This window comes from Dendrobates tinctorius, unplaced genomic scaffold (genome assembly GCF_039654945.1).
Source record: "Dendrobates tinctorius isolate UK_male_01 unplaced genomic scaffold, ASM3965494v1 ptg000208l, whole genome shotgun sequence".
Taxonomy (NCBI): domain Eukaryota; kingdom Metazoa; phylum Chordata; class Amphibia; order Anura; family Dendrobatidae; genus Dendrobates; species Dendrobates tinctorius.
The window spans coordinates 9537646-9609734 of NW_027361875.1; positions in this window are offsets into that span (position 1 = coordinate 9537646).

Below are 72089 nucleotides of genomic sequence, written 5' to 3' on the forward strand. Positions count from 1 at the left end.
TTTTTTCAAGCCTTGGGGTTGTTGTATGATGAACCTAATGCTATTGATCAAGCTGAGAAAGCCCTATTGGCACTGAACCAGGGTCAGGATTCTGCAGAGTTATACTGTCAAAAATTCCAAAAGTGGGCGGTCCTTACTACCTGGAATGATGGTACCTTGGCAGCTCTCTTTCGGAAGGGTTTGTCAGAAACCATAAAAGATACTATGGTGGAATTTCCTGTTCCCTCTGGTCTTGACGATTCTATGTCTTTAGCCATTCAAATTGATCGGCATTTATGTGAACGCAAAACTACACGAGAGGAGTTGCCACCTTTTGGACGAATGTCTGAACCTATGCAGTGTGATGGGGTTTTATCTAGGGCGCAACGTCAGGAGTTTAGAAGGCGTAATAATCTGTGTTTTTTCTGTGGAGACGTCTCTCATATTATTTCTGTCTGCCCAAAACGAGAGAAACGTTTTGCACACACATTTGCTGTGGGCAGTATACAACCTAAGTTTCTTTTGGCAATTACAGTGATCTGCTCCTTATCCACATTTTCCACGAAGGCTTTTGTGGATTCAGGAGCAGCGTTGAATCTGATGGATTTGGACTTTGCTAAACGTTGTGGTTTTTCCACGACGCCTCTGTGGACGCCTATTCCTTTGAGGGGTATTGATGCTACTCCTTTGGCGGAGAATAAACCTCAATTTTGGAGCCAGGTGACGATGCGGGTTGCCCCAGACCACCAAGAAAATTGTAAATTTTTGGTGCTGCATAATTTGCATGATACTATTGTTTTGGGTTTTCCTTGGTTGCAAACTCATAATCCAGTTTTGGATTGGAAATCTGGGTCTGTGGTGAGTTGGGGTTGTCAGTGTGTTCTTAGGGACGCTCCTGTTTTCTCCACCTCTCCTCAGTCTCATGATATTCCTGATTATCTAGCCGATTTTTCTGATGTATTTAGTGAGAGCAAGTCTGCGTCTTTGCCTCCTCATAGGAGTTATGACTGTGCAATTGAGTTGATGCCTGGGTGTAAATTTCCCAAGGGTTGGCTTTTCAACTTATTAGTACCCGAACATGATGCTATGCGATCCTATATTATGGAGTCATTGGAGAAGGGTCATATTAGACCATCCTCGTCACCTTTAGGTGCTGGGTTTTTTTGTGGCCAAGAAAGATGGTTCATTAAGACCGTGTATTGATTATCGTTCCCTTAACAAGATGACGGTTAAATATCAGTTCCCGTTACCTCTGATGTCTGATTTAATCTCCAGAGTTAAGAGTGCTTGCTGGTTTACTAAGCTTGACCTCAGGGGAGGTGTATAATCTTATTCGCATCAAGCACGGGGATGAATGGAAGACGGCGTTTAATACTCCGGAGGGACATTTTGAGTACCTGGTGATGCCTTTTGGGCTCACTAATGCCCCTTCTGTCTTCCAGTCCTTTATGAATGATATTTTCCGTGACTTTGTGGATAAGTTTTTGATCATCTATTTGGATGATATTTTGATCTTTTCTAGTGATTGGGATTCTCATGTAGAACACGTCCAGACTGTGTTCCGGATTTTGAGAGAGAATTCCCTGTTTGTTAAGGGATCGAAATGCCTCTTTGGTGTACAGAGGATTTAATTTTTGGGGTTTATCTTATCTCCATCGACTATTGAAATGTACCCGGCCAAGGTACAGGCCATTTATGATTGGGCTCAGCTTACTTCTTTGAAGGCCCTCCAGAAGTTTTTGGGTTTTGCTAATTTCTATCGTAAATTTAGAGGTAATTTTTCTGGTATTGTCAAACCACTGACTGATCTGACCAAGAAGGGCGCTGATGTGCTGAATTGGTCTCCTCAGGCTATCTCAGCATTTCTGGAGCTTAAGCAGAGATTTACTTCAGCTCCAGTTTTACGGCAACCTGATGTCTCACTTCCATTTCAGGTGGAGGTAGATGCTTCTGAGATTGGTGCAGGAGCTGTTTTGTCCCAAAAAGACCCTGTGTCTTCTAAGATGAATCCCTGTGCCTTCTTTTCTCGAAAGTTCTCCTTATCTGAACGCAACTATGACATCGGGAATTGGGAATTGTTGGCCATGAAGTGGGCATTTGAGGAGTGGAGACATTGGTTGGAGGGAGCTAGACATCAACTTGTGGTCCTCACTGATCACAAGAATTTGATTTATCTGGAGTCGGCCAAACGCTTGAATCCTAGACAGGCTAGATGTGCCTTGTTTTTCACGCGTTTTAATTTTGTGGCCTCTTTTCTTCCGGGCACTAAGAATGTTAAGGCAGACGTCCTTTCTAGGAGTTTCTTTGTCGATTCTCTTAGTGTGACCGAGCCTACTACCATCCTAGGTGAGGGGGTAGTTCTTTCTGCCATTTCGCCCGATTTGAGATGCGCCCTGGAGGAATTTCAGGAGGATAAACCTGAGCGTTGCCCTAAGGGAAAATTGTATGCTCCTGACCAGTGAAGAAAGAGAGTGATGTCTGAAATTCATTTCTCCACATTGGCTGGTCATCCAGGTATTTTTGGTACCAGAGATTTGGTGAGTCGGTCCTTTTGGTGGCCTGCCTTATCTTGTGATGTCAGGAATTTTGTACAGTCCTGTGGGACTTGTTCTCGGTCTAATGGGTTGCTGATGCCCTTGCCGGTGCCCAAGTGGCCATGGACCCATATCCCAATGGATTTTATTTCTGATCTTCCTGTCTCTCAGAGAATGACTGTTATCTGGGTGATTTGTGATAGATTTTCGAAGATGGTCCATCTTGTACCACTCCCAAATTTGCCATCTTCTGCTGAGTTGGTACCCTTGTTTTTACAACAGGTGGTTCGGTTACATGGGATTCCTGAGAACATTGTGTCCAACAGAGGAGTCCAGTTTGTTTCCAGATTCTGGAAAGCCTTTTGTTCCAATCTGGGAATTCAGTTATCCTTCTCCTCCGCGTATCATCCCCAGACCAATGGACAGACTGAGAGAACAAACCAGACCTTGGAGTCTTATTTGAGATGTTTTATATCTGCTAATCAGGATGATTGGGTCTCATTTTTGCCCTTGGCCAAATTTGCGCTGAACAATAGAGCTAGTTCTGCCACTTTGATGTCACCCTTTTTCTGTAATTTTGGGTTTCATCCTCGGTTCTCTTCAGGGCAAGTGGAATCTTCATCCTGCCCAGGTGTGGACACTGTGGTTAAGAGAATACAGCAGATATGGGACCAAGTGGTGGATAAGTTGTCACTTTCTCAGGAAAAGGCCCAGCGATTTTCCAACCGGCATAGGACCATTGGTCCCCGGTTTAAAGTGGGTCATATGGTTTGGTTGTCGTCTAAGAATATTCCTATGAAGGTTGCATCTACTAAATTTAAGCCAAGATTTATTGGTCCTTATAAGATTTTGGAAATTCTTAATCCTGTTTCGTTTCGATTGGCTCTTCCAATTACGTTCAAGATCCATAACGTATTTCACAAATCTCTGTTGAAGAGGTTTGTTGAGCCAGTGGTTCCTATGGCAGCACCTCCTGACCCTGGGTTGGTTGAAGGCAATGTGGAATATGAGGTAGAGAAATTATTGGATTCTCGTTTGGTTAGACGGAGACTCCAGTATTTGGTCAAATGGAAGGGTTATGGTCAGGAGGATAATTCTTGGGTCTCTGCCTCCGATATTCATGCCAATAGATTGGTTTGTGCTTTTCACTGGGCCCATCCTGATCGGCCTGGTGGCATGGATGAGGGTTTGGTGACCCCTCCTCAAGGGGGGTACTGTTGTGAGTTCATTCTCACCAGTTGTGAGTTCCCCTTCTGGACTCCCTCTGGTGGTGACGGGAGGTGGTGCGGCTGGTTTGATCGGTGGAGATCTGCCACCTGAGAATGAGGATGATGATTGGATCTCAGGATTCTCAGATTGGATTTAAGACAGCCGACGCCCTATTCAGTTGCTGGTGATTCCTTCTGGCTTGTCAGCTCTTGGTTTTCAGCTCTGTTCTAGTCATCTAAAGCTAAGTTTTTCTGCTAATTTTCACACTTGATTTTGTTGGTCTATTCAGTTTTTTTGTGTGGTCTGCCAGCCAATTGGCTTTTTGTCCCTTACTAGTTCGGTCTCTTTTTGCTCTGTCTCAGAATATTCCAGAGTGCTGATATAGTGGGAGAAGTCTAGTGACTTCAGGGTTAATTTTGCTATCAGAAGTGTTGGACATTATTTTTGTAGGGTTTTTTGCAGGTTGCAGACAGTGACTTGTCTTTCCTTTCCTGTCTAGTTAGTTTGGGCCCCATCATTTGCTCAGCCTATTTTCCTGCCTGTGTTTGTGCCTTCATCTTGTTTCACCGTCAATACATGTGTGGGGGCTATCTATTTCTTTGGGGTCTGCTCTGGGGCAGTTAGTTTTCCCTTTTCTTGCTTTAGGCTTAAGTAGTCCTCCGGCTGTGACGAGGCATCTAGGAACATCGTAGGCACGCTCCACGGCTACTGCTACTTGTGTGGTAAGATCAGGGATCTGCAATCTGCATAGTTACCAACTTCTCTGGTTTTCTGTGGCTTAGCTTGTTTTGTTTTTTTTCTCCTTGGTGACCCATTCATAACAGGGTAGGAAGAACCAGGGCCTACAATGCTGAAGTTGTCAAAGAAGATGGACCTGGCTAGGGACCTGTTACTTTGGTCATCCAGGATTGCATATATTTTGAGGGATTTGTTTTTGTGGCCTGCAAGATAGACCCGGACAAGGCAGATTTTAGAACAGGACCTTCCTCCAGTGAGTCCCTTACAGATCTCCATACATTTACAGCTGACCTCGGGGGTATCTTCGTCGGTATCTTTCTGCTTCTCATCGTGCTCCTCTGCTTGTGACAACACTAGTGGAGTTGATTCAGGATGCATGGCTGTATTGTGATCCATGCTGCTGTATTCTGCACAATTCACACTAGCTTCACAGTTCCTGGCGAAGTGGGAGGTTGTGGCACAACATTTGAAGCAGATGTTGTTCTCCTTGAGGAAACCTTTGCGATCCTCTAAAGACTTCTCCCTGAAGGCTGTGCATTTTAGTAGAGGATGCGGTTTCTTGTGTAGAGGACAATGTTTACTGACATCCTGAGGCTTGCTCTCGTCTGGAGGAGGTTTATTCACGTTGTGAGGAGGGCCTGTGGAAACAATGTTAGTTTTGTGGACTGCCACGGGTGTCCTACTGGGTTTGACACCGAGGGCAGTGGAACACGACAGAGTAAAGTCAAAACTAGGGTCATTTCTAATCCTAGATTGTTGGTGACATAATCAAGAAATACAGTGAAAGGAGGGAATGATACATTTTGATTTTGTTTATACTCTGAACCACATGTAATCCACTTTTCTTGTAGGTTGTAAGGAAGTTTCTGTACTATCGGATTGACACCCTTAGCTGTGTCTAAGTAGGCCTATCCGGGCAAATCTCCTTCCTCCTGGGCAACCTGTAATTCAATCAATAAATCACTCAGATCTATAACCTTTTGATAACCTTTAGGTCCTATCTTAGGAAAATCATCAATTCTTTTATATAATGCATTCTCTATGACTTCTACTGTCCCATAGCATTCAACAAGTCTTTCCCACATTTTACGTTGACCTGCGCGGGGATGCTTTACATTAATGTCTCTCAGTCTTTTGGCATGTTCGACCAACTCACTTCTGAGCCACTTTACTAGGAGATCTAACTCCTCACTGCAAGAAAGGTTTGTCAGTGAACTTTACAAGTCCTTTTGTAACTAGTTCTCAGCGGGCAAAGAACTTTGCAAAGTCCATGCTGGCTCCGTCAGTGCTGGCATGAGCAGGTGTACTATAGTCATGTCTAGTGTGTGGTGTATCACCATACCTGTAAGACACTTCTGACTCCGGATAGTCTGTGTGGTACCTTGTCAGTGAAGAAGGTGTCTCTTTAAGGCGGGATGGGAGCTGTACCTTCTTCTCAGTGGAACGGTAGCTGTGGTCGACATCTCTGTGCTGGACATCTCCTCGCCTATGGTAGTGAGGTTCGGATTTGGATCGCTGGTAATCGGCATGGGCTGATCAATATGATGCGTCAGGGCTGTTATCAATGCCAGAATGTAGACGAACGGACTCTGCAACATGCTGCGCTGGATCTTGCTGCTCTAGATCTGGCCTGGGAATGCTGCTGCGTCTCTCATAATCAGGATTCTTCATAGCTTTCAAATACTCAGCCTTAGATATTGCAGCTGCTGTCGCTTTGTCTGCCGCAAGTCTTTCTAGCTCTGCCTGCGAACATGCAGTTCCAGCTTGCAGGCGTGCAGTTTCCACCTCTCTCTCTGCCTGCAAACGTGCGGTATCAGCTTGCAGGCATGCAGTTTTGGCTTGCAAGCATGCAGTTTCCGCTTCTCTCTCTGCCTGCAAACCTGCGGTATTGGCTTCCAGGCGTGCAGTTTCCGTATCTTGATCTGCTTGTCTCAGCTTTAGATGTATCTCTCGTTCGGTGAAGGAGGATCTTGCTTAGGCTGTTTCGGCTTCAGCACGAGCAACAGTAGTGAGCTCTGCCAATGACAAACTGCTGGAGCTTGCTCGTGACCTCATTTTGAGTGAGGAAGTGCTTTTTCGAGACATTGTGCATTTTGCTGCGTACTGCTGAGTGTATTGGCGGGAAACAGTCTATGCATGGCAGGCTTCCGCATGGCAGAAAAGATGTAGCGCTTGATGGTGGGCTGCACTGTCGGGACTTGTGACTGTATCGCAGCCGCTGCAGTATCCGCAGGCAGTGCGGTGTGGGTACAAGCGGCTCCTTAAGTTGTATTCACTATCACAGGCATGTAGCATCTGTTTTACTGTTCTGCCTTCATACACGTTGACGCGGTGTGCACTCTACCATACAGCATAAACCACCTTCTATCTTCCAAAATAAGTAGACTGTTCTCTGTAGTCTAACTTGTTTATTGGTGAAGAGTATAGAACATGCGGTAAAACTATAAAGAATACAAATGACATGGGTAAGTATTGGGCAGATGATCACACAGCTAACATAATTACAGGAAGTATACAGTGTGATGCAAACTTTACATAGAAATGCACAGGTGTCTAATTACATCTGCTGTGCACTGGCTGCCATACAGTTAATAACATCTCTGAACAAAACTGCATTGCAAGAAGGATATTAATCTTACCAGATATGCTTTACCCAGATAACAAACTCAAGTAGGGGAGTTACAGGAGGACAGATAAACACGTGTGTCCTTATGAAATACACAGAAGAAAATGGCATCTTTCTCATCCCGGAATACATTGCTTCATTCGCACAATGCATTGCTTCAATCTCACTCACATGCAACACTTCTGTTAAAGACACAGGCTGTAAATGCTATTTAAGACACAGCTATAAATTCAGCCACCGCTGGATGGTGCTAACTAAACCAGCACATAATACAAACATATTTGCCCTATTCAGAGGGCAGAACAGCGCCATTGTTTTTAAATTGACTAGATTTCTTTGTTTTCTGTCTTCTTCCAAAGTTTTGATTAGTAAAAAACATTTCCTACCTCCGCAACTTAAGAAGACTACTTTATGTGCATTCGTAGTATGTTTAAGTATGCCGTGAATTACAATCTATGAAGCAGGCAACAAAAGGCAGAAAATTAAATCACTTACATGTGTCAGGGCTATAAAGAAAAGAGAAAAAAAAGAAAATACACTTTCACAGGTACATACATTAGTTTATATTAATGCTTTCAGGAGAAGACAAAAAGGTCTTCCATTAGATACAGCTATACCTGTTCCAGGGGAGCTCTGTGAGCAAACCAGACAATGCTAAGTGCATTTCAATGTTAAATATGGAGGTAAAGATACTATACATTTAGTGTATGCGGTAAATGGATCTCATTGATAAAATGCTGCTGGATTCCTTCATGTAGAACAAAGCCAAGTGTTAATGGTCCACCGTTACAATTGTTCAAGAATACACAATGATATATTTAAAAAATTATTTCAAAATGGCCTTAAAGGCAAAAACCACAAACCTATAATATGCTCATAATACCAAATTTCCCATTTTTCCAATGCCAATAGTCATCTTGGTGGCTTCATGTCATTAATCATTGTTATTATTTTTCAAATAAAGTCAGGAAAGCCTCTTTAAAATGCTATGAAGAAATGCAAGAGCGCAATAGGGTCCTAGTCAATATAAATAATTGGTAAGATTGGTAAAGAAATAACAGGGCTGTGTGTGACACAACACCTTAAAATCTTGAAATGCAGATGCTGCAGCTTCCTGTGGATATGTTAGAATTAGATACCGGGAATAGTTATTCTGCGCTCTCTGGAGTTACGACAAGCCAGTAGTGGAATAAAAATGTAGGTTTATTGCCCACGCGTTTCTGTGTCCAGACTCCTTCCTCAGGACAACCATGCATAACATGAGATAATCACACATTACATGGTATAAATATACAAAAAAAATAAAAAAATATTTTTTTAACTTTTATTTTGCATATGTAATATTATGTATATGTGATTTTCTCTTGTTATTATCTAATGGTTTTTCGTAGTTCCAGAGTGCGCAAAATAACTTCCATTCCCAACATCTAATTTTTCAAAATGTTGATGTTGCTGGCTTTTTTTTCCTAAAAGGCCTGTCACACTAAGCGATATCGCTAGCAATATCGCTATAACTAGTGACGTTATAGCAATATTGCTAGCGATATCGCTGTGTGTGATACTTACCTACAACCTACAACCTCCCCCGATGGTTATCGCTGATCATGCGAGAACAGGCTGGACTGTTTCTCATCGTCAGCTTCCTGCTGTGACGACGAGCGACGAGCGTGGAGCTGGGCGGGAGGATGCAGGATCACCTGGTGTGACAGGTAAGTAACGACCTCCATCCCCAGCGATGCCGCTGGTGAGATCTGCCTGTGTGGCAGCTCACTAGCGACCACTTAGCGATGTACCAGCGATCCTGACCGCGTCATATCGCTGGTCGGGATCGCTTGTACATCGCTAAGTGTGACAGTACCTTCCGTCTCAGAATATAAAACAGCAAACATGATACTCATCCCCCTCTAAAAAAATGTATACTACATGTTCCAATCTTTTTTTTAGATTCATAACATATTCAGCACAAGATTTGCATCTCAGGAGTGTAGTATTAAATATATTCGACAACCTAAAAATGTACTAAAAGCTAATGAAATTAAAAAAGCCATCCCATAAAGTTTTTATTTAATAAACCTGTGTATATGTACATGTAGTGTGAGTGTATTAATATACTCTCTCTTCCTTATTGTGTTATCTTAAGTGTCTCCTGTACCAAATTAGAAATCTCTTATTAGCTTTAATTGTGATTTAATTATCCTAATGTTTTTAACAGTGTGTGGTGGAAAAAAAACATATACTTTTACTGCGACTTACGTTTTTCTACTGAATTTACTACTCTAAACGTTTTGTACATGCCACAGCTAATACCATCAAAGGGTTTTTCTAGCCATGTAATATTGATGACCTATCCTGACAATAGCTGATCAATATTAGATTGGTGGAGGTTTGACAGCCGGCATCTCTACTGATCAGCTGCTATTAACTATTTTGGTAGCCTGATGTAAACATTGAACAAAGCTTAACAGCTTTTTACAATGCGTAGTGGGCTCTGCAAAGTCCTGCAGTTCAGCCCATAGTTAAAGGAATAGGAGCTGAGCTGAAAGAATGGCCACAACACAGTTTACAAAGCTGTGCTATTCATAGTAACATAGTTAGCAAGGCCAAAAAAAGACATTTGCCCATCAAGATCAGCCTATATTCCATCAGAATAAATCCCCAGATCTACGTCCTTCTAAAGAACCTAATAACTGTAAGATACAATATTGTTACGCTCCAGGAAGACATCCAGGCCTCTCTTGAACCCTTCGACTGAGTTCGCCATCACCACCTCCTCAGGCAAGGAATTCCCGATTCTCACTGCCCTAACAGTAAAGAAGGCTCTTCTATTGTCAGAGACACCGCACTACCCTCGATCACAGAGCCAGTGTGCGTGTCCTGAGTACAGAAACAGTGCTAAAAGATACCTGTGGAGCAGGGCAGCAGAGGTGACAATGCGTGCTTCAAACTATTAGTGTCAGGGTCCAGTCAGCGCCGGAAAGTAAAGAGGCACAGGACTTGCGGACACTGAAGTTAGCAAGCTGGCACAGGACCTACGGTCAGGTGACTGCAAGGGGGCGGGGCTTAGTGTCCTGCTTTCAGATATGACAGGACACCATACAACAACTCAGAGTCAGGCAAAATGGAGGTCACAAAAGTACGGGCAAATGAGGCACAGGAAGGACAAACAGACGGGTAGTCAGACAAAGCCAAAGGTCATACACAAGAGGGCGACGTGGTACCAAGGGGACGAGCAGAGAGAAGTCGGGTCACAAGCAGAGAGTCATACACGAGAGGTAGCGCAGTACAAGAGGGCCAGGCAGAACTCGTAACAGTAACGAGTAACTCGGGACAGAACCGGATCAAAACCAAACAAGCAAGCAAGATATCAGGCACAAGGCACACGTACGCACAAGGTCAACTAACTCAGCCGAGGGCAGGAGTATAACTGACACCGGACCTAAGTCCAGTAAGCATTAAATAGCCGCCCTCTGCCAGAGAGAGGTGGAACAATTAACCCCCAGTCTGATCAGGACGGGACAAAGCGAAACCCCATCCTGGATCATGACATCTATGTTGGTGAAAAGACCTTTTCTCCTCCAGATGCAGAGAATGCCCCCTTGTAACCATCGCATTCCTTGGTATAAACAGATCCTGAGAGATATCTGCATTGTCCCCATATATACTTATACATGGTTATTAGATCGCCCCTCAGTCGTCTTTTTTGTAGACTAAATAATCCTAATTTTGCTAATCTCGAGGAAGCAGGGCGAAATGTGCACGTCGGGGTCGGGTGACAAGGTTCCTGTTCACTGTCTCTTATGCTGCTGGGATTCAGGTAATGTGTACATGGGGGCTTTTCATCTCTGTTTGAGTGCTTTTTGTTATTTACTTTGTTGGGCGCATTGGACCCTGATTTTAAGCCTTACTAGTAAGATCCCAGGTGGAGAATCTTTTAGTGATGGGAGTTAATATATAGTGGGTTCATGGCCCCTGGTTCCCTGATGAGAATCCCTGTGCTGCATTATTTGATTTGTGTGGCTACATAGTTAATGTGTTGGAATAATGCATATTGATCTGTATGTATTGCAACAACTACTACTGTACTGTTTTATATATTGTGCATATTGTGAGATTGTTAACAAAGTTCAGTGACAAAAAAACCCCCAGACAGGATGCCCCCTCCTTCTCTTCCCTTCTTGTTGTTGTAATGCTCCCATGCTGCCAGCCACAGCAGATACCAGACTGATCACATTTCATGCTGTAAGCTGTTCAACCTGGATATGAATAAATCTACATTCTGTGTTGCTGACTCTGGATGTTACGCTGATTAATCCGCTGCTAACAGGTTATGGGCCCAGAGTCCTAGAGTCCCAGATCCCCAGAGCACAGAGAAAAGAAAAGAAAGGTAGACAGCAAAGATGGCCGCCAGCAGCAGCAACTCCATGAAGTTTACAGTACCAAGTCTCACTAACCAGAATTACCAATCCTGGAAATTCAAAGTGAAAATGCTGCTGATAAGAGAAGGTACGTGGAAATACACACAGGAGCCTAAACCTGACCCAGTATCACAGGAGTGGATAGAGATGGATCAGAAAGCACAAAGTATCATATCACTCAGTATAGATGATGATCAGATTGTGCATGTGTGTAAAAGTGAAACTGCAAGAGAAATGTGGGAGCAGGTGCAAAAGGTGCATGAGAGGATACATTTAAGCAATAAACTTTATCTCATGAGAAAATTGTACCAGTCTAAACTACAGAATGGCCAGGATATGCAGGACTACATAACAAGCATTCTAGAGATTGTAGAATGCCTGAGAGGCATTGGGGAAGATTTGAAGGACTTTCATGTAGCCGCATTACTGCTTAGTGGTCTTCCAGAAAACTATGACACGCTTGTAACCGCACTAGATGCGCACCCAGATGATGAGCTTACATTTGAGTATGTCAGAGGGAAGCTCATAGATGAATATAAGCGGAAAGCGGAAGGTGTAAACAGCAAGACATGTGATGCAGAATCTGCTTTACAGACACAAAATATAAATGCTAACAGAAAGCACCTAAAAGAAACACGTGAATGTTTTGTTTGCAAGAAATCAGGACATTTGAAAGCCGACTGCAGAGTCTGGAAAGCTAGAATGAATCAGCTGAAAAAGCAAAGCAGTCTTCAAAGGGTTAAAAGTGCTGTGTCTGCAGAAAATGATTCTGTGAATACTGAAACTGCATTTACTGTCAGTGTAAATACATCAAAGCATGCATGGTGTATAGACTCTGGAGCAACTAGTCACATGACTAATAACAGGGTCTTCTTTTCTAAGCTTAACCAAAGTAAGTCAGAGAAAGTGATTATGGCTAATGGTCAGTACATGACTTCACAAGGTATAGGAGATGGTTATATTGATTGTCAAATCTCACCAACACAAAGCAAGAAGATCCCAGTAAAAGATGTGCTCTATGTGCCTAGTCTTGAGAGTAATTTAGTATCTGTGAAGAAACTCACAAAACAAGGAAATGAAGTTACATTTAAGCATGATAGCTGCATCTTCTCAAAAGAGGGCCACACACTAGCAGAAGGAAAAATCACAAATGAACATTACCAGCTTAAATGCAAAGAGTGTGTGTATACTACTCAGGAAGAAAGGCACAATAACTGCATTCATGTATGGCATAGGCGCCTAGCACACAGAGACCCAGAAGCAATAAGGAAGTTAGTTCAAAAGCAACTAGCTGAGGACATTACAATTGATCTATGTGACCAAATAATGAAATTTACTAGCTGCATCAAAGAGAAAATGTCTAGAAAAGCTTTTCCTAAGAGAAGTACTACAGGAACAGAACAGACACTAGATTTAATACATACAGATGTCTGTGGTCCAATGAGCACTCAGACTCCTGGGAAGAAGAGATATTTTCTCACATTTATTGATGATCATTCAAGATATACAGTTGTCCATCTGCTTCACAGCAAGAAAGAAGTTCCAGAGAAACTTGAAGTAAATCTAGCTGAGGTATATAATAAATTTGGGAGAATGCCAAAGATTCTACGTGCAGATAATGGGACTGAATACACAAGTAATGAGACACAGAGCATTTTAAAGAAAAATGGAATCCTATTTCAGACCACTGTATCGTACAATCCTGAGCAAAATGGTGTCGTGGAAAGAAGGAGCCGAACACTCTGTGAAAGTGGAAGAAGTATGTTGTTTGATGCAAATCTGCCCACAGCATATTGGGGTGAAGCAATCATGACAGCTTGCTATAAGTTTTGTGACATCACGCCAGTAGTCCAGCTGAAGTCACAATTACAAGACAATAACAAGGAGGATGTAGAGGTCTGGCTGGATTCTTCAACCACTGAAGGAACAACAGAAAAATCAGGTGAATCTGAAATCAGGAGATCTTCAAGATCAAACAGAGGCGTACCAGCTAAACGTCTATCCTACATAGTCAAGACACTACCTGAATCAGAGCCGCAGTCATGGGATGAAATGCAAGAATTACCTGTCCATGAAAGAACAAAGTGGATCAATGCTGCTTATGAGGACAATCAAGGATGCATTAAACTTGCATGCAGTGAAAAGATCAGTGCTAGAACCAAGCACATTGACGTCAGACATCATTATTTACGTGATTTGATAGATTGTGGCATAATTCAGTTCGTCTATTGTGAAACTAATAAGATGGCAGCTGACATTATGACAAAGCCATTGCCACGAGCCAGGTTCCAAGAATTGAGGACCACACTGGGACTAAGAGGATAAATAGTTGTTGAGTGGGGGTGTTGGAATAATGCATATTGATCTGTATGTATTGCAACAACTACTACTGTACTGTTTTATATATTGTGCATATTTTGAGATTGTTAGCAAAGTTCAGTGACAAAAAAAAAAACAGACCGGATGCCCCCTCCTTCTCTTCCCTTCTTGTTGTTGTAATGCCCCCATGCTGCAAGCCACAGCAGATACCAGACTGATCACATTTCATGCTGTAAGCTGTTCAACCTGGATATGAATAAATCTACATTCTGTGTTGCTGACTCTGGATGTTACGCTGATTAATCCGCTGCTAACAAAATGCAGGGGGATTGTTTCACACAGGGATGATCATATCTAATATGAACTTTTTTTGAGATGGTGCCATGTCATGTATCATGCGCCAATATATATTAATATCATGGAGCCAGTTTGTCATTAATATTTGTTTCTGTACTTTGTAACTTAATTATGCAAATATTTTTAATGATTGATTAATACATTGTTGATATTTAAATTCAAGGGTTAATGCTCATGTTCTATTGGGGGCTCTGTTTGAGCCTCAATCTGGTATATATATTCTGTGACTGGTGAGCTTATAGTTATATTCACTTGGCAAATATAGGATGATCTCTTTGGGTATTGTAGTTCCTCCATCCCCTTTATTAATGTTGTTGCCCTCCTTTGCACTTGCTCTAGTTCCATTATATCCTTCCTGAGCACTGGTGCCCAAAACTGTACACAGTACTCCATGTGCGGTCTAACCAGGGATTTGTACAGAGGCAGTATAATGCTCTCATCATGTGTATCCAGACCTCTTTTAATGCACTCCATGATCCTGTTTGCCATGGCAGCCGCTGCCTGACACTGGCTTCTCCAGGTAAGTTTATCATTAACTAGGATTCCCAAGTCCTTCTCCATGTCAGATTTACCCAGTGGTTTCCCGTTCAGTGTGTAATGGTGATATTGATTCTTTCTTCCCATGTGTATAACCTTACAGTTATCATTGTTAAACCGCATCTGCCACCTTTCGGCCCAAGTTTCCAACTTATCCAGATCCATCTGTAGCAGAATACTATCTTCTCTTGTATTGACTGCTTTGCATAGTTTTGTATCATCTGTAAATATTGATATTTTACTTTGTAAACCTTCTACCAGATTGTTAGTAAATATGTTGAAGAGAAAAGGTCCCAACACCGACCCCTGCGGTACCCCACTGGTCACAGCGACCCAGATAGAGAATATACCATTTATAACCACCCTCTGCTTTCTATCACTAAGGCTGGGGTCACAAAGCGTTATGGCAGTCCATTAGGCTAAATCCTTTAACACTGCCATTGACCCCAATTATCGGGCACATCGAGACGCATGCTGTAAAGCTTCATGCGCTCGCGATGTGCCGTCATTCAGTGAAGGAGCCTCGGACGCGGGCTGCAACATCTGAGGCTCCGTCACCACTAGCACAGATTAATCATCTGCGCTAGCGGGTCTAGCATAACGCGATCGCGTTATGCTATACCGTTAACGCAGCCCGTCAACACTATGTGTTGAACGGGCTGGGTTAATGCAATTTGAACCTGGCCTTAGCCAGTTACTTACCCATTTACACACATTTTCCCCCAGACCCAGCATCCTCATTTTGTGTACCAACCTCTTGTGTGGCACGGTATCAAACGCTTTGGAAAGATCAAGATATACTACGTCCAATGACTCACCTTGGTCCAGCCTATTTATCTCTTCATAAAAACTGATTAGATTGAATTGACTGGAGCGATTCCTCATAAACCCATGCTGATATGTGTCGAGGCTGTGTCACAGTCACAATACATGCATGGAGAGCCAAACACACCAGCTCCCCATACATTTGTTGTGACTGTGACACAGCCACGACATTCAGCTGCGACGCTGAACAGTTGACCAGCAGGCGCGCTCCATGTATCCTGATTCCCACTGTAGCTTATTCAGTAAGTGCTATAGCTTGGCGAATAAAAAGGGACCCCCAACCCTATCAAATTCGCTCATCTCTACTTGCAATATTTGTCAGCGGCTTTTAAGGCCAGCAGAATATTATGATGTATTAAAAGAAGCATAAATTCACGGGACTATTAGTTATGATTGGTATCCAATAGCTTGGCATTTATTTTGGCATTACAAGAGCTCACATCTTGAACATATCGAAAAGTCGATATCATACAGTCAATTTGTATACAGGAGCCTTTAGAGCGTTGTATCATCATAATAATTTAGCCCAATGGTTGATAAAATGAAACTCATCATGATCATCCATAAAAAATGCTATATGATTGAATTAGATATTCTGATCTTTTGACTTAGGAGAAGTTAGCAAAAATATCAGGGATCACCAGGTAACAGAGAAATTCATGGAGAATCTACATCTATGGTAGAAAATAATTGCAAAATTGTACTAGTGGCTAGTGAGACATCATGTCTAATCCTTTGTAATTTGTAGATCAGATTTTGTGCTGTATTTGTCATTTTTTTCCTTGATTTTTTCTCTATTGAGAAAACTGTTGATGGATGAAAACTGGTAAAGGGCTACCTTATTTTGATTTACCATCTTAAGGAGACACACTAGTGACCCTAGGCTGTTATCATTTGCTGGTGTAAGGAGGTTGACTCCTCTCTCCTATATACCAAGCATGTGTGTCACATACGGCACCCTAATGGTTCACTAACATTTTATACTGTTGTGTCATGTATTAATGTGTAATGTGATTGCATTTGTATATATTTAGCTCAGGGATAGAATGAGTTAAATTGCTGGGAGGAGTTCAGCAGACAGGCTGTACTGCAGGCTTACAGAAAAAAAGGACTTCCTGCTCTGAGGGCAGAGCTCAGGAAGGCTTGCTCAGGGCAAGACGCTCTCCACAGCCAGGAACAGAGGGTGCCCCAGTCGAGGGGATAAAAGCTGCCATGGACTGTTAAGCAGTGTGGATGGGCCTTGGTATTGGGGGAACTTCTCCAGAAGGAGTGTGGGTTCCCAAACCTGGAAAGGAGACGTTGAGGTCATGCAGCCTACTGAAGTAACAGGAAAAGAGCAGGAAGCATTGTGTTGTTTGCAGTAAAATTTTAATGTTGGAACAGAACTGTGGCTTGTGGTGCTTCCTGAGTACTCATCCCCTGCAACCTGAGTGATTGTGTGCTGAAGGTCATTTACTGTACTGAGGGACTTTACCTGTCGTTTCCTGTGTAAGGTGCCGGGGTGCTTACTGACTGTGACTTAGTGAACTCACCCACGACTACCACCCCGTGCCACATTGTTACACTGGCATAGAAAAGTATCAAGAAGCCCCAATTTTATAACTAATTTATTACTAATTACTACAGTTGAGCGACTTTGATTGGATCGGGTTTCATGAAACAAAATTTGTTTCAGATGAAACTGGTCCAACTTGGGCAAAAAAAGTCGGGAGTTTCGTCCGAAACCCGACCCCAATGCAAGTCAATGGTAAATAAAAGTCGGCATTGAGTGGATGAATGTCATTCGCTCAATGCCGACTTTTATTTCCCATTGACTTGCATTGTGGTCCGGTTTTGGATGAAACGCCGACTTTTTTTGCCCTAGTCGGACCAATTTCATCTGAAACAAATTTTGTTTCATGAAACCCGATCCGACCAAAGTCGCTCAACTCTACTAATTACTGTATATACTCATGTATAAGCCGATTTTTTTCACACATTTTTCTGTGCTGAAAACGCTCCCCTCGACTTATACATGAGTCATTGTGACAGAAGATGGCAGGGGAGGGGGAGCGGCGGAGCAGCAGGTCACAGAAGGCAGGAATCGGTGATTGCGGCTGTAACTGTGTCTGCTGCTAAAGAGAAATGAATATTCACTGCACTGGCAATGAATATTCATTTCTCTAATAGCGTGCACAATTACAGCCGCAGCTGCCGGCTTCCAGCAGTTGCTGGGCTATCACGGGTGCCCGCTCATTAAGGTAGTGATTATTCATCTCTCTCCACTCCTATAAGCGTGAAGAGAGGTGAACATTCATTCCCTTAATGAGCGTGATCGATCAGCCGCATATGCTGCTGGCACAGGAACAAGATTCTGCGAGGGCGCACAGGGGCGGTAAGTAGGATGGTTTTATTTAATGCTTTTCTCATGGGGGCCATACATTCAAGAATAGGGATGAGAAGCCATGCATGCAAGGATGAGAATAAGGAGCCATGCATGCAAGGATAGGGATAAGAAGCCATGCAGACAAGCTTGGGAATAAGATACCATGCAGACAAGGATGGGAATATGAAGCCATGCAGACTAGGATGGGAATAAGGAGCCATGCAGATAAGCATGGGAATAAGGAGCCATGCAGACAAGGATAGGGATGGGGCGATAATGCATACCCGGCTTATACTCGAGTAGATAAGTTTTCCCAGTTTTTTTGTGGCAAAATTAGGTGCCTCGGCTTATACGTGGGTCGACTTATACACAAGCATGTACAGTATACTTGAAATTGTGGTACCTGTGGTCTATGATAACCACAATCATCTATACTCTTTTTGATAATATATAAGTAGAATTGTTTTTTTTCCTCAAGCTGATGTACCTTTTAACTACTAGAATTTTAGTTATTAATGTGAACCTGTCAGCAGGATTGTGCACAGTAACCTACTGACAGTGTCAGGTTGGCGCTGTCATACTGATTAAAATGATACCTGGGGTGATGAAATCCATCTTGTGGTTGTTAATTTTTATTTTCAGTTTTCACTTAATGAGATTCGTTCCGATAGATGCTACTGCGCAGGTGCTGCCAACGCCATCTTGATGGAGCCTAATTTTTTTTCTCTTGCAAAATGACACCAGCGGCGGTGCCTGTGCAGTAGCATCTATCAGAACGCGATAGATGATACTGCATAGGCAGGGCCGCCAGCGCCATTTTGTTTGAAAAATATATTTTTTTCTTAAACAAAACTACTGTATATGTGTAAATAAAATGAAAATATGCATATTATTCCCCGTATCTTGCTACAACACAGGCGCCGGCCTGATGAATATGAATTTTTTTTCAAACCATATTATATTCAGTATGTAAAATAAAGGGCAGATCACTGTAGGATCACTGTAGAATTTGTCATAAGCCATACAGATGAATAGGTACACAGAGCATCACATGAAGACCCCCCCACCCCGGAGCATGAGATTATCATTAACTCAAAACTGAAAATAAAGATTAAACTAAACAACCATATGATGAGGTATCCTTTTAATCAGTATAACGGCGCCGACCTGACACTGTAGGTACTGAGCACAATCCTGCCCACGGGTTCCCTTTAATGATGATGTCATACACATCAGTAAAAATGCTGCTGCACTGTCTGTACCCCTGAAGGTTGAGGCCAAGTTATTATTGTTGTGACCTGAGCTGATTTTTTCTTTTAATTTATTTGCAGCCTGACATTTTCCGATGGTGAGGTTTAATAGGGTGCAAGTATGGCATGAGCTGGGGCTAGCCACTGAGTAGTGATTGACTTGCAGTCCTGGGTATTTTACTTGGAGTAGGGTAAGTGGTCATTTGAGAGCAAATCAGAGATAGCAGTGTAAGACTTGCCAACAGATTTGTTGTACATGCATGCAGATTGGTTTTCTGATAATGTCTTTGAGCATTGTGGCTCATTATTGATCAATGCTTTGTTATTTTACTGAGCTAGGCTGTCTTCTAAAAGCATCATCCTTATGTTGGATTTTTGCTAAACAGTCAGAGTTTATTATGTGGCCTAATATTTTGATACAGAATTGATTAAACTATAATTAAACCTGTTTTGTGATACAGTTGCCTTTATATGTCAATACTTGTGTGTATATCAGTTTGCAGAATGAGAACCATTTGTAGGATAGTTCACGGTCCATGATGAAGCCATTCAGTGCGAAACGACTGTTATATGATGTCTTGAAGATATTATCTGCAACACTGCTTTAAGAATGATGAAATGAAGGACTGAGTTTTGTCTATGTTATCTACTTTATTATCTTTTTCTGTTAACAAAGATTTGCTGTGTTCTCTAAGCGCCACCTTTGCTCTATTGGACTAGAAACTGTTTGTTACATATTGGTGAATTTATCTCTGCGTCATTTGGCATGTATGTGTGTAGATAAAACTGGAATGACAATAAGCACAATAGAATCTTACCTGGATTAAAAAGGAAAGAGTAAAAAACGGATTTCTTCACCTGGCGGGGGTTGTGACAGTCACAACCACTTTGTTAAATTCTAAGAAAAATGCCTGCTGCAGATCCACCAAACAGATATTATGCAAACAATGATCATTGTGGTTTGTCCTGATGAAGAGATATGATTACCACGAAACGCATTACCGAATAAAACCGCATCCATACTCCATACCGCATCTGGTCTACTATTGTATATTGGATCCCTGTCAGAGCAGGTTTTATATCCACTTCCATCTCCAAGTTTGTATATTGCTTGGATTGTACCCTTATGGAAGCAGCCAGTATATTTCTGATTTTTGTGTGCATACCCCATAACTGGGCTGTTAAGGTACTAACGGGAAAAACTCCTTATTTTACTAAAATTTCTATGTTTGTATCAAAAACTATACTTATTCAGGTGATTGTGCCCATGTTGTGCCTCAGAGCTGCCTACTTATCCTGCTTTTGCTATATTAAAAAATAAAAAGATAAGGAGTCCAATTTATTTACACTGGCGTTATGCATGCCGGTCTTTAATGAAGGGGCTTGCTGGAGTACAACGTGTCTAATTCTAATTTTTAAGGGGAGCATGCCACTTAATAAACTAGGTGCATCTGTTAACTGGCTTGTTCCACCTCCAAAGATGTAGTCTGATCAGGGAATTGGAGAACATTTCTGGAGTAAGTTACACAGTAAGTCAATATCAACTCTTTAATGAATGCCAAGCCAGCATTAAGAGACCTATAGGCTCGTTAAAGGGTCAATTTTTTTCTGTTAGGATTTTTACTTCCAATAGGTGGCACCAGATTTCATGCCCTCTATCTCTCTGAAAACACATATTTAATTTCCCAGATGAGCATTGCATGGCCTATAAGTCTCCTTACACTGGCATTTCAGGCATATCAATCTCCATAAGGAGAAATGTTGCCCCTTAGGCCCAAGTTAAATGTGTCTCATATAGACAAATCAGATTTCATGCTTTGCATTGAGGAGGAGCAACACCGTGAAACATGTGTCTGCAAATTGAGATTCTGATTTTACTTTTATCCTAAGTAAGTCTTATGGCAAGGCTTGTTAAAGGGTTGATTTTCACTTTTAGGATTGCCACTTCTAATAGGTGGCACTAGAATTCAAGTCCTCTTTCACTCTGAAGAGGCAACTTGCACATTTAATTTTTCAGAGGAGCATTGCATGTCGTATAAGTCTCCTTACACTTGGATGTCACTCTCTACAAGGAGAGCTGTTACCTCAAAGGCGCCACTAAAGTGGAGTAACTTTTCATGAATTTTACTGGCGGTCATTGCCACACCACATCCCACCCTAACAGCAAAGAAATGTTATACTTTGCGTAATGGAAAGATCTAGAACTTGGTAATGTACAGTATATCAGCTCTTCAAAATTTTTAAGCTCTCTGCTTGCAGTTATCCAATAGGAAACTTCATTATCTGATTCCTAAAATCAAAGATAACAAAGAGAGGAAGTGGAGTAACCATAAACCACAGAGAATTAAGTAAAAGAAAAAAACTTTGTTATAAAAAATTACGTTACGACGCAAAATAACAAGAACCAAGCAATCAATCTTTAGGACAAAGGAGGAACAACCAATGGGGAAAAAACGTGAAAGCATGTTATATATGAAGACTATAGGTGCTCAATGATACATATGATTCCATAGAATATGTAGTGAACTGGGTAAAAAGGGTACATATGCATAGAGGGATACAGACAAGTAAGGGGGAATGCTGGTAACAGGTGTGTCAGCATGAGCCTATGTGCGCATGTTGAGTATTTGCTTGCAGAAATTTCTGCAAGGTTTTTGCTTCTCCCGGCAGGAAAAACGCTGCGGCAAAAACACATGTTTTTGCATGCGTTTTTACTGTGTTTTTGTATGCGTTTTTGCATGTGTTTTTGTACAGCAATGAATGCTTTTTTTAACTAAATATATTAAAAAAGTTTTGTGATGTATTTTATTGGTTCAACACCACATTTTTCATGCTGATACAGAGGCATTGGAATAATGGGATTAGGGTTTGGTGTCAGCAGCTGTCATTGACACAAACCTCTAGGAGTAGTAATGAAAAGGAGTCAGCCTGATACACTACTACTCATTACTAAGCCAATTTATTAAACACAAACACACAAACCTACAAACATTGTCACCAGCCTATATAGGAGTGTTAACAGAATGAGCATACTTAAGCTGTAACCAGACAGCAACTCTTAATTTTAAAGACAAAAAGTGAAAAAAAAAAATGGCGTAGGCTTCCGCATAATTTTAATAACCAGCAGAGGGAAAGCTGATGGCTGGGAGGAGAATTTTATAGCCTGGGGAGGTGGTAATAACCATGGAGCTTCCCAGGCTATTACTATAAGGTCATAGCTGTATACTTAGCCTTTACTTGCTATTAAAATGGGGGACCCTCAAAAAAAGATGTGGGGTACCCCTATAATATATAACCAGCAAAGGCTAGGCAGACAGCTGCAGGCTGATATTAATAGCCTAGAAAGGGGCCATGGATACTGGCCCCTCCCAGACTGAAAACATCAGCTCTCAGGTGCCCCGGAAAAGGCGCATCTCTAAGATACACTAATTCTGGGGTTTAGCCTCACTCTTCCCTCTTGCCCTGTAGCGGTGGCAAGTGGGGTTCATATTTGTGGGGTTGATCTCATCTTTGTATTATCAGGTGACATAAAGCCCACAGGTTAGTAATGGAGAGGCATCAATAAGACACCTATTCATTAGTAACCCCTTAGTGATATTGTATAAAAACACAGGCACCCAGAATAAAGTCCTTTGCTTGAAATAATGACACAGACTCCTTTAATAATCTTAATTAAACCATACTAACCGAATGCCTAATCCACCGAAGCCGATGTCTCCTGCATCAAAAATAAATTAATAAACCACAGTATTCTTCACTGGTCAGCAGAGGAGATAATCTATAATGTCCCACAATGATCCTGTTGTGACTGCTCTCAAAAACAGCCGGCAAAACACTGACAGGAGGAAATCGCTCCTGCAGTGTATCACTGACCTGCAGTGAAAGATGTCAATGGAGTTCATCAGTTGATCAGCTCCGGTAATCTCCCTTCCGGCACCACTGCTGCGTGGCAAAGTTCTCACGCAGCGTTGCTGTAAGTGAAAGCACCGGAGCTGATAAACTCTCACAGCAGCTCAGTTATACCCTGCGCGAGTGATTACCTCCTGTCAGTGTATCGCCGGCGGCCGGGTAGAGCAGTCACATCTTCTGATGTGAGATCACCATGGGACACTGATTACATGGACTACGGTGGACAGGTGAGTATATGTTGGTTTATTATTTTACATTATTTCTAGGAGACAAGGGCATTGGGGATTAGGGGTTAGGGAGTAAAATGGTTTTTTTATTTTTATTTCAATATATATGTAAATTTATTTTTTTTAACTGTGAGCACAGGTGCTGGCTGAGGAGACTACGTCTCCCATAAATGGCTCCTGCTGTCACTGCTATCAGTGACAACAGACATAGCTTGATGGGAGTAGTCTCATCAGTCCACCCTTGCAGGTCACAAAATTCCTAAATTCAAAGCTGCCATGGGCATGTGATGGAAACAAATCTCATTATATTACTGTCTTTATAGCTGTGTCTTGTAACAAACCCTGCATCTATGTGTCCATCACATGACCTAGACGGATTTATACGATGGCTCAGTGGTTATCGCTGTTGGTTTGCAGTGCTGGCTCCTGGGTTCAAATCCCACCAAAGACAAAATCTGTAAGGAGTCTGTATGTTCTCCCTGTGTTTGTGTGGGTTTCCTCCCACACTACAAAGACATAGTGATAGGGAATCTAGATTGTGAGCCCCATTGGGGACAGGGATGGTTCTGGCTGTAAAGTGCTGTGGAATATGATGGCGCTATATAAGTGAGCAAAATAAATAAATATGAATAAAGTATGTAAAAACCTTGAGGAACTAATACAGATGTAAACAGGAGGCTTCACATTTTATTATAAGAAGAAACAAAAGTATTTGCTTCATTTGTAATATTTATTTGAAATCCACTATACAAACCAGCAAAGTAAAATAACTGCATTAAAAAAGTAATAATAATAATTATTATTATCTAAAATAATAAGCTTTTTGGCATTTTGATGCTTTGAATATCACTACAGATGAGACACCGGAATTCACTTTTTCTCATCTCTACAGGCAAGTTTACAAACTAATCAAGGACATGCACTGCATAATCGTATAAAGTAAAATTCTAAGTATTTCAGACGTTTTAGAATTGTAAGACCTCTTTCACACATCAGGTTTTCGCCGTCAGGCGCGATCCGGCGCTTTTGACAGAAACCGGATCCGGCGAAATGCAATGCCGGATCCGGTTTCCCCCCCATTGACTTGCATTTGCGCCGGATCGCGCCGGATGGCCATGCGTTTCATCCGGTTTTCGCCGGATCCGGCAATGTGTCGCGATCCGGCGTCTGGAAAAAACGGCTACTGTAACGTTTTTTGTCTCCGGCGAAAAAGCCGGACATGCCGGATCCGGCGCGTCCGGCTTTTTCACAAAATGAAAGCCTATGAGCGCCGCAATGCGCCGGATCCGGTTTCTTGGTCTGAGCATGCTCAGTAGCTCTGCCCACAAGACATATATAAAAGCAAGACAGTGGGACCCACAGCCACACCCAACATGCCACCCAAGAAAGCAACCAAGCGAAGCAGGAGAAGGCAGGAGACCACTGCAGCACCATCAGCACCACAACCACCCCAAATGGAGCAGCAAATGCAACATGCTGAGGAGGGGAGGCCAGCAGCAGATGAGAGACGGTAATTATCAAATCCCCCATTCCTCCAAACTAGGGCTATTGAATATCAAGATATTCATTGGCCCTTTGTTTCTCTTTATTCAACAGCCGCCCAATAGATGCAGCAGCAGCAGCAGCAGCAATGGCAGCAGCTGGAACACCACCCACAGGCATGGAGTGTGGCCACCAGGAAGACAGCACATCATCTTCTGGGAGCCCTCCCTCGCATCGTCAGCGTTTGACGGTAAGTTTTTATTTCCAAAATCCATCTTCTCTGTAATATATGTCTATTCATTGCCTTTTATTTCAAAACAGGATTCACAAGATGAAGAGGAGCTCCCAGAAGAAGAAGGAAGGGGTGGACAGACACCTGGAGTGGGCTCACAATTGGTAAGTTTTTTGCATCAAACGCAGAAACACAACATCACACTACACACAACACATAGAAAACAATGTTCTGCAGACCACACACAGCAAACAAATGCCTACATCCAAAGACATAACATTTTTTGTTTTCTTCTCTAGTCTTCCCAATCTGGTGCTCGGCCAAGAGGTCCTCGCAGTGCCTCCCAGGGTCGTCGGCGACAGCAACGCGGCGGTCACCAGCGTGTAAGTATAAATATTTTTGCTTTGTTTTTTTGCACTTTTTATTTCATTTCTTATGTGGAGGCGTTATTTTTGTCTTTTTCTTTAACAGCCTTCACAGCGTGCTCCCGACTCTGACGGTGAGGATGGAGGACTCGATGTGGACCACCTCATCGATCTCGTCCGAGAAAGGGAGCCGCTCTGGAATATGGCTGACCGCCGCCACGCTGACCTTATCGTTACCCGACGACTCTGGGAGGAAATCTGTTCGCTCCTTGTGGGCCGCTGGGAGGACCTCGATGTTCGGGCCCAGATTACAGAGCGTAAGTATATACAGTACCAGTTGCTTGATGTAAACCAGTGTTTCCCGAACTCCAGTCCTCGTGGTCCCCACGGATCATGTGTTCAGGATTTCTATTTACTATGGAAATCCTGAAAACATGACCCCTGGGGACCATGAGGACTGGAGTTTGGGAAACACTGATGTTGTATACTAACCACTCCTTTCTCGTTTCAGGGAACTGAATTGTGAATCGGTGGAGGTCTGTGAGGGATCGTTTCAAGAAGGAGTTCAATAAAGAGATGCGGGCCCCGAGTGGATCTGGAGGACGCAGGAGCAAGTACAAGTACGCAGAAGCCCTGTCGTTCCTCCGGGAAACAATGGTCACCAGAAGGTAAATATTACACACCACATGTGAAAACAAATGTTAGATGTAAATTTTTTTTTCAGCCAGGGCCATACCATGTCAGTATTTTAATTGTTTTTTTTTCTCTTTATTCCACAGCACGGTGAGCAGCACTCGGGAGCCTGCACGATTGGACCCTTCTGAGGCGATCCCTGAGGAGACCGGCACCGAGGGACACTTCGACCGCCCCGGTACATCTGCACCTTCCCAGCCTTCCCACACATTCGACCCATCTGTCCCATCCACCAGCACAGGAGCATTGTGGCCGCCTACATTACATGAAGCTGCTGGTGAGGAGATCGCTTTCCCTTTACCCCACCCTTCTGCCCCTGCCACCTCTAGAACACCTGCGGGTACTGGGCGGCAGCGGCAGAGGGGTCAGGAAAAGACTTATGCGCCAGAGTTCTTGCATCTGAATGCATCTTTCCAGAACTGTCTAAAAGTCTTGTCAGAGCAAATCTCCGCAGGCTATCAGCAGATCAACTCCAGCATTCTGGAGGTGAAGACACTTCTGCAAACCATGCATTCAGAAGCAAGATCTTCGCCAAACCACACCTTTTTCAGGTCTGTTGTGGAGCGCATGGAAACGCTCTCTCCTGCCCAGCAGATGCATGTAATGCATTCATGCCACGCTGCTCTCCAGCAAGTTACCTCCCAACCTCCTCCTCCCACCACAGTAGTTCCTCCACCTGCACCCCCTCCAGCCACTTTCCATCCTCCCCCTCCTATTACATCTACACCCCCTCCAGCCACTTTCCATCCTCCCCCTCCTATTACATACCATCCACCTCCCCAGCACCATCCACCTCCCCAGCACCATCCACCTCCCCAGCACCATCCACCTCCCCAGCACCAGCAACCTCCCCAGCACCAGCAACCTCCCCAGTACCAGCAACCTCCCCAGTACCAGCAACCTCCCCAGTACCAGCAACCTCCCCAGTACCTGCAAACTCCCCAGTACCAGCAACCTCCCCAGTACCAGACATCTCCCCACTTCCAGCAACCTGCCCTGTACCAGACATCTCCCCACTTCCAGCAACCTGCCCCGTACCAGACATCTCCCCACTTCCAGCAACCTGCCCCGTACCAGACATCTCCCCACTTCCAGCAACCTGCCCCGTACCAAACTCCTTCCCCATACAACTTGCCATCAACATCATCTGCTCCTACAGTCCCTGCCCAACCCTCCACTCCACCACCCACCACCTCTTCTGCTTCCCACATGTCCACCCATTCTGTAGTTTTTTCCACACCTTCACCTCTAACTGTTCCTTCCCCACCACAATCCCAGTCCTCTCTCCACACTCCCAGTGTCGAAGTGTCCCGCAGCCCCTACAGCAGTATTTCCACCACACACTACACAGATTTATAATGTGTGTATTTAAATAAAAATGACCAGTTTTATGGTTTCAGTTTTATAGTTTCAAAGTTTTATTAAACAAGTTTATTAAAATTTTAAAAAAGTTTACTAAAAAAAACATTTTTCAATAAAAGTTAAATTATTTTACACTGGTTGTCTGTCATTTCTTTCTGTGGCGAAAAAGGTTAAATACAGGGTATTTAAAAGGTGAAATGGTATTCAAAACTAGGTATATAACTGTGGGTAAATTTTAGCTTTTTGCCACAGTTGTGTTCCTGGTTGTGTTTGAAGCAAAGTATTTCACCTAAAAAGTTGTGTTTATTGTTGGTGATTTCCTAACAATGTATACAACTTTTGTTAAAAGGTGAAATACTTTGCATAAAACACAACCAGGTACACACCTGTGGCCTAAAGCTAAAAATAGAGACCATGACAAGATAGTCAACTTTGGTTGGCAAAGGTATATACTGTTGGTACAGAAGGTACACAAGTTTGGTTGGGCACAAATCTTTCACACTCTGTCATCCTGCCAGTGTACTCTGCCTTGAGGTGACATAAAGTATAGTCCAAATTTGTCCCTCATTACTGAAACCGTCACAGAACTTCTAGTGGTAATGTCATAGTAATCTTGCAAGGTGGTTTCTTCAGAGGTGTCCTCAATGGAAATGGGTTCCTTGCAGATAACAAAATTGTGGAGTACCACGCACGCTTTGATCACCTCGTCCACAGTTTCTGTCTTGAGGTTGATCGCAGTCAATAGGACCCGCCATTTGGCTGTCAGAATACCAAAGGTACATTCAACCATTCTTCTTGCTCTTGTGAGGCGGTAATTAAAAATGCGTTTTGGTCTTGTCAATCCTCTGCTAGAGTACGGTTTCAAAAGGTGTTCTGACAGCTGGAAGGCTTCATCCCCTACACAGACAAATGGCATAGGTGGACCAGATGTTTGCGGCAGCGGTCTAGGTGGTGGGAACTGGAAGGTGTTTCCATACAGTTTACGCCCCATGGCAGACAGTTTGAAAACTTGAGAGTCATTGGAGCGGCCATAGGCCCCAATATCAACCGCAATAAATTTGTATTCCGCGTCAGCGATGGCCATGAGGACAATTGAAAAATATTTCTTGTAATTGAAATATTCCGATCCCGATCCAGCTGGCTTTACAATGCGGATATGTTTCCCGTCCACAGCGCCCAAGCAGTTTGGAAACTGACATATCTGTTGAAACTTGTCAGCAATTTCAATCCACCTCTCTGTTGTGGGCTCTGGTAAAAACTCTTCAGCTAAGGAGTCCCACAGTGCACGGCATGTGTACTTCACAATTCCAGATATGGTGGAAATCCCGAGTCTGTACTGGAAATGCAGTGACGAAAGGGATTCTCCAGTTGCAAGAAATCTGTGGGGAATTAAAAAACAATAAATTAGTTTTAAATCACAGCATTACATACCAAAACTGAGCTATAACACTTGGAGATACAAACTACCACCAACAAAATTGCAGTGAAAGTGTGCTCTGATGCGAGCATATCCAATAAATGTGGCTTACCTTAAAGTCACCATCAGACGCTCTGCGGGTGAAACAGAGAAGCGGCAATAGGTGTCCGCTTTTCTTATGAGGTGTGCAATGCGCTCCACCAAGTAATCAAAATTCTCCATTTTCATCTAACATATCCAAAAAATTTATCCGGGTTTCGTCGAAGGTCCATGCATAGTGTAGAATAGACCCCACGCGTCATTCTCTTGGCTGTGATGGGGTGGATCCACAAACGTCGTCTACGATGCCTGATGCGCTGCTGTCTCGCTCTCTCCTCCAGAACAATCACCCTCAAACGATTCGCCTCCGCTGTAAAATCCGCCAAATTCTTCAAAATATTTCCAATGACAACATCCATCTTCGCCAGTAACTTGCTCTTCTCTCCAACCTGCACTTTCTCCTCTACAACCTGTCAAAGAAGGGCTGTAGGAACATGCTATATATAGTTTTCCAGTAGCCAATCCCGTTCGGAAGGCCACAAGGGTCAATTTTAAAAACCGGATCCGGCGTAATCCGTCGAAAAACGGATAGAAAAACGGATGAACCGGATGAGACGGATCCGGTTTTGTCTGTCAAGAAAAAGACGGATCCGGCAGAAAACCGGATCCGTCACATCCGGTTTTACGAAACAGTTGCCGGATCCGGCGTTCCGGCACGACGCCGGATCGCGCCTGACGCCGAAAACCTGATGTGTGAAAGTAGCCTAAGGCTACTTTCACACATCAGTTTTTTGCCGTCAGGCATGATCCGGCTTTTTTTTAGAAAAAACGGATCCGGCATAAATTTTGGAGAACTGTAGAAACAGATCCGTTTTTTTGCTGGATCCGTCTCTGTTCCTGGAGGCTGGCCAATTGGATCTGAGCATGCGCAGACTTAAAAAAACCCGGATCCGGTGGCTGGATCCGTCTTTTTCTGGATCCGGCGCATTCCGGCGCCCATAGACTTTCATTGTAGCAAAAAGCTGGAAGCTTTTTCGCCGGAGACAAAAAACGTTACAGTACACGTTTTTTCAAGACGCCGGAATGAGACAAGTTGCCGGATCCGGCAAAAAACGGATGAAACGCAATGCCATCCGGCACGATCCGGTGCTAATGCAAGTCAATGGGGAAAAACCGGATCCGGCATTGCATTTTGCCGGATCCGTTTTTTCAAAAAAAAGCCGGATCGCGCCTGAAGGCAAAAAACGGATGTGTGAAAGAGGCCTAACATGACTTGCAGAGCTGAAGTGAAGGCTACGCTCATGAAAGATTTTTTTTTTCTAACATTTTCTTTGGAGATTTCAAGATAATATAAAATATTATACAATGCCACTTTCCCCTTATGCTGTAGATAATGCAGACAATTGCGTGTTATTTTCTGTATATATTAGTATTCATCAATAGCTTTTTTTTAATACAACAGAATCATGAATAATACTCCAGAAACATTGAAGTGACCATGACAATATGGGGTTATAGTGTCCCTATATCCGCTTATACTCCACACGGCTTTATCTCCTACCAAGCAGAAAATCATCCCTGGAAATTGTATTCAAATGCCGCTGATTATCTGAAGGTATCATGCTATGTAGTCACAGAAAGCATTCACACACAGTCATAGGACTTCTTACTTCACCTTTGGCTCTATTACATTTTTCTATTAAGTTCCCATTTAATGCATAGTTGAGTTTTACTCACCAGTATTTACCGTTTCCACAAAGACTTATCTCCCGCTAAAAGACATCAGTGATTTACTTATTGGCCAAATGAACTCCGTACCAGTGAAAGAGAGCAGTCTACTGCAATAAATAACCATTCTTTTACATGGGGGCTAATGCTTTTTTTGGATAATTTGATTTTGTTTTACTCTCTATCGGATTGGCGTAAAAAAGCCATAATTTTTTATCTTATTCCGCTTGGTTTCTTTTCCATGGCATGCTGTTGTGCGCTGGGTAAATTAGAAGCATATTCCTCTGATTAGCCAGTACAGGGAAATGGTAAGTCCAGATTTATATTTAATGGGCTAATTACAGGACTATGGCTACCTAGTGAGTTGGCTCAGAGGAACAAGGGATTCAGTCAACTGAATAAATTCATTCAAACTTGTGGAAAATGAACCTTATTTCATGTGCGGCCAGACTGGGAAAACACACAAAATGTGGTACAATGCTACTTTAATGAAGCAAGCAGGGAGCATGAATACCCGAATTTCACCATGTCCTGCTCCACTGTGTGACATCCAGAGCTGGAGATAATGATGGTAAATGAGCAGTCACAGCTTCGTCCCTGTGCCTGGGAATAGCTCTGCTCAAGCATCTACCGATTTAGATTTTATATTGCAGGCTACATTAATAACCAATAACAGGCTAATACTAAAGTAGATTAAAAGGGTATTTCATCTCACGCAGTCAATAGGACACACGTCTGTCTAGAAAGTGGAGCATCGTTGCGCACTGTGTCAGTAGAGAGGTGGGCAGAATTCCAGTTCGAAGGAATGGAGAGAGTTGCTTCTATGTATAAGAATTTTGCTTCTCCACTGTCAGCACTTTACATTAGGGAACCCTTTTTTGAGATACATGCAGGTTCCGTCTATTAATGTGATTCAGCCAAAGTAGGAGATTCCAAGACATAGGGAGACTTTGGACAATTTCACACATATAGTCATGGCTGAAAGTGTTGGTACCCATGAAATTGTTCCAGAAAATTAAGTATTTCTCCCAGTAAATTATTGCACGTTTTGTTATACACTTGTTTATTTCTTTTGTGTATATTGAAACAACACAAAAAACAGGCAAATTGGACATAATTTCAGACAAAATCCCCAAAATGGGCCATATAAAATTGTTGGCACCCTCAGCTTAATATTTGGTTGCACATAGTGATGAGCGAATGTGCTCGCCACTAGTCCTTACTCGCCCGAGTATCACGGTACTCGGTGAGCACTGAGCATTTCCGGGATTACTCGGCGGGAACTCGGGTCTTCACCCAGCTTTTTTGGCGGACTTTACAGACCCAATCACAATGCGGGGATTGTCTGCCAGGCAATGAAACGCTGCAGCCATCTTTGTTGTGGTCGTGCAGTGATTGGCTGGCCGCAACAGGGGTCTAAGAGACCGGACGCAGCCCTGCTTGGCACATTCAGGTCCAGATTGAGATACTGTAGGGAGAGCTGCTGCTGAGATAGGGTCAGAATTGGGGATTTACTAGTTAGTGTGGGGTCTACCATCCTAAACTACTCAAATCCAGCTAAACCAACAGTCCTTCTAAAGACAAATTCCGGAGTATATAGGTTCCCGTGTTAGGTAGGCAAAGTAGTGTACATCGCTCTATACACATCAGTGCAAGGCCTGCAGGCACTGTATGGGTGTTGTGAGAATCATGTGGGAATAGTGGATGAGGTCAGGTATATCTCGCCCAAATACCTTTCCTATGTGGCCTAGTCTGGTCAGTATCTCACCTGGTGATTAATGAATAATGGGAGGCGGATATAAAAGGATGCCAGGTGGTTGTGTGAGTGTCTCAGCCTGGGGACACAGAGAGCCTGTCTGTGTGAGAGACACACGTGAGTGAAAGCAGTGCCCACTGTAACTGTGGTTTGGCTGGACCGGAGAAGCCCGCCAGTTGGTAGTTAGGTTGTACCTTGTTTAGTTAGTGCAAGGATTTGTTTTATGTTTTATTTCCTTTATGCATTGCTTTCACCCTTAATAAACCTGACCCAGTGTCAGTTATACCCGAATCCCGGCTGTGCGCCTGAGTTTCATGCTGAACGCACGTGACCTTTGACCCCAGCAAAGGCGATCCCGGAGTGTTTTATCACAGTGTATGCAAATCATTGCATACATCAAGAGGGTCCATTCCCTTCCTTTGTTCTGGTGCTGCTGCTGCTGCTACCTATAGGAAATATTGGCTGTATATAGCTAGCCCCAGGTGTAATTGGAATACAGGCCGCACATTTTTTGGTGTGGTATCTCCATGAGCTCATATCTGTGCGTACTCAAAGTTTGGCCAGTTTAGGCTGGTTTTCTTTTTTTGTTTTGGGTGTCATATACAGCAGTATTTACCCCCCCCAAAAAGAAAAAAAAACACACATTTGTATCTCCGTGCCAGCTCATATCTGTGCGTGTCAAAGTTTGGTCAGTTTATTGTGGTTTTCTTTTTTTTGTCCCAGATGTCACTGTACTTATATGCAGCAGTATTTACCAAAAAAATAAGGAAAATACAGGCCACACATTTTTCGGTGTGGAATCTCCGTGCCAGCTAATATCTGTGCGTGCTCAAAGTTTGGCCAGTTTAGGCTGGCTTTCTCTTTTTGTTTTGGGTGTCAATATACTTACATACAGCACTATTTAGCCAAACAAAAAGAAAAAAAACACACATTTTTCATAGTGGTATCTCCGTGCTAGCTTATATCTGTGCGTGCTCAAAGTTTGGCCGGTTTACAGTGGTTTTCTTTTTTTGTCCTGGGTGTCACTGTACTTATATACAGCAGTATTTAGCAAAAAAATTAAAAAAATACAGGTCACACATTTTTTGGTGTGGTATCTCCGTGGTAGTTCATTTCTGTGTGTGCTCAAAGTTTGGCCAGTTTAGGCCGGTTTTCTTTTTTGTCCTGGGTGAAACTGTACTTATATACTTATATACAGTACTATTTAGCAAAAAAAAAAGAAACAAAAAACACATTTGTCATAGTGGTATCTCTTTGCAGCTCATATCTGTGCATGCTCAAATTTTGGCAAGTTTAGGCCGGTTTTCCTTTTTTTGTCCTGGGTGTCACAGTACTGATATGCAGCACTAGTTAACCCAAAAATAAAAAAAAGGCCACACCTTTGTCGTAGTGTTATCGCCATGCCAGCTGATATCTGTGTGTGCTCAAAGTTTGGCCAGTTTAGGCTGGTTTTCCTTTTTTTGTCCTGGGTGTCACAGTACTGATATACAGCTTTAGTTTTCCCAAAAATAAAAAAGGGCAAACATTTGTCGTAGTGGTATCTCCGTGTTGGCTCATATCTGTGTGTGCTCAAAGTTTGGCCAGTTTAGGCCGGTTTTCTTTTTTTTGTCCTGGGTGAAAATGTACTTATATACAGCACTATTTAGCAAAAAACAAAAAAGAAACAATAAAACACATTTGTCATAGTGGTATTGTCGTGCCAGCTTATATCTTTGCGTGCTGAAAGTTTAGCCAGTTTAGGCCGGTTTTCCTTTTTTTGTCCTGGGTGTCACAGTACTGATATACAGCTTTAGTTTTCCCAAAAATAAAGTAAAAACAGGGCACACATTTGTCGTAGTGGTATCGCCGTGCCAGCTGATATCTGTGCATGCTCAAAGTTTGCCCAGTTTGGGAAAAACATTGTATTTTTTTGCAGTCTGTTAATGTAATTATTAAATGTGATAAGGCCAAAAGCATTTTTACCTAAAGTCCAGATAGGTAAAAGTGTGGTTTTCAAGCACACGTATCACATACAAGTTACCTCCCAAATCACCCTTTTGTAGTGAACATGTATAATATTCTAGTTCATTTACAATGGGCAAGGTGTGTGGCAAGGGACAGGGAAGTGGATGTGATGGTGATGGTGCAGGCCGAGGCCGTGGGCAAGCTGAAATTGGGTCACCAAAACCACCCACATATTCTCGCTGGACCTTAGTGTCCGAATTCCTAGGGGACCGCAGCAAAACAGCACTATTGAAGCCTGAGCATTGTGAAAAGGTTGTTGGTTGGATAGAGGATAATACTTCCAGTTACTTATCCACCAACACCCTGTATTCAACACGGTCAAGTCACAGTAGCCATGAATCTGGACCGCATATTCCTTACCCTGATCCTCCTTCCTCCCACCATGCTGAGTGCCCTGAGACAACTAATCCCACACTCGGACACTCCAAAGAGCTGTTCAGTTTTCCATTTGGAGATTTGTGCCTCTCGCCTGGTCCACTTGAAGTGGGGCAAGATGATATTCCATTTAGCGATGCACAAATCTTTGAGCAGCCATGGTCACAAGAGGTGGACGATGATGAGACACAATTGCCGGAAAGTCAGGAGGAGGACCAGAGTGGGGAAATGGAAGATGAGGTGGTGGATGATGTAGTAACAGACCCAACCTGGCAGGAGGACATGCAGAGAGAGGACAGCAGCACACAGGGGGAGGTAGACGTCGCACCATTTCAGGCAGGAAGAAGCAGTGTGGTGGCTGCAGACAGAAGGTGTGCAACCGTTCCCCGTAACACCAACCTGAAGGAAGTTGCCAGTCCAACTGTTAGGTATTCCCGAGTCTGGTTATTTTTTAAAGACTCTGCCGATAACCCCAAACAGGCCATTTGCAACACCTGTCATGCTAGCATCAGCAGGGGTAGCAAAACTACCAGTCTTACCACAACCAGCATGATCAGGCACATAGCAGCAAAGCACCCGATTTTGTGGGCCCAACCCCAGGCTCCAGGAACAGTGTCTGTGGGTGACACCACTGCTTCTTCCACTGTTGTGCATGCAAGCCAATTCTCTGTCCACGGTGCATGCGAAGATGCCTCCTGCCCTGCACCTGCCGTTGCCCACAGTCAAATAGCACCATCATCAAGCACGTCCACGTCCTTGTCCCAGTGTAGCCTTCAGTTGTCCATACCCCAATCATTGGAACGTAAGCGTAAATACGCAGCCAACGCCCCACAGGTTCCGCAACCTGATAGCGGCGGCCGTCCAAAGGTACTCTGTCCCTATCCGCCACTATTTCTCCCGCTGTGCCGTCCCAGCATTACACAAGCACATGTCCCACAACATTGTGCCCTCAACAATACAGCTACTGGGTAAGTACACCCAACCACGGAAACGTGGACAAGTGCTTGTGGCCAGAGATGGTACATCTCGCTGAACTCACACTGGGTTAACATAGTGGAAGCCGGGACCCAGTCAGACCTTGGGATGGAAGATATCCTCCCGACGCCAAGGATTGTGGACCCTACATCAATCAGGGTTGCCCCCACTGTGTACAGCTCCTGCACCACTTCCTCCTTTTCAGCCTCCATGTAAGAAATGAGCACATCAGTCACAAGCTGGAAGCACTGCCAATGCAAAGCGGCAACAGGCTGTGCTGAAGCTAATTTGCCTAGTTGACAAACCGCACATTGCTAAAGAGTTGTTGACAGTTCTGAAAGAGCAGGCAAATGTGTGGCTGACACCGCTGAATCTCCAGCCAGGCATGGTTGTGTGTGACAATGGCAGGAACCTGGTGGCGGCTTTGAGGCGAGGTGAACTGACACATGTACCATGCCTGACCCATGTGCTGAACCTCGTTGTTTAACATTTTCTAAAAAGCTATCCGGAGCTGCCGGATCTGCTGGTTAAAGTACACCGCCTGTGTGCACATTTTAGAAAGTCTGCTACAGCTTCAGCCGCTCCTTGTCATGCTGTGGCAGCGATTGCAGATTCCGGTTCACCAACTGGTGTGTGATGTCCCAACGCGTTGGAACTCTACACTGCATATGTTAGAAAGAATTTGTGAGCAGAAGCGGGCAGTTGTTGAATACCAGTATCAACAAGGCCATAGTTTTTCAGGTTTGACTCCATACATAAGACCTCAGGAGTGGCCATGGATGTCAGACATATATAGCATCCTCCAAAACTTTGAGGAGTCCACCAAGATGGTGAGCGGCGATGGCACCATAATTAGCATCACCATCTCGCTCATCTGCATTCTGAAACGCTGTCTGCTCACAATGAAAGAGGATACATTCCAGGCGGAGCATGAGTAAATGGATCAAGGAACCATACAGTGTGATTACACACAGCTCATCTTCATGTCATCCCAACATGGATTGGTTGACGATGAGGAAGAGGAGGAAGAACAGGAGCTACTTTCATGCGCTATAGACGGGACAACAACCACAACTGTCATACAGTCTGTTCAGCGTGGATGGCCTGAAGACAGGGAAGAAGAAGAAGAGGAGGAGGAGGACACCTTGGTCAGTCATCCTGTTGGTGAGGACACGGAAGGCTTGACTGTTACCAGTCTGGCATGCATGGCTGACTTTATGTTGTGCTGCCTTTCCCGTGACCCTCGTATTGTCAAAATATTGGTTACCAGTCATTACTGGCTAGTGACACTTTTAAACCCACGGTACAAGGATAACTTTCAATCTCTTGTTTCAGAGGCAGACAGGTGTACCAAAATGGTGCAGTACCATAGGGCCATTGTTGCTGAATTATTAAAAAAATTCCCATCTCAACACTGGCAAAGTTCTGGGACAGTTTTCTAAGACCCTCCCATTGCCCATGCACTGAGGCGCCGGGTAATCTCACCAGGAATACAATCTTCTCTAAGATGCTGAGGGAGTGCCTTGCTGACCGTACCAATGTCCTCCGTGATTCCTCTGTGCCTTTTAATTATTGGGTATCTAAGCTGGACACGTGGCATGAGCTGGCTCGTCACGCCTTGGCGGTCCTGGCCTGCCCTGCTGCTAGCGTTTTGTCCAAGCGGGTTTTTAGTGCTGCTGGGGGCATTATCACAGATAAGCGCATTCGCCTTTCTATGGAAAATGCAGACAGGCTGACTCTTATAAAAATGAACAAGAGATGGATTGGGCCTGACTTCTCGACACCACCAAATGATGACCGCAAAGCATAAACTCCAATGTAGTGTTTTTTTGGGAGGTGTATTCCCATGCACCTCTTCCCAACCAAACATGGATATATGCTTCCTGATTTTGGCTATTTGGTGTCCTCCTCCTCCTTCTCATCCTCACCGTCCACCACCACTTCAACACCAGGATGAACGTATTCAGTCATGCTCCGGCCACTCTATGTTTTGGCAAGGGGGTTATGATGCCCATCACCAAAATACAAAAAATATGTACACCCCACAGGGGAAATGTTTGCCAGCCTATACACAAAGTGTATGGGCATTCCAAGTCTAGGAGACTCGCTCCTAGAAATTGAGCCTATATTTTAATCAGGCCTTCCTCCACATCTGATCATCCACTGCCACTAGATCAAAAAGGTTTACGTGTTCCATGCAGCTACAGCCAGTGTTGCATTATTAACAAGGGTGGGTGGTTAGGCTGTGGGTAAAAGACTTGTTCTGAAAAAGGTTGAGGTGTATCCCACAAGGGAAATGTTTGCCAGCCCATACACTAAGTGTATGGGCATTCCAAGTCTAGGAGACCGGCTCCTTTTTAATGGGACACTTTTTGTTAAGAGGCCTTCCTCCCTGTTTCTTCCAAGGGGGGAATGAAGTTATTGGGGTGCATATAACTTGGTAGCAGGGCAGGCCTTGCAATCAATGCATAAAAAAACAGAGTGGGAGTACAAAATGAATAATGTGAAGTGGATTTTCCTGAGCCCATTCAGTAACTGGGTTCAAAGGCTTATTGGGGTGCATATAACATGGTAGCAGGGCAGGCCTTGCAGTCAATGCATAGGCCTTGCATTGCATTTTTTATGGAAGCCCTCCTGGATATTTCGTGAAAGGGGTATTGGGGTGTGTTATAATTCTTGGCATCCCATCCACTCACTGCATAGGCAATAGCAGTTTAGGAGACCCACTGTTTAATAATGGCCCTTTTAGCAGATTAATGCTGCCTGATGCCCCTGTAAAAATAAGTTCTGTGACTTTAAGAGTCCCTCCTTCATAAATGAAACAAGGTATGTCTGCTTATGTGTCCCACACCACATGGCCAGATAGGGTTGGTAAATGTTACAATGACATTTCCCAGTGAATGCATTTGTTGTGGTTGAAAGCAATGTTAAAGTTGAAAAATGCTTCAAAACTGCTGCGTCTGAACATAGCCCAAGTGGTGGAGGAACATTTTGGTCTGGGGTTAATTATTTTGCCTTATATACAAGTCATTAACCTGGAAAGGATGTACCTTAAAATATTTCCCTGCAAAATCCGTTTTGGTTTCTCTTTGGTATGTTTTTTAGTGCACCGGTAAAAATGGCATGAAACTCTGACAACATTGTTTAAAGCTGTGAACTAGGAGTCAGGAATGCTTCCAGGGGCGATCCCCATGATGTCCCTGTGTCATTTCAGCAGTGTTTCCATCATTTTCAGATGTTTTTAGACCTTAAAAGGACCCCCGGGGGAGATCGAGGTAGAAATGCTCGGGTCTCCCATAGACTTACATTGGGCTCGTTGTTCTTTCCGAGTACCCGAGTATTCCAATTTGCTCGACCCGAGCAACAAGCACCCGAGCATTTTATTGCTTGCCCATCACTAGTTGCACACCCTTTGTAAGAAATAACTGCTATCAATCGCTTCTTATAACCATCAACAAGCTTATTACACCTCTCAACTGGTATTTTGGACCGCTCTTCTCTTGCAAACTGCTCCAGATCTCATATTTGCAGGGCGCTTTCTCCCAGCAGCAATTTTAAGATCTCTCCAGAAGTGTTCAATGGGATTTAGATCCGGACATATTGCTGGCCACTTCAGAACTCTCCAGTGCTTTGTTTCCAACCATTTCTGGGTGCTTCTTGAAGTATGTTTGGGGTCCTTTTTGCTTCTAGAAACCTCATGACCTAGGACTGCTTTCTGACACTGGGCACTACATTTTGACCCAAAATGCTTTAGTAATCTTCAGATTTCATGATGCATTGCACACAGTGCCAGAGGCAGCAAAACAACGCAAAACATCTTTGAACCGCCACCATATTTGTAGGTTCTGTATTCTTTTCTTTGTAGGCATCATTCTGTTTTTGGTAAACAGTAGAATGATGTGCTTTACCAAACAACTCTATCTGGATCTCATCTGTCCTCAAGATGCTTTCCCTGAAAAATTTTGGCTTACTCACGTACATTTTGGCAAACTGCAGTCTAGCTGTTTTATGTCTCTGTGTCAGAAGTGGGGTCCTTCTGGGTCTCCTGCCATAGCGTTTCATTTCATTCAATTGTTGACATATAGTTCACACTGACACTGATAGAACCTGAGTCTGCAGGATTTTCTTTGGAACTTGATTGGGGCTGTTTATCCGCCATCTGGACAGTGCTGCGTTTCAACTTTTCATCAATTTTTCTCTACCGTCCACGTTCAGGTAGATTAGCTACAGTGCCATGGGTTGTAAACTTTTTTCATTATGTTGCGCGCCAAGGACAAAGGAACAGCAAGATCTCTGGAGATGGACTTGTAACCTTGAGATTATTTATATTGTTCAAAAATTTTGATTGTCAAGTCTTTAGACAGTTCTCTTCTCTCTTTCTGTTCTCCATGATTAGTGTGGCACATACAGACACACAATGCAAGGACTGAGTCAATTTCTCCCCTTTTTATCTTGTTTCAGGGGTGATTTTCCTATTGCCCACACCTGTTACTTGCCATTGGTGAGTTTGAACGAGCATCACATGCTTGAAACAAGGTTGTTTTGGAAAGGTGGCAAGATTTTTTTCTGGCCAATTTTTGGGATTTTGTGATGATGTGTCCAATTTTCTCTATTTTTTTTCCTCTATTTTTTTTGTTCAACATCTTTATCAATGATTTAGATGAAGGAATTGAGGGTAAACTGATTAAATTTGCTGATGACACAAAGCTAGGAGGGATAGCTAATACTAGAGAAGAGAGAGAGAGGATTCAAAAAGATTTAAATAAACTGGAGAAGTGGGCAGCAACTAACAGAATGGTTTTTAACAGGGAGAAATGCAAAGTACTACATCTGGGCAACAAAAATGAAAAAAGCATATATAGAATGGGAGGAATAGGGCTAAGTGACAGCACATGTGAAAAAGACTTGGGTATACTAATAGATCACAGACTGAATATGAGTCAACAGTGTGATACAGCAGCAAAAAAGGCAAATGCAATTCTAGGATGTATTAACAGAAGCATACAGTCTAGGTCACGTGAAGTCATTATTTCCCTCTACTCCTCTTTGGTCAGACCTCATCTGGAATATTGTGTCCAGTTTTGGGCACCACATTTTAAAAAAGACATCAACAAACTGGAGCAAGTTCAGAAAAGAGCGACCAGAATGGTGACCGGTCTGCAAACCCTGTCTTATGAGGAAAGGTTGCAGGATTTGGGAATGTTTAGTTTGCAAAAGAGAAGACTGAGAGGAGACTTAATAGCTGTCTACAAATATCTAAAGGGCTGTCACATTGTAGAAGGATCAACTTTATTCTCATTTGCCCAAGGAAAGACTAGAAGCAATGGGATGAAACTGAATGGGAGGAGACACAGATTAGATATTAGAAAAAACTTTTTGACAGTTAGAGTGATCAATGAGTGGAACAAGCTGCCACGAGAAGTGGTGAGTTCACCTTCAATGGAAGTCTTCAAACAGAGGCTGGACAGACCTCTGACTGGGATGATTTAGCGAATCCTGCTTTGAGCAGGGGGTTGGACCAGATGGCCCAGGAGGTCCCTTCCAACTCTACGATTCTATGATTCTATGATTCTATGACACAAAGGAAATAAACATGTATATAACAAAACATGAATATTGCAATAATTGTTTGAGAGAAATACTGCACTTTTTGGAACAATTTCAAAGGCCATGACTGTATGTGCTACATGGTTACCTGCCCCGACCGACAGGGTTCCGACCTGATTCAAGCATGTTTCTGGTTTCCCAAACATGATGCGCTGGCTTTAGAGGGAATTTGTTGCCATGCATTTCCTATGTAATTTGAGAGCAGCATCATGTAGGGGAAGAGACACTGATTCCAGCGATATATCATTTGCTAGTCTGCATGCTGTCATTTTGATAAAATTAGTGTTTTCTCTGCTGCAGATCTAGCAGTGCTAAAATAGTGAGCAGTGTATAACTCCATCCACACTGATGATTTGCAGCATTTGTGTACATTGTATATTGACAGAAAACTACTAATCAGTCCTAGTGATCACCTCCTGCTGATAAAGCATTAATTTTATTGAAGCAGCAACACAGCCCAGCAAGTGACACATCACTGTAATCAGGGTCTCAGCCCCTACACCATGTTACTCTCAGATTACATAGCAAAAACCTGACACAGAATCTATTTAAATAGGTTGTCCTATCTGAGCAATCCCTTGTCTAAATCAACTTGATCAGATCAATGTGATGGGTTTGGCAGCATAAAAATCTGTAATCAACTGTGATTGCCTAGACGTGTGTTGTGGCTGTCCAACAGAAGAGAGACATGCAGGCACAGGGACTCGTGTGCTAAGTGAGTGTCTTCGAGCACGTCGAAGACACTCAGTTAGCACATGAGCATGCTGAGATAACACCTTATCCCAACACGCTTGCTCATCACTAAAGGAGACTTATCACGATCTTTATAAAAAATGAAAAACAGAAATTTTGCAATTTTTAATCTAGTCACTATGCTTTATACTAGACTGACAGTTCCTGCTCTATAGATAAGACTTTTTAGTAGTGTCCTCTCTCTCCTGTAGAGTGTTATCTCTAATGGTCAGCAGGGTCCTCTCTCTCTCTACTGTAGACTCTAAGTTCTTATGATCAGTGGGGTCCTCTATCTCCAGTAGAGTGTAAGCTCTTATGGTAAGTGTTGTCCTGTCTTTCTCTCCTGTATAGTGTAAACTCTTATGACTAGTGGGGTCCTCTCTCTCTCCCCTGTAGAGTGTAAGCTCTTATGGTCAGTGGGGTACTCTCATTCTCCTGTAGAGTGTAAGCTCCTATGGTCAGCAGGGTCCTCTTTCTCTCTCCTATAGAGTGTAAGCTCTTATGGTTAGTGGGGCCTTTTCATTCACTCCTGTAGATTGTAAGCTCTTATGACCAGTGGGGTCCTCTCTCTCTCTCCTCTGTAGAGTGTAAGCTCTTGTGGTCAGTAGAGTCCTCTCTCTCTCCTGTAGAGTATAAGCTCTTATGTTCAGTGGGGTCCTCTCTCTCTCCTGTAGAGTGTAAGCTCTTATGGTCAGTGGGGTCCTCTTTCTCTCCTGTAGAGTGTAAGCTCTTATGGTCAGTGGGGTCCTCTCTCTCTCCTGTAGAGTGTAAGCTCTTATGGTCAGTGGGGTCTTCTCTCTCTCTCTCTCCTGTAGAGTGTAAGCTTTTATGGTCAGCGGGGTCCTCTCTCTCTCTCCTGTAGAGTGTAAGCTCTTTTGACCAGTGGGGTCCTCTCTAGAGTGTAAACTCTTATGGTCAGTGGGGTCCTCTCTCTTCCTCCTTTAGAGTGTAATCCCTTATTGCCTGCAGGGTCCTCTCTCCTTTAGAGTGCAAGCTCTTATAGTCAGCAAAGTCCTCTCTCTCCTGTAGAGTATAAGCTCTTATGGTGAGTGGGGTCTTCTCTCTCCCGTAGAGTGTGTTACACGCTGGGATTTTCCCACTGTATGGGATGGATCCCAAGCCTTGTCTGGCCCTGCGGTCTCCCATTCAAGTCCGGCCACTGAGACTGCTGCTCAGCGCAGGCGTCTGTCCCGGTGTCTTGCTCAGGTTCAAGCCATATGTTTGGTTACTGCTGATTCTACAGCTAAGCCTTTAGTAACCAATGGCATATGGGTACAGCCTTGTGCTCTGGAGGCTAAGTCCAGAGATCACCTTACTGAGCATGTCCGTGATGTGGCATCTTCCTATTGGAGGTCGGATGTCAGCTGCTCTGGTGATGTGGCAGCTCTGGATTGGTGCACGGGCAAGGTCCTGTCCATCTGGACATGAGCCTAATGCAGGGGTCCCCAACCTGTAGCTCAGGAGCCACATGTGGCTCATGGTCCCATGAATTGTGGCTGGCGACAGTCTGTCAGCTTGGTGCATTAGCTCCAGGTCTAGAAGACAGGTATGAAGAGTACATCTCAAAATTGGGAATTTTGTGAGTAGCCCTGCACAGATGAGCAGATCTGGATGTACATATACTGATCTTAGGGTTTAACGATGATTTAGGTATGGTACGCTTGAGGTTTATATTATCTGTTAGAGGAGGTGCTCAAAGCTGGATCGATAGTGTGTTGGGAGTGCTTGATGGGAGAATACTGAATGGGGACATGGTAGGAACCCCTGGATCTCAATATACTGCTTTGGAGTGATTTCTGTGGAAAAGCTTAGGTTATACCTGTAATGGGGGCTTTGGTTGACACTACTTTGAGGTGGGTTGGAGCTGGATGTGGCTCGTTACCCTTTCTCAGTGCCGAATGTGGCTTGCGACCCTCTCTCTAAGCTGAAGGTGGCTCTCAAGGTCAGAAAGGTTGGGGACCACTGGCCTAATGTATAAAAGGCTCTAAGAGGCGGACGCCGGTGCACTAGTATCATTTATGGTTGGTGTGTGTGAGTGGATACTCTTCCACTCTGTATGCACGTGTGTGTGTTTAGTTACCACTTGAGTTTTAGCCAGTTAGGGCTTTTTGTACCCACTTGGCTTAGCATCGGTTTCCCACATGTGTGCAGTTAGCACAGTAGACATACAGGGCAAGATCCAACCAAAGAGCTGTGCTCCCCTGTGAAGTTTACAAGGTTTGTAGTTAGTGTTCAGTTTTTGTATTTTTCTTTGCATCAGCATCTGTTTCGGCCACGTGTGCGATTGTCACGGCTCAGTTACAGTCGCAACCCTTTAGTTCTACCTCTCTGTGAAGCTAACAGAGTTGTGTATTATGCGTTATGTTCATACTGCGTGGAGTTAATGCAGTCCTATTAAGGAGTTCGCTCGCTGTCTTTAGTTCATCATTGTTCACATTAGCTGCAGTTTTCTCTTTCATCTCTGTGTGGGGAGGTTGAGCTGACGGACAGGTCTGTCTGTAGTAAGAGACAGAGAGATAGCGCAGTGTAGGCTGAGATAAAGAGAAAAGAGTGTCATGTGGTAGTTTGACCATTAGAGGGCAGTGGGGAGTATAGGAGAGTGACTGTGTAACTGCCATGGGTCAAGGTAACTGCCATTGGTCAAAGGTTACTGTCAGGTGATAGTGGGCAGAGCTACTGGGACTGGGAGTATAAGAGGTCAGGGAAGGTTCTGGAAGTTCCTGTCAGCCAAGGGAGCTCACTAGAGAGGAGAGTTTGCTGTAGGTAGAAAGACGGAAAAGGCCTACAGAGAGCTACTGACAGTGGAGACGGTCACGGGGGGTGACCCAAAAAGGACAGTGGCTGCGGACAGAGACAGACTGTGAGTATCAGGTGGACGACGTACTCTAAAGGGTGAAACGCTGTGGTGAAAGTGCTTAGGGCAGCCACAGCGGGGAAGAGCCATAGAGGACGCCACGAGCGGTGACAAGCTAAGAGATGGTACCCGGGTCTGTGTGTAAAAGTGAATTGTGGACTATTCCTGTGATGAAGTACGGTGGTCGTCCGAAAAGCGGCCAATAAAATCTGAACTGTTGGACACAACCCTTGTCTCAGTCTCATGTCTGCCGGCGCCACGAAGTGGGTCACCCCCCAGTCCTGTTGGATCAGCACCACCTACTCACCTCCCTCAGCCCGACCCTACATTTGCACGGTGGACCCTGGGTTGCGATCGCACTTTATTATTTTATTTAGTGCGATCAGCCAACCCTAGCAGTGTGTAAGCTCTTATGGTCTTAAGCTCTTGTTCTCTCCTGTAGAGTGTAGGCTGTTATAGTCAGTGGGGTCCTCTCTCCAGTAGAGTGTAAGCTCTTATGGTCAGTGAGGTCCTCTCTTTCTCCTGCAGAGTGTAAGCTCTTGTGACCAGTAGGCTCCTCTCTCTCCTATGTAGAGTGTAAGCTCTTATGGTCAGTGGGGTCCTCTCTCTCTCCTGTAGAGTGTAAGCTCTTATGGTCAGTGGGGTCCTCTCTCTCTCCTGTAGAGTGTAAGCTCTTATGGTCAGTGTGGTCCTCTCTCATGTAGAGTGTAAGCTCCTATGGTCAGTGGGGTCCTCTCTCTCTCCTGTAGAGTGTAAGCTCTTATGGTCAGTGGGGTCCTCTTTCTCTCTACTGTAGAGTGTAAGCTCTTATGGTCAGTGTGGTCCTCTCTCTCTCCTGTAGAGTGTAAGCTCCTATGGTCAGTGGGGTCCTCTCTCTCTCCTGTAGAGTGTAAGCTCTTATGGTCAGTAGGGTCCTCTTTCTCTCTACTGTAGAGTGTAAGCTCCTATGGTCAGTGTGGTCCTCTCTCTCCCTCCTGTAGAGTGTAAGCTCCTATTTTCAGTTCGGTCCTCTCTCTCTCCTGTAGAGTGTAAGCTCTTATGGTCAGTGGGGTCCTCTCTCTCTCTCCTGTAGAGTGTAAGCTCCTATGGTCAGTGGGGTCCTCTCTCTCTCCTGTAGAGTGTAAGCTCTTAAGGTCAGTGGGGTCCTCTCTCCTGTAGCATGTAAGCTCTTTTGGTCAGCAGGGTCCTCTCTCTTCTGTAGAGTGTAAACTCTTATGGTCAGTGGGGTCTTTTCTCTCCCTCCCTCTCACTCTCAGTCCTCCATGTATATTTCCGAGCAACTATAAGATTTCCAGTATTGAAATTCACATTAATGTATTCACTGCAAATCAATTTTTTTTTAAAGGGAACCTTTCACGTCCTTTTTTTTATACTAAACTGCCCCCAATGTCCTGTTAGTGATGCACATTGCATGACTAACATGTTTCTCTCAAACAAAACGTCCCAGTATTTATCAAAAAACACTTTTTATACCTTGATTACCCCACATACCTTCTGTTTCAGCCATAAGGGTGGGATCTCCAGCTTTCTAATCATGGTCAGTCAAATGCCTTATGAAATTCTCCATCATAATTCCTTCCCTTCACTGCTTCCTACGTCACCAAAATCTCCCAGCAAATCCCGCGCTTGCACAATGACTATCAGCTTTCCGGGCATGGCATTGAATCTGGGTGTATGACCCATATTCATATCCTTTGTACGCATGCTCCAGAGCCGCTGAGTGTCACAATGATGCACGCATCCACCACCCTCCCACGTGATGGGTGTGGAGAATTTCATAAGGCATTTGACTGACCGCGACTGGTTCCCTACCTCTATGACTGAAACAGAAGGTATGCGAGGAAACCAAAGTAAAAAAAAGTGATTTTTGCAATAAATTCTGGGACATTTTACTTGAGAATAACACGTTAGTGATGCAATGTGCATCACTGACAAGACATTGGGGGCAGTTTAATAACAAAAAGGACATGACGGGTTCCCTTTAATTTCCTCGAATTCAATTGTCAAAAGATCAGCTCATCTCTATCTAACAGACAACTGCACGGAATTATCTCTCTTCATTACCTTATCTAATGGAAAAGTATAAGGCATTTCCACATTTGGTAGAAACATCTCTTCCATCATATGCTTGTTTGCTGAAAACTAAAAGAACACAAGGAAATAGACAGAAATCTTAATTTAGTTGAATTTGCCAAGATGCTCTATCATTTCTCCCTCGCAGACAGTTGGCTTTGCCTCCTTCCCTTGTCCTTACAATGGCAGCCTGCAATGTTTGTACATATTATTCTCCATTTAGATTAGGTTTCTATACTCGCTTTAAGAGACAGATAATAAAGAAACCATGTTTCAATTCATGAGCAAGGGGGAAAGGCAAATCCCCCACTTCTCTCTCCCCCTCCTTGCTTCCAGGACTAGGATTTTTCTAAGCAACCCCCATTACCAAACAGTCATTTGCCCTCTAATAAAATATGTCATTATGCTTTATTCATACCGCACAAAAGAATCAGTAGAAAAAAACTACCAAACTGATGGTCACTAATTACACATGTGGTTCCTGTGCCGGCCACTCGCATGCTTTACTTATTGCTGAAGGCAGGTGCTAGGGCATCCTGTTAATAGTCAGTGTGTTTCACAGCAATTAGGAACTGCGTTTGCTAAAATTAACAATTACCTAACATGCAATTCCCATTTCGCATGCTGCAGTTTGCTATGCATAATCCTTGTATCTTCTTATCAGGGTAATTGCTCCCGGGTGGTTATTATTATTTGTATCTTTTTGTCAATATCTTTTAACCCCTATTGGTGTCTGCCTTGTAATCTATGTCTTTCCGTTTGCAACAGTGAAAAACCAAAGCTATGATAAAAAAAACAAACAGATGTTTTATCTTATGGTAATACAACTTTTCCTATTTTTGATTAATGTTACAAAATACAGTAAAAAAACCTCTATAGAATATATCATATAATGCTAAATTACCAATGATTTATTAAAGAGAACCTTTCATCGGGGTTATACATATTAAGTAAAAGGCAGTGACGGTGGTATACTGATTTAATACATACTTTCAATTAAGAGATCGTAGCCTGATCTTAATAAAATCATTAGAAGTTTTGTTCTCCGTGAATCGGGATGAGCTTGTGGGGAGACTGTGGGTAGGGTCTGCCATTATCCCACTGCTGTCTACCTTCTTTCTTTAGTTAAATTCCACACCGGTGCCGTCCTAGCTGTGGGCGACACTTGCGTAGATTGAGCTCTCTATTAGCTTCAATAAAATGATGCCGATTGAACTTCTGTCAGTCTTCGGGAAAATGGCGCATGCGCAGATTGAGAGCTTACTCTATTTATAGTGTATGAGACCAGTGGTCATGCATTTGAAAGTAAATGACACTGTGGTCTCCCGGTAATCAAACATTTATTATCATCCATTCTGTAAATAGGAAATAAATGCTGAGGTAGCCACATTAAGTTAAATTGTGGTAAGGGGATAGCATACTAAATGATCACACTTCTGATGAAGCATGGGCGAAACGCACATTGAGGCTTGCTCTGATATACAAGCTATTTTAAGTGACTTGATTGTACACATATTTGTCATGTTCCTCTGCTTGGCACTGCAGTTGTTTTGTGCACCATTGATTTCAATTTTACTAATAGGCAATGTATATCAGGACCAGAAATGTGATGGTAATCACTGTTACATACCGTAGAGTTATGTATGTCACCACTACTCGCTGTTCCTTGTTGTAAAATTGTATGTTTCACTGATTGCCACATGGGCTTTTTTTGCCTTCCTCTGGATCAACATGTTAGGGCAAGTTAGGATAGGATATGGGTTGAACTAGATGGATTTAAAGTCTTCCTTCAACCTTAATTACTATGTTACTATGTTACATGTTACTATTTAATTCTGAGTATAATAATTTATTATAGAATGTTCATTATTACTTATTATATCATTATTACATTTTTTAATTTATAATTTATCAGAGATTATATGCTTCCTTTTGTTTTTTATGATCACAAGAGGGTGTTGCAACTTAAAATGAAATTTTGGATTCTATAATCCATCCTTTACTCCTTAGATAGAATTTGTCTAGTTTTTCGGAAGGATATCAAGGGGATTAACTCCTCTTCATAATTCCTTATTTCTAATGAATTGATGTATATATTGTGGTGTAGTGACCACTGTGTCCACTTGGGGTTGCTGTATGGATGTCCCAGGAGAGTGGATGAATGGCAAGATACTGAATGACCATTATGTATCTCAAGGTGGATGGCCTTGAGATGGAGATTTATGTGTGTGTTAATCAGCAGTGATACTGCTGAGGTGCTTGTTCAATGTGTCAGGGACTAGTTACCTACAAACCCACCCAGGGGGTGTGTTTAATAGCGCTATTGTAAAGTGTATATGTGTGTGTGAAGGACCTGTGATGAGGTCATAGACATGTGACCCGGTGGGCGTGGCTACAGACCATATAATGTGGCCAGGGTAGGTCACATGTGGTGAATGCTGGGACCTGGTTGGTCCAGTGTGGAAGGCCCTGTCTGAGAGAGAGATGGGGGCTGCCTTCTGACAGCAAGTGAACGCTGTGTGTAATGGCTGCACGTGTCTAGGAGTTCCCTGGAGGGAATGGATGTCTGCAGTTTGCTAAAGGAACCATGAGTGACCCTGATGTGGGTGAGATAACTGAGGCTAGAAAGCCTGTGTATGCTTAACCTGTGTGACCACAGGGATTACAGAGCTGAACTCTGTCATGGACGCTATGCTGTTATATGAACTTTATGTAGCTTCTATGGGTTTATGCTGCTGAATAAACCGCATGGACTGTTATGAGTTTATGGAAAATCTGTGCCGGATCTGATTTTGTGGCTACTGAGCGAGTATACCCTACTTGAATGACAGCGCTACCTCACAATTGGTGGAGAAAGCTATGGGCATTGTTGTAGCCTTGTTGCTGGGAGCAATGGAAGAGGACTGCAAAGTCGGTTGCTAAGGGCAACGCTGAGCCAGGAGGGCTGACGGTTAGGGAAGCCACTGCCCGGCTGTGGTTCTGGAACCATGGGGTGGCCTAGTGAGTAAGGCACTGTCCGGATCGGTGAGCCCAGTACGGCCATTTCCCCAGTGGAAAGAGACTTATAGGATACCTCTGCGGTAGAGGGGTCCGAGAACCTGCGTGGCCAGCAGGTGACGGTCGTGAAAACCATGTTGTACTGACCAGGGTCAGTGAGAAAGAGACTGGTGATTGCTATAGGGTTCCTCTGTGGAGAAGAGGTATCCGAGGACCTGTGTGGCCGACACAGGTAACGGACAGGTGTTCGTGTTGTACTGACCTGGGTCAGTGGGAAAGACTGTGTACCTGGAGGGTTCGGTGAGCAAGGTCCTGGAGGGTCAGTGTTGGGAGATGCTAGGAGAGGAATCGGATCCCTGGAGCACGTGGTATAACCTTGGACCTGGTGAGGCATGAGTGTTGGGGAGTCTCTGGCAGAGACGGATGTTCTGAAGAGCACCTGCTAAGCCCCTGGACCTGGTGAGGCCGGTGTGTTGGGAAACCCTGTGAGGAGGGTCGGCTCCCTGAATAGCACCCGGTGTGCCCTGTGTGTTGGATGGTCTCAGGCGGAGATGGTATGTCCTGAAGAGCACACAGACAGGACATGAGTTTTTGTGTGGTGTTTTTTTTCTTCTTTTCTCAACTCAGCCTGCGGTGGCTCAGTGGGAGTCAAGAAGGTGACAAGTGGCTTCCTGTAACTCGGCGGGGTTACGAAGGGGACAAGCGGCTTCCTGTAACTCAGTGGGGTTACGAAGAGGACACCAGCCGCTGTGTGTGTGTGAACAGCAGCCGGTGGTGTCGGTGATCGGTGACAGCAGGAGCTGTGGTGGTGCCAACAAGGACTTGTGTGGTATCGTAAAAGAGACAAACTGTGTTTTGTGAACTATGGTCTAAGGAGACCGTTATAACGGACATGGGGAAATCCCGAAAGGGGGCGGTGGCCCAAATCGGTGTGGTAGCCCAATAGGGGGTGGTTACCCAAATTGGGTTGATAACCCAAAAAGAAGTGGCGTCCCAGAGGGGGGCGGTGACCCAAATTGGCGTGGTAACCCAAAAAGGGTGGAGTCCCAGGGGGGCGGCAACCCAAATTGGGGTGGTTCAGGAAATGGCAGCACTGGTTGCCTCAGTGGGTATGTCTGGGGAACCGCAGTGTGTCTGTATGAGTTTTGAGGCGTGCGGCATGTATTTTCAGGATAATGACGGGCCACAGGTGTGTACTGTGATGCTGCATCGGGAAGGAGTCTCTGGTAGACTGGACTCAGAGAGTCAGGTGACTCTGACAGGAACTCCTCTCGTTTTATCTCTGACCGAGAAAAACGCCAGGGTTCGCTGTAAACATGGGGTCATGGTGAACTATGCAGTAGACAGAGTAATGTTTGAGGGGACCAAAGGTGGTGAGTGCCAAGGGGGCGGGATACCACGTAACTTAGTCTATGCCTTGGAGAGGGGCCGGGACTTTGTGTTGTTTGATGATGTATGGTCAAATGAGGGAGACGTTTCTACTGTTGGATTAACAGATGTTGAGACGGTGATGCCTCCTAAAGTGTACAGGTCTGATGTAGAAGTGACTGGAAGAAGGGGTATATCTGCCCAACTGACGGACCTGACGTCTCGTGACATGACGGATGGTGGGCTGGGAGATGAGACGACTGGGCTAGACACATTGGTGGTGGACGGTAACTGGAGGGTTCACTCAACTGGTGGGACAGACCCAGTGGTACCCTTTGACAATATAATTAAAGAGGTAGTGGTGAGACATGTGCTAGCCAAAAGAGAACAGGATCGTGAGATACAGCTGATAAAGGAGACAGTGGAAGGACATCTCGAACAAGAAAGAGTACTGAGACAACTGGCAGAGCACAGGGTTGAGGAGCTTGAGAAAGAAGTCTTGGAGCTCAAACAATCTGTAAGGGGTCTTCTGTGGGAGAAGAACTTTGACAGTGATGAACAGCGGCCGGGTCCGACTGATGGTGGAATGCAGCTGCTGGTGCCCGTCTTGGCAGACAGTCATGAAGAGATAAGATCTCGTGAAGTTGGGGAGCTAAGAACTGAAGAAGACAGTCACCCGGTCGGGTCAACTGTAGTGAGGGAAGTGTCCGTGGTAAACTCAGAGCCTCCTGCCCAGGAAGAGAGCAAGGCCACGACCTTCAAGTTTGTGATTGATGTACCAAAAGACATGCAAGAGGCCTGTGCTGAGGAAGGTGTGCATGAGGCTTTCAAAGAGGCGGTCAAAGAGTGTAAGGTGCACTGGGCGCCTGAGACTCGGCAGTTGGTGATAATGTCAGCCAGGGAAGACACAGCAAAGCGGGTGGCTGTCCTGAAAAACATGCATCTGCAGTGTCTCCATGTCAAAGAGTTGGTTAGGCGGAGTAATATGAAAGCTGCTCGACGCCTAGAGTTAGCAAGAGTGGCTATGGATCGGTTGGGTTTGCGGAAAGAAGTAGTTCCGGTTCCCAAAGGTCTGATTGGGAGAATCATTGGAAGATTCGGGAAGGTAATGCAAAACCTTGTAAATAGCTCGGGTGTGGTGAGGGTGAGGATCCCTCCTGATGATGAAGGCCAGGTATCCAGTGAAGAAGGTAGGATTCCCGTCCTGGTGGTTGGCTCCGTGGAAAGCCTGAGAAACTTTTGGATGCTCTTGGAGTATCGAGTGGGGTACCTGCAAGAGATTGAGCAGTTGAGGCTGGACCATCGGCGAATCAATAAAGAGGTTCGGAACACCAAGTGCGGCCTCCTTCAACCCAAGATGTAAGGACCCGAAGGGTTCCGCCAAGAAGTGACATGGCAGATGGCCTAAGAATGTCAGCAAGTGGTAGTTCGACTGGCAGGACGATGTTGAGAGACCGTAGTTCCTGTGAGACGCTGAATGAGTCAGACTCAGGATAAACTAAGACTTATGACCGCAGGGGGCGGGGGAGGCCGTATGATGGACGGAGACGGATCTCTCGACCTGTGGGGCAAGGTGTAAGGAGTGCCCGGTCTTGAGATCCTGGTGTAATGTTGTGTGTTCAACCCCACAAGTTTGAACAGAGGGGGGAGGTATGTGGTGTAGTGACCACTGTGTTCACTAGGGGGCGCTGTATGGATGTCCCAGGAGAGTGGATGAATGGCAAGATACTGAATGACCATTATGTATCTCAAGGTGGGTGGCCTTGAGATGGAGATTTATGTGTGTGTTAATCAGCAGTGATACTGCTGAGGTACTGATTCAATGTGTCAGGGACTAGCTACCTACAAACCCACCCAGGGGGTGTGTTTAATAACGCTATTGTAAAGTGTTTATGTGTGTGTGAAGGACCTGTGATGAGGTCATAGACATGTGACCCGGTGGCGTGGCTACGGACCATATAATGTGGCCAGGGTAGGTCACATTTGGTGAATGCAGGGACCTGGTTGGTCCAATGTGGAAGGCCCTGTCTGAGAGAGAGATGGTGGCTGCCTTCTGACAGCAAGTGAACGCTGTGTGTAATGGCTGCACGTGCCTGGGAGTTCCCTGGAGGGAATGGACGTCTGCAGTATGCTAAAGGAACCATGAGTGACCCTGACGTGGGTGAGATAACTGAGGCTAGAAAGCCTGTGTACGTTTAACCTGTGTGACCACAGGGATTACAGAGCTGAACTCTGTCATGGACGCTATGCTGTTATATGAACTTTATGTAGCTTCTATGGGTTTATGCTGCTGAATAAACCGCATGGACTGTTATGAGTTTATGGAAAATCTGTGCCGGATCTGATTTTGTGGCTGCTGAGCGAGTATCCCCTACTTGAATGACAGCTCTTACTCACAATATACAGTCCCTCCCGTTATTAAAAAGTTTAATATTTCGTATACAGTATATTGCATTGGCAATCAGTAACTATATCTGTTGAATTTCTAACAAACACCGAATATTTAGATTCATTCTTTAAATAATTCGAAGGACTGGCTTGTTTTCTTATACCTATAGCCTACGTAATAGACCACCTTGAGATGATAAACTCCCATTTAATGTAAAGTAGAAGGAGGGTTTCCATGTGAATTTATTAGTAAAGAAAGCTAAAAAGTTACCTTGGTATCACCATCACGTAATATACTTCATACGGCTTGATTATAAAATAATCAGAGTACAACAAAAAGGAGTCATAAAAACTTGTTACTAAAGAAGAATAAACATTCCCATAAAAGTACAAATATTTGCACATATAAAGTCTCAATGTCAATTTTCCAAGAAGCTGGTCCTATCTAGTAGCAGAAAGTCCACAAAGAACTCCACAATAGGTAAATTAACGCAAGAAAAGTACAGCTATGGCCTCTCAATACCATTAGATTCTGAATTGTGTCATAAGGAAACTCACAGACCACAAGCTTTCGTATTGATAATTTGTCCTAGCAGTGCTTCTAATCAGACAGCATTCTTTGGGATAGATTTTGGATTGTGGCTTTTCACTTTACTTTCTAAAACGCAATTACCATATCATAAGATAGTCAGTACATCCAAGGTCTGACTGGGGTGTTTGGAGTCCACAGGAAGAATAGCCCCTAGAGGCCCACCCTACATTATCCCCGTTATAGTGGGACATCGACTGTAAAACATAGGCGGCTCCTGCACATCTACTGTGCACATACTATAACTGGGATGTACAATTACGGTAGTTTATAGTTAAGGCGTTTGTTCTTTGATGAAAACAAGTTATCACCGATCCACAGGTTAGGTAAGTGATAACTTATTGATCAGTGGAATCCGATCAATGGAAACCACAACGATCAGAAGAATAAGTCTCCTTACCTTGACAAGCCACAGCTGGCATGTAACTCTCCGCAAGGAGAAACCTTACTTCTTAGACCCTAGTCCAGAGCCTCTCACCTTGCCAAATCAGATCTCATACTTTGCACTGACGAGAGCCAACAGCTCGAAACACCGTGTCTGCAAATTGAGATTCTGATTTGGCTTGTATCCTAAGTCATACTACAAGACTCGTTAAAGGGTTGATTGTGACTTGTAGGATCGCTACTACCAATAGGTGGCGCTGTAGAGTAAAAGTCCTCTTTCTTTCTGAAGAGGCAATTTGCATATTATTTTCCCAGAGGAGCATTGCACGGCGAATAAGTCTCCTTACCTTGACAAGCCACAGCTGGCATGTCACTCTCCGCAAGGAGAAACCTTACTTCTTAGACCCTAGTTCAGAGCCTCTCACCTTGCCAAATCAGATCTTATACTTTGCACTGACGAGAGCCAACAGCTCGAAACACCGTGTCTGCAAATTGAGATTCTGATTTGGCTTGTATCCTAAGTCATACTACAAGACTTGTTAAAGGGTTGATTGTGACTTGTAGGATCGCTACTACCAATAGGTGGCGCTGTAGAGTAAAAGTCCTCTTTCTTTCTGAAGAGGCAATTTGCATATTATTTTCCCAGAGGAGCATTGCACGGCGAATAAGTCTCCTTACCTTGACAAGCCACAGCTGGCATGTCACTCTCCGCAAGGAGAACCCTTACTTCTTAGACCCTAGTCCAGAGCCTCTCACCTTGCCAAATCAGATCTCATACTTTGCACTGACGAGAGCCAACAGCTCGAAACACCGTGTCTGCAAATTGAGATTCTGATTTGGCTTGTATCCTAAGTCATACTACAAGACTCGTTAAATTGTTGATTGTGACTTGTAGGATCGCTACTACCAATAGGTGGCGCTGTAGAGTAAAAGTCCTCTTTCTTTCTGAAGAGGCAATTTGCATATTATTTTCCCAGAGGAGCATTGCACGGCGAATAAGTCTCCTTACCTTGACAAGCCACAGCTGGCATGTCACTCTCCGCAAGGAGAAACCTTACTTCTTAGACCCTAGTCCAGAGCCTCTCACCTTGCCAAATCAGATCTCATACTTTGCACTGACGAGAGCCAACAGCTCGAAACACCGTGTCTGCAAATTGAGATTCTGATTTGGCTTGTATCCTAAGTCATACTACAAGACTCGTTAAAGGGTTGATTGTGACTTGTAGGATCGCTCCTACCAATAGGTGGCGCTGTAGAGTAAAAGTCCTCTTTCTTTCTGAAGAGGCAATTTGCATATTATTTTCCCAGAGGAGCATTGCACGGCGAATAAGTCTCCTTACCTTGACAAGCCACAGCTGGCATGTCACTCTCCGCAAGGAGAAACCTTACTTCTTAGACCCTAGTCCAGAGCCTCTCACCTTGCCAAATCAGATCTCATACTTTGCACTGACGAGAGCCAACAGCTCGAAACACCGTGTCTGCAAATTGAGATTCTGATTTGGCTTGTATCCTAAGTCATACTACAAGACTCGTTAAAGGGTTGATTGTGACTTGTAGGATCGCTACTACCAATAGGTGGCGCTGTAGAGTAAAAGTCCTCTTTCTTTCTGAAGAGGCAATTTGCATATTATTTTCCCAGAGGAGCATTGCACGGCGAATAAGTCTCCTTACCTTGACAAGCCACAGCTGGCATGTCACTCTCCGCAAGGAGAAACCTTACTTCTTAGACCCTAGTCCAGAGCCTCTCACCTTGCCAAATCAGATCTCATACTTTGCACTGACGAGAGCCAACAGCTCGAAACACCGTGTCTGCAAATTGAGATTCTGATTTGGCTTGTATCCTAAGTCATACTACAAGACTCGTTAAAGGGTTGATTGTGACTTGTAGGATCGCTACTACCAATAGGTGGCGCTGTAGAGTAAAAGTCCTCTTTCTTTCTGAAGAGGCAATTTGCATATTATTTTCCCAGAGGAGCATTGCACGGCGAATAAGTCTCCTTACCTTGACAAGCCACAGCTGGCATGTCACTCTCCGCAAGGAGAAACCTTACTTCTTAGACCCTAGTCCAGAGCCTCTCACCTTGCCAAATCAGATCTCATACTTTGCACTGACGAGAGCCAACAGCTCGAAACACCGTGTCTGCAAATTGAGATTCTGATTTGGCTTGTATCCTAAGTCATACTACAAGACTCGTTAAAGGGTTGATTGTGACTTGTAGGATCGCCACTACCAATAGGTGGCGCTGTAGAGTAAAAGTCCTCTTTCTTTCTGAAGAGGCAATTTGCATATTATTTTCCCAGAGGAGCATTGCACAGCGAATAAGTCTCCTTACCTTGACAAGCCACAGCTGGCATGTCACTCTCCGCAAGGAGAAACCTTACTTCTTAGACCCTAGTCCAGAGCCTCTCACCTTTCCAAATCAGATCTCATACTTTGCACTGACGAGAGCCAACAGCTCGAAACACCGTGTCTGCAAATTGAGATTCTGATTTGGCTTGTATCCTAAGTCATACTACAAGACTCGTTAAAGGGTTGATTGTGACTTGTAGGATCGCTACTACCAATAGGTGGCACTGTAGAGTAAAAGTCCTCTTTCTTTCTGAAGAGGCAATTTGCATATTATTTTCCCAGAGGAGCATTGCACGGCGAATAAGTCTCCTTACCTTGACAAGCCACAGCTGGCATGTCACTCTCCGCAAGGAGAAACCTTACTTCTTAGACCCTAGTCCAGAGCCTTTCACCTTGCCAAATCAGATCTCATACTTTGCACTGACGAGAGCCAACAGCTCGAAACACCGTGTCTGCAAATTGAGATTCTGATTTGGCTTGTATCCTAAGTCATACTACAAGACTCGTTAAAGGGTTGATTGTGACTTGTAGGATCGCTACTACCAATAGGTGGCGCTGTAGAGTAAAAGTCCTCTTTCTTTCTGAAGAGGCAATTTGCAGAAGAATTTTTGAACTTTTATCCCCTTTTTAAAATGGAGCGGCGGCTGAGATGTCTGACCCCAGCTTCATTTATCCTCTTTGGGGGCTTCTAGAAAAATCCAAGTGCAGCCCCTTAGGGAATGAATGGTTTAGTGGTCATGTCGTACAAGCTGCTCCATACTAATGGGGGGTAAAAGTTGCACATTCTGCACATCGGTGCAGGTCTCAGTAGTCGAACCCACACCAATCAATAACTTATCACTTATCCTTTGGCCATGTTCACACATTCAGTATTTGGTCAGTATTTTACATCAGTATTTGTAAGTCAAAACCAGGAGTGGAACAATCAGAGGAAAAGTATAATAGAAACAAGTCACCACTTCTGAATTTATCACCCATTTTTGGCTTTGGCTTACAAATACTGAGACAAAATACTGACCAAACACTGAATGTGTGAACATGGCTTTAGAATTGGTGATTACTTGTTTTCACCGTAGAAGCCCTGTAAGTGCATATTTGCTAATGTGTAATAGGTACAGGACAGGAAGGGGTTAAACATCCAATTATTTAATCTCTGTTGGAAATCAAGAATCTTCCCCTTATTGATATCAGAGAGAACAAGTGACCTACATATTCAAAACAATCCACTATACCTAGACCAATAATACCACATTCAAGGAACAAATACCACCACACCGTCACCAGACTACATATTATCACCACATAGTTACCAAATAACACTACATAGAAGGGATATATACTGTCACACCATGACCAGATCACATATTACTTTACCACCACATAGTGACCGAATACTGCCACATATAGGGGATAAATAGTCACACCATGACCAGACCACATGTTACCACCACATAGTGACTGAATACTGCAATACTGACTATAAATAAAAACCACAATACTATATATTACCACTTGTGACATTTTACACAGGAGCTCTGCATATAGTTTTAGTATACAGGTAATGCAGTGATCACCAGTGACATTATACATAGGAGCACAGTATATAGTATAGAGTGTGTAGTGTCAGTGTACAGGTAATGCAGTTGTAACAGGGTGGTTGTCATGGGCGATTTCACTAAGCAACAGTCAGTGAGCACCCCAGCACCTTGTACATGAAAAATTAAGTCCCTTGTACTGCATGTGCAGCATGCACCACAGCACACTCACAGGCTCAGTCAGATTCCCCTCCGATGCTGCCATATCAGCACCGCATTCATGAGCTCCGCAAATCACTTCAGAGACGACATCTTTTTCCAACAGCTTAACTTTCCTAGACAGCAGCATATTCATCACATAGGCAGCACAAGTCAAACACAGAGACATCATCTTATCTGCATTCTTCACACAGGTAGCACAAGTTAAACACAGAGACATCTTCTTATCTTTCCCTGTCATCCAAACAGACTCTATTCTCTGCATCAACTTCCCTTTCCCGGCAAGCACAACTATATCCCGGACAATTTGTGTCCCACTTGATTCCTTTAGCAATCTCTGTCCCACTCATGCTCCAGGTCCATCACCTTCCTGCCGTTTCCTTGGTCCGGCTGCGAGTTATAGGGTGATGGCTCCCTGACTCAGCTTCCTCCTTATCCCAGCCGTTAGCATCGGATCCTTCCTTGGAATGGTATAAACTGGCAACCAAATGCATGATTCTCAGCCTGGGGCCCCTTACTGCAATCCACAGACTTATCCCCATGGCCTCTAATACTCTGCTCGCACTTCCTGCCCTTGGGCAAGGTGCCTGGGGGTCTGTTATGAATGGGTCACTGAGGAGAAAAAAGCCAAAAAAGTTAACTCACAGAAAACCTGAGAGATTGGTAACTATGCAGATTGCAGATCCCTGATCCTACCACACAACTAGCAGCAACCGTGGAGCGTACCTACGATGTTCCTAGATGCTTCGTCACAGCTGGAGGACTAAATAAGCCTGAAGCATGAAAAGGGGAAAACTAACTGCCCCAAAGCAAACCCCAAAGGAATAGATAGCCCCCACACATGTATTGACGGTTAAACAAGATGAAGGCACAAACACAGGCAGGAAAGTAGGCTGAGCAAACTGTCTGCAACCTGCAAAAAACCCTACAAAAATAAGGTCCAACACTTCTGATAGCAAAATTAACCCTGAAGTCACTAGACTTCTCCCACTATATCAGCACTCTGAAATATTCTGAGACAGAGCAAAAAGAGACCAAACTAGCAAGGGACAAAAAGCAAATTGGCAAAATACTGATAAATAAGAGTTGATATTCAGCACAGCCCCCAGCCGGGGCTGGCTGACCACACAAAAAACTGAATAGACCAACAAAATCAATTGTGAACATTAGCAGAAAAACTTAGCTTTAGATGACTGGAACAGAGATGAAAACCAAGAGCTGACAAGCCAGAAGGAATCACCAGCAACTGATTAGGGCGTCGGCTGTCTTAAATCCAATCTGAGACTCCTGAGGTCCAATCGTCATCCTCATTCTCAGGTGGCAGACCTCCACCGATCAAATCAGCCTCACTACCTCCTGTTACCACTAGAGGGAGTCTGGAAGGAGAACTCACAACTGGTGAACCAGAGAATGAACTCACAACAGGGGTCTGCCTCTAATCAGGAAGTGCCTTTCCTATACCTCCCTGCTCTGTGCTGCGCTGTTGTGTGATTCCTCCCATCTGCTTAACCCCTATGCTGCCTGTATATATTGAACACTTCTATCTATTCTATGCTATCCTATGCTCTATCACTACTGTGCTCCTCTATTCTAATCCTCCTATGGTCCTACACTAGTTACTAATCTATCCCTAAGCTAAAGCACAATACATCACATTACAGCACATGACAAATACATTGCAGTGCACACTATATCAAAACATTAATAAAACATCAGGGTGCCGCATGTGACCCAGGTGAACAACATCAAGGAGAGAGAAGGTATATGAGGGTCCCCGTCATCTCCTTACACAGTGATCACTAGTGACATTATACACTGGAGCTCTGTATAAAGTATACAGTGGAATGTATAGTGTTAGTGTACAGGTAATACTGTGACTCACCAATGACATTATACACAGGAGCTCTGTATATAGTGTCAGTGAACAAGTAATACATTGACTCACCAGTGACATTAGACACAGGAGCTCTGTATATAGTATACAGTGTATAGTGTTAGTGTACAGGTAATGCAGCGCTCACCGGTGACATTATATACTGGAACTCTGTGTATAGTGTCAGCGTAAAGGTAATAGAGTGATCACCAGTGATATTACAGTATATACAGAGCTCCTGTGTATATAGTATGCAGGTAATACAGTGATCATCAATGCCATTATACACAGGAGCTCTGTATATTGCGTACAGGTACTACAGTGACCACCGGGTACATTATACACAGGAGCTCTGTATATAGTATACAGTGTATAGTGTCAGTGTACAGCTAACACACTGAGTCATGTTGTGAATTCTCTTTCTGGGCTCCTTCTGGTGGTTACTGAAGGTAGTGGAGCTGGTCAGATTGACAGAGGTGTCACGAGTTCTTTTTCTGGCTCCCTCTGGTGTTTACTGGAGGTAGTGGAGCTGGTCAGATTGACAGAGGCTTGCCACCTGATAATGATGATGATGATTGGAGATCTGGGGTTTCTGATTGGTGTATTTAAGACAGCTGACTTCCTTCAATCCCTGCTGGTGATTTTCTTCCTGTGCCTTCAGAGGTCTGATATCTGTTGTCTCCTGCTCTGTTGCTGCATGGTTCAGCTAAGTGGTTCATTTGCTAATCTTTTTGCATTTGATCTGGTTTTGTCTATCTCTGCTTTGTGCGGGTCAGCTTGCTCCTGCTGGGGCTCTGCTGGATCACGGCCCATATGTTACTGCTTGTGTCAGTTTGTTCTGTCCCCTGTTATATTGGTCTCTTTTTGCTTTGCTTTCAGTATATACCAGAGTGCTGATATAGTGGGGGCGAAGTCGTGTGACTTCAGTGTTTTTTGTGCATCAGACAGTGTCTTCCCTTTCCTGTCCTGTCTAGTCAGTTTGGCCCCCATCATTTGCTCAGTCTATTTTTCTGCCTGCGTTTGTGTTTTTATCTTGTCTCACCATCAATATATGTTTGGTGGCTGTCTATTCCATTGGGGTCTGCTTCGGGGCAGTTTTGATTTCACCTTTCTTTCTTTAGGCTGAGTTAGTTCTCCGGCTGTGCCGAGGCATCTAGGGCATAGTAGGTATGCTCCACGGCTACTGCTAGTTGTGTGGATAGGATTAAGGGTCTGCAATCCGCTTAGTTACCAACCTCTCTAGTTTTCTGGTGGCTTAGCCTAGTCCTGCTATCCTCCTCGGTGACCCATTCATAACAGAATCACCAGCCTTACTGTAGACTCCAGGGTACTCTAAAGAAGGAAAGAATTTAAAAAAAAAAAAGTGTCAGAATTTTTTTTTTATATTTTTTCCTCTTTTTTTATGCAGCAAAAGAAACCTACTTCTCATCTCTCATATCCTCCCTGTCTCACAACCCTAAACAGCTATTCAACACTTTCAATTCTCTCCTCCATCCCCCAGCACCCCTTCCCTCTCCACTCATCTCAGACAAAGACTTTGCCTCAATTTTCAAGCAGAAGATTGATAACATCAGAGACAGTTTTGGTCGACAACCCCCTCAACCCCTTCAGCCCTCCTCCTCCAAAACCAACTTCTCCACCATTACAGAAGATCGACTCTCCACTCAACTCTCAAGATCACATCTCACCACCTATGCACTTGACCCGATCCCATCCCACTTCATCCCAAACCTCACCACAGTCTTCATCCCAATCCTAACCCATCTCTTCAATCTATCACTAGCAACTGGTGTTTTCCCCTCAAGCTTTAAACATGCCTCAATCACACCTATCCTCAAAAAGTCCTCTCTTGAACCATCCTCTGCATCTAGCTATCACCCCATATCATTCTCCCCTATGCCTCAAAACTACTGGAACAACAAGTCCATCTTGAACTGTCCTCCCTCCTCTCTTCTTGCTTCCTCTTCGACCGCTTACAATCTGGCTTCCGGCTACATCACTCCACTGAAACTGCCCTAACTAAAGTCACCAATGACCTATTAACCACCAAAGCCAAGCGACACTACTCCGTCCTCCTCCTTCTAGACCTGCTCTCTGCCTTTGACATAGGGGACCAATTCCTATTATTACAGACCCTCTCATCTCTTGGCATCACTCATTTGGCCCTATATTGGATCTTGTCATACCTAACAGACCGGACATTCAGTGTCTCTCTCTCTCGCACACCACCTCCTCACCTCGCCTCCTATCTGTCAGAGACCCGCAAATTTCAGTCCTAGGGATCTCTGCTCTTCTTCATCTACACATTCGGCCTTGGACAGCTCTTAGAATCTCACGACTTTCAGTATCACCTCTATGCTGATGACACACAGATCTACATCTCTGGACCAGATATCACCTCCCTACTAACCAGAATGGCACAACGTCTGTCAGCTATTTCTTCCTTCTTCTCTGCTAGATTTCTAAAACTTAATATGGACAAAACAGAATTCATCATCTTTCCCCCATCTGACTCAACTTCCTCAACAGACCTATCCATTAAAGTAAATGGCTGCTCACTCTCCTCAGTTCCACAAGCTCGCTGCCTCAGGGTAATCTTTGACACTGATCTCTCCTTCAAACCACATATCCAAGCCCTTTCCACTTCCTGCCGACTTCAACTCAAAAATATTTCCCGAATCCGTACATTCCTAAACCAATAGTCTGCAAAAACCCTATTCCATGCCCTCATTATCTCCTGCATTGAATACTGCAACCTCCTGCTCTGTGGCCTCGCCGCTAACACTCTCTCACCCTCCAATCTATTCTAAACTCTGCTGCCCAACTAATCCACCTGTCCCCCCATTATTCCCTGGCCTCTCCCCTCTGTCAATCCCTGCACTGGCTCCCCATTACCCAAAGACTCCAGTTCAAAACCCTAACCATGACATACAAAGCCATCCACAACCTGTGTACTCCATACATCTGTGACCTCATCTCCTGCTACTTACCTGCATGCAACCTCCGATCCTCACAAGATCTCCTTCTATACTCCCCTCTTATCTCCTCTTCCCACAATCGCATACAAGATTTCTCCCGCGCATCACCCCTACTCTGGAGCTCTCTACCCCAACATATCAGACTCTCGCCTACCATGGAAACCTTCAAAAAGAACCTGAAGACCTACCTCTTCTGACAAGCCTGCAACTGCAGTAACCACTGATCCACCAAACCGCTGCATGACCAGCTCTACCCTCGCTTACTGTATCCTCACCAATCCCTTGTAGATTGTGAGCCCTTGAGGGCAGGGTCCTCTCTCCTCTTGTACCAGTCGTGACTTGTATCGTTTAAGATTACTCTACTTGATTTTATCATGTACACCCCTCCTCACATGTAAAGCACCATGGAATAAATGGCACTATAATAATATATAATTATAATAATAATAATGATAATAGTAAATTCTACAATAGCTCAGAAACTCACAAAGGGTATGTTCACACTGTATTTTTTTGCTGCTTTTTTATGCTAATTTTTAGCTGCTTTTTACAGTACCAGCAAAGACTATGAGATTTCAGAAATCTCATGCACACACATTGTTGTTTTTGACATCAGGATTTTGTGCTTTGCTGCTTTTTTTTATAACATAGAGCATGTCACTTCTTTCAGCGTTTTTGCTGTGCTTTTCACCCATTGGCTGGAATGGGTGTAGAAAAAACGCTGCAAAAACGCAGGTATCTTTATTTGCAGCTTTTTTTCTGCAGAAAAGTCATGGACATTAGCAATGACAAAGAGACACAAATTAGCCCAAAAAACACACCAAAAACCATAACAAAAAACGCACCAAAAACGCACCTAAACCTGCATTTTTGCCGCAGCTTCTTTCCTGCCAAGAAATCAGGTTTGGCTGCAGAAAAAAAAGAGGCAAAAACGCCCAGTGTGAACATACCCAAATCCTCACAGCACACAGCACACAAAGTGACTGCAGATGCAGACTTATCCTTTTATACTGGATGGATAGTCCTCCATACATTATTATGGGTATCACATAGTCCTTCATACAGTATTATGGGCACCATATAGTCCTACATACAGTTTAATGGACACCACATAATCCTCCAAACAGTATTATGAGCACCGCATAGTCCTTCAAACAGTTTTATTGGGACCTCATAGTCCTCCAAACAGAATTATGGGCACCACATAGTCCTCCATTCAGTATAATGGGCCTCATATATTGCTCCATACAGTATAATGGGCCCCATATATTGCTCCATACAGTTTATTGGGCCCCATATAATGCTACATATATTATATTGCCACATATAATACTCCATACAGAATAATGTGCCCCATACATTGTTCATGCAATATAATTGGCTCCAGGTAATGCTCCATACAGTATAATGGGCCCCATATATTAGCCCATACAGTATAATGCCCGCATATATTGCTCCATACAGTATAATAGGCCCATATATTGCTACATACAGAGTAATGGCTGCCACATATTGTTCCATACAGTATAATAGGCCCCATATACTGCTCCATACAGTATAATGGGCCCCATATATTGCTCCATACAGAATAATGGCTCCATATATTGCTCCATGCAGTATACTGGGTCCCATACATTGCTTCATACAGCATAAGGGGCCCCATATATTGTTCCATACATTATAATGGGCCCCCATACAGTATATAATGGCCCCTATATTGTGCTCCATATAGTATAATGGGCCCCATATAATGCTCCATACAGTATAATGGGCCCCATATAATGCTCTATACATAAAAAAATAAAATAAAATACTCACCTCTGTCATTGCCCACAGGTCCAATCTCCTCGGTGTCTTCTGCCTCTGCACTGCTCAAAACAGAGGGCACACCATAGTGACATCATCGCACCCTCTGCCCGAGACATCACAGCAAGTCAGAAGACGTTGAAGACACTGGAGTCGCAGGAAGCAAGGAGAGGTGAGTACTTGAGGAGGGGTGCAATCACTGGCACTGGGCTCTCTCTGACTAAGGGGCCCCTTAGCATGTTGGTGTCCCCAACAGCAAGTGGGCCCTCCCGGTTTGCCCAGGGCCCCTGCACTGGTCTGGGTGCACCAGGTGGTAATACTGGCTCTGGTCATCGCAGCAGATCAGGTAATGAACCCTTCGTGACCGTGCCCCTAAAAACGCTTTTCCCCTTCTTCTCTTTTGGGCCCACCAATTTATCGGTGCCCCACCAGGCCAGTTCGACCCTGATTACATCAAAATATTCCAATTTAGGAAAACAAAACTATACACTCAGTGTCCTGACAACCCAAAGTTTCTCCTGTGCAGCTTTTTCAAGGGGCGCTTCATAGGATTAAGTCTTGTGCCTTGTTCTGATGCGCCATAGACTTACAGTGTTATAGCCACTTCTAAGTCACGCAGAGCACAGCGTGATCTGGCAGGTCTGCAGAGCGGTGACATCACTCAAAAACTGAGTAGAACGGCCCTGCATCCCAGAGAGAGCAGCAGTAGGGGAGTATATTAATACACTCACACTACACAGCATATACACACACACACATTTAATGAAGAAAAATATTCATGGGAGTGCTTCTATAAAACAAGAATAAAAAGCATTGCTATCTGTGAGAAAATTATGAAACCTGTTCAGTTGACCTATGCTACAAGATATGGTAACCTTGGCTGTCCTCCTCCCTTTCTTTGAATATCTTTTATTATATCTCAGTCTAATAGTGTAAACCTTTTTGAAGGTCTTAAGCAGATTAATGTGAGAGATTATAATTATTATAATTATTATTATTAATGCTGTATATGCCACAAGAACAAACCTTCCTTTGTTATTGCTGATGTTTCTTTTGTCCTTTGTTAAGTTTTAGCCACTGATTAACTTTTTCTTTCCCTTGATGAGATCTATTGATGTAAGAGTAACAATTGTCTATGTTTAGAATTCAATAAATATCTTTTTCAAACTAAAGTGAATATGATAATCTTCATTCCTTAATTCATTCAATATGAAGTTTGCTTCATGTTTCAGATTTTTCTCTTATGAGAGTGCCTCTTACAGTAATATAGGCTGAATGTGAGGTCTGTGTCAATCCAAGTTACTGCTATTTTCATTAGCTCAAATATCACCACAGCTTCAATTATGAATCTACATTATATCATCTTCTTATGCTTTTAACCTTTTTATAGCCTATTTTCTTTATCCCTCCTGAAACTACAGTGGGGCAAAAAAGTATTTAGTCAGTCAGCAATAGTGCAAGTTCCACCACTTAAAAAGATGAGAGGCGTCTGTAATTTACATCATAGGTAGACCTCAACTATGGGAGACAAACTGAGAAAAAAAAATCCAGAAAATCACATTGTCTGTTTTTTTTTCATTTTATTTGCATATTATGGTGGAAAATAAGTATTTGGTCAGAAACAAAATTTCATCTCAATACTTTGTGATATATCCTTTGTTGGCAATGACAGAGGTCAAACGTTTTCTGTAAGTCTTCACAAGGTTGCCACACACTGTTGTTGGTATGTTGGCCCATTCCTCCATGCAGATCTCCTCTAGAGCAGTGATGTTTTTGGCTTTTCGCTTGGCAACACGGACTTTCAACTCCCTCCAAAGGTTTTCTATAGGGTTGAGATCTGGAGACTGGCTAGGCCACTCCAGGACCTTGAAATGCTTCTTACGAAGCCACTCCTTCGTTGCCCTGGCGGTGTGCTTTGGATCATTGTCATGTTGAAAGACCCAGCCACGTTTCATATTCAATGCCCTTGCTGATGGAAGGAGGTTTGCACTCAAAATCTCACGATACATGGCCCCATTCATTCTTTCATGTACCTGGATCAGTCGTCCTGGCCCCTTTGCAGAGAAACAGCCCCAAAGCATGATGTTTCCACCACCATGCTTTACAGTAGGTATGGTGTTTGATGGATGCAACTCAGTATTCTTTTTCCTCCAAACACGACAAGTTGTGTTTCTACCAAACAGTTCCAGTTTGGTTTCATCAGACCATAGGACATTCTCCCAAAACTCCTCTGGATCATCCAAATGCTCTCTAGCAAACTTCAGACGGGCCCGGACATGTACAGGCTTAAGCAGTGGGACACGTCTGGCACTGCAGGATCTGAGTCCATGGTGGCGTAGTGTGTTACTTATGGTAGGCCTTGTTACATTGGTCCCAGCTCTCTGCAGTTCATTCACTAGGTCCCCCCGCGTGGTTCTGGGATTTTTGCTCACCGTTCTTGTGATCATTCTGACCCAACGGGGTGGGATTTTGCGTGGAGCACCAGATCGAGGGAGATTATCAGTGGTCTTGTATGTCTTCCATTTTCTAATTATTGCTCCCACAGTTGATTTCTTCACTCCAAGCTGGTTGGCTATTGCAGATTCAGTCATCCCAGCCTGGTGCAGGGCTACAATTTTGTTTCTGGTGTCCTTTGACAACTCTTTGGTCCTCACCATAGTGGAGTTTGGAGTCAGACTGTTTGAGGGTGTGCACAGGTGTCTTTTTATACTGATAACAAGTTTAAACAGGTGCCATTACTACAGGTAATGAGTGGAGGAAAGAGGAGACTCTTAAAGAAGAAGTTACAGGTCTGTGAGAGCCAGAAATCTTGATTGCTTGTTTCTGACCAAATACTTATTTTCCACCATAATATGCAAATAAAATGAAAAAAAAACAGACAATGTGGTTTCTGAATTTTTTTTTCTCAGTTTGTCTCCCATAGTTGAGGTCTACCTATGATGTAAATTACAGACGCCTCTCATCTTTTTAAGTGGTGGAACTTGCACTATTGCTGACTGACTAAATACTTTTTTTCCCCACTGTATATATATATATATACTGTATGTGTGTGTGTTTTGACAAATTTTTCCTTTGCAAATGACATATAGTGGGGAAAAAAAGTATTTAGTCAGCCACCAATTGTGCAAATTCTCCCACTTAAAAATTACAGGCCTCGCTCATCTTTTTAAGTGGTGGAACTTGCACTATTGCTGACTGACTAAATACTTTTTTGCCCCACTGTATATGCCTTTCCCCTCTCCATACTAGATGAGATTTGTGTATAACCCTTCCTTGCTATCTCTAACACTGAGAGAAGGGAGTCAGAACCCTGAACAGGAGCTCTAAAGTGAATGTTCAGTGATATGTCTAAATTCTATTGACACCTATATGTCATGGATTTGTCAGGTGTGACAGTCATCCTGTATCCGGCTGTAGAAGGTCTTTACGTTTAGCTCAAGCACCTTCTTGATTTTTGCATCTTTGTTGTGGAGCGATATCCTTATCCCTCTAGGACCCAATAGTTACCTTCACCTTCTGCTGCTAATCACAAACCTGTGCTGAAGGTTTAAATACATTCAATTGCTGCATTATGGTGCAGGTCTTAGCTCATACTTGCCTCAGTCTTCTTGGAAGTTCTAGCAGTCAGTTAGTGTCTTCCCTGAGGATCCTTGGAAGATTGCTGGCGTGACATCTTGGTTGTTTTCTCAAGCTAAGTGTTTCCCCCATCAATCTACCCTCTCTGTATTTAGTTTTAGTAGGGACTGACTAGTGCTCACCCCAACCCCTCCCTATGTAGGGCCTATCGCTAGGGTCAGGCAGGGATTAGACTGCTGCTCGGCGATAGGTGCAGAACCTATATAGGAAGGTTTAGGGCAGACATGGTGATTTCAGATCTGCCTAGGGGTCTCCACTCCCCTCTTCCCTAGTGTTTGGGCTCCCCCTTCTCTTTTCCCATTGTTTTGAACTTATCTTTCAGCCGTGACTTTATGATACAGAAAAAATGACTTTTACATGTTAGTGAATACCTTTTATTTAATAACATTTCACTAACTTTCAGTCTGAAATCTTCATTTCTTCATTTATTCTTTGATCCCCTAATATGGAGTTTTCCCAGGTTTTGGATTTTTCTCTTGTGGGAGCGTCTCTAGCAGTAATATAGGGTGAAAGTGAGGTCTGTTTCTATCCAGGGTACTTTTGTTTTCATTAGCTTAAATATCAGCACAGCTTCTATTATGCACTTATTTCCTCTTCTCATGCTTTTATCCTTTTCTGTAACCTATTTTCTCTGCCCTTGCTGAAACTATTCATGCCTTTCCCTTTCCATACTGTATGAGATCTGTGTACAACCCCCCTTCCCTGCTGCTATCTCTAACACTGAGAGAAGGGAGTCAGAAGCAGTAACTGGAGCTCTGATGGATTTGTATGCACCCAACTAGAAAAAGTACTCACAGACAATATGCAGCAGCAAAGTAGATTTTGTTTTCATTAAAACTATTTAGAAAATTGCTTTACTTTGTATTTAAAATGCAAGTAAACAAAAATATGTAAAATAGTTTACATAGCTTTCAAAAATCAGTTTTTGCTTGTTTCAATATGGTCTTCCCAATCCTTAAGTCCTATTTTCTTTGTAGACATAGACTCTGAGATCTCTCACTATCTTCTCTACTGGAGCCTGCTCTTGATCAGCGGCTTACTTGAAACCTGTATAAGCGCATTATTAAGCATTTCCAAGAGTTTTATATTTTTCAAGTTTTCAATAGTAGTAAGTGTGTTACTTTGTGTATATGTTACTATTACTTGTCTAGAAAGGATCAGCCATTTTTATTTGGTCCTCATTTCTAGTATACTGTCTTCAATTTTGTATTTATTAGTCATTTTCTCTCCCTCATACTTTGCTGAACTATTCAACTGCGCTCTCTGTAAATCATTTCTTTTGTACGAATGCTGTAGGTGGAGATATTTTTAATACCTCTCTTCATCTGCCTTGAATGGACAACGCTGAAAAGTCATTCTGCAAATAATGTAAGCTTTCTTCTTTCATAATGTTTTCTTTTTTTCCTTGCTTCATCATTTGCAATTCTTCCTCATTTTCCTTCTATTTTTAAAAAATAAATATTGTTCCTACACTGAGTCACTCGACGACTAGATGTTGTCTCCAGTCAGAGCACTTCTCGGCTCCTCCAGACAGTGCAACTATTTAAACAGACCAAGAGGCAACAAGCCAACTCTGGAAAAGGTCTATGTACATTTCACATCAAAGAATGTATTCCTGAGACTAATGTTGATCTATCTAATATGGACGCGAAGCCTCATAATTTATTAACAGATCAGGAACTGAAACTATTAAATAAAACTTTAATCCCAATATTTGCATTTGTTGGACAAAATAGATTGTCGAATTTGCAATTTTCGAATATTTCTGTAATGTTTCATTTTAAAAATTGTTATTACACAATCACAGTTGTAAATCAAAATGCTTAGTGTGAAAATAATATATTTTGCTCAGATTTTGATACAAAAAAGTAGTATGAGTCTTTTTGGAAATCACTATTGGGCTTTACTTTATCTGATATACTTTCATCTCAATGGGTGAAATTCTAGTGTGTCTCACAGTAAACATAGGAAATAGCAAGAGGTAAGTCCCATTTTAGAGGTCTTTACATTGTGTTCAAAGACTACCATGGTTCAAAGCACAGTATATTTAAGAAAGGTAAAAGAAGGGGATTAAAAAATAATAATGAAAACCACTGAGAAGGATACATATGTTGACAGTTGTAAATTGCTTAGGGACTATCAACCAAGGATAGAATGTTCTATCAAATACAACTAGATTAATGGCCTATACTGTAATGTACAGGGTGGGCCATTTATATGGATACACCTAAATAAAATGGGAATGGATGGTGATATCAACTTCCAATTTGTTGGATAAATACTGTAGGAACAAGTAAAGCGCAATAGGGTCTTATCTGGGTTGACTATGAAAGAATCAAAAAGGATACACTCACCCTTTCCAGGAGAGAATAAAGCATGTAAGATCCGAGGTCAGTTTGCTGCACGTCCAAAGGTCAGAGACCGCCAAAGTATCAACTTCCTATGCAACTAGTTTATGGACTTTAGTGCGCTGCTCAACCAAATCACCTTAACCTGGATTAATTATTTGGTTGAGCAGCGCACTAAAGTCCATAAACTAGTTCCATAGGAAGTTGAAACTTCCAGTTTGTGGCATATTAGTATATGGGAGGGGGAACACTTTTCAAGATGGGTAGTGACCATGGTGGCCATTTTGAAGTCGGCCATTTTGGATCCAACTTTATTTTTTCCAATGGGAAGCGGGTCATGTGACACATCAAACTTATTGAGAATTTCACAAGAAAAACAATGGTGTGCTTGGTTTTAACATAACTTTATTCTTTCATGAGTTATTTACAAGTATCTCTTTGTTTACAGCCATTGACATGTCGTAGAGGTGTAGAGGTTAACATGTGAGGAGCGGATACAAATTGTGTTGCTGTCTGGTGAACACAGTACCTGGGTCATTGCAGCAGATTTCAATGCAAGACACCCTACGCAAGAAAACTGTCACCATTCCCATTTTATTTAGGTGTATCCATAAAAATGGCCCACCCAAAAAAG